Source organism: Urocitellus parryii, chromosome 14, assembly GCF_045843805.1.
Source record: "Urocitellus parryii isolate mUroPar1 chromosome 14, mUroPar1.hap1, whole genome shotgun sequence".
In the NCBI taxonomy this organism is placed as follows: domain Eukaryota; kingdom Metazoa; phylum Chordata; class Mammalia; order Rodentia; family Sciuridae; genus Urocitellus; species Urocitellus parryii.
In genome coordinates this window covers 21288297-21360385 of record NC_135544.1, presented here as the reverse complement: position 1 = coordinate 21360385, position 72089 = coordinate 21288297, and positions in this window count along the sequence as shown.

The window sequence follows — 72089 nt, the reverse complement described above, 5'->3', positions numbered from 1 at the left end:
GCCTTTAGTTGCACAATATAGGGTTGTTCTTGGAGACAATAACTGAAGCAGACACAGAGTTCCAGAAGCTTTATTAGAGAATGGCTTGGACAATGAATCTCTCAAGCCAAGCTCTGATTGGCAATCGAGTTCCTTTTATAATGTCACAGCTGTGCACCAAGCTCTAGTGGTATCTGAGCACAGCTGGGATCTCCAAGTTGACAATATATATAAATGGGAATCACTGCACTTTTGTTAAAACTTCTTCATGCCTTTCTTTGATGCACAATAGCAAACTTTTTGTCTGCAATTTTTTATCTTAATCTGTGATTTGTGTTCTTTTTTTTTCTGGAGGGGAATAAAACATTGAACAGTTATGACAAAATCTCCTAATGATTAAAAAATTAGGACTCTTCCCTGTTCCAGAAAATGCAAGTACTTGAAAACAAATAGAAAATTTTAGAACACTTAGAAATCATGCTCTTTCTATCAATTAAGGTAGTTTCCCCCACCCAGAAATAGATTAAACACATTTTTGAAATGTTGAAATAAAAAATCAAGTGGTCTTAGAATTTCGCCTGTGTTTTTAGACAAACTAAATAGAGTTTTGATATAAATATCAAAATGCCAAGCTATTCATACAGACCCTATTGCAATACTAAGGAAGTCAAACCAGTGGAAAAATTTGTTTTTTAGTTTTTAGAATTATCTCTTCAGAGAGAAATTTTGAAATTTGATGTACTAGACTCCATAATATGCATTTTTTTCATGGTTCAAAATATCAAGTTAGGTTTATATATGCCAAAAAAAGACTAGAAGATAAAAGTAGATATTGAATAATTCTATATAACCATTGCTATATAGAAATTACCCATAGAATTACTTTATTTGTATAGATGATACATACAGAGTAAGATTTAAAGAAGCAGTTGTTTTTGTGCCACCTGTATTTTTTCTCACTAATTTCTAACCTTGAGTATCAAAAAATTGCTCCAAGATGAATTTTCTCTCCATTTCAAATGAGATACTTTTAACAATAAAATCTAAGTCCTTGCTTGGAAGTGAGATCCTACATGACTGATTCTCAGCTCTGGAGTGGTAGCAGTTGTTTTCTCATCAAATCACTGGTGACTCCAGAGAAGAATGGGATTTCAAACTAGGAAGGCTTTGACCATTACATGATTTCTCAACTAGCTATTTCTTAGCACTATCTTTAACTTCTTTTCAGTCTCTCTGCCTCTCAGAAAGCACACCACACACTCACAAAAAAAAAAAAAAAAAAAAAAAAAAAACTTGCTAAGGAGGGAAGGTTGTATTTTCCAGTTTTTCTGTCATGTACAACTGTTGTGGAAAGAAGAAAAGAAAAAGGGATCTAATTATGTGTCCTTGAGATCACAGCCTGAAACTCATGTGTCTCCCTTGTCTCATTTTGAAAAATAAATAGTATTCCTCTGTTAAAAGATGGAGATTTGTAGCATGTATTGCTGAAACTCTTAGTCGTGTGCACACATGAAACACATTTTTTTTTAATTTATCTGCTTAGATTCTTCTTGGTTTTAAAACTCAGTTCTTAGAGCACACTGTGAATTTCATCTCCTTCTAATAAATTCAGTTCATACATATTATATAAATTACATTCATTAAGATGAGTGTCTTTTAAGAAAATATACAGTGAAATCTGGATGGTATTATTACAAGTTATTGTCTAGTTCCAACTTTGTGTTCAAATCTTGTTCATGACTACCTGAAAACTGCATTTCAAAAAACTGCCTCAGCTACCATGCTTATGCTAATACCAGGATGAACTTAATTAACTCATGTCTTTGTTTATTGTCTTCATCTTGTCTTTGCTAGAATGTGAACTCTAAAGAGCCAGACATTTTTGGTTGTCTTATTCACTGGTTTGTGCATAAAACCAACACAAAACAAATCAAAATAAATAACCACCAAATTTAAGAATGTGTCAGGCCCAGCCTTCAAATTTATGCTTCTCTAAACAAATTGTGTGGCTATATTTTTTAATAATTTAGACTAAACCAAAGAAAATGTTTGTTTTACTTAAATTTTTAAATATATTTAGCATGATCCAAAGTAGAATTTGATAAACACATTTTTTATGATGCCTAGTTATCTACAAAGTCCATATTTGAAATTATAGTCATATAAATCCAAAATATACTACTTATACCAACAAACAAAACTAGCTTAGGATTTATCCACCAACTGCTTTAGACTTGTAAAGTTCCATTTGAATATGATAATGAAGTTACTATTTTAATTATCTCTAATACTGTTACTTAGTGGCTTAAATATGATTTATCATGGTTCCTTATAGTCCAGACTTTTCAAACCTCTGTTAATTTGAACTTCTTTGACCTAATCAAAACAGACTGGGGGGGATAGGGTTGTGGCTCAGTGGGTGCATTTGCCTCACATGTGTGAGTCACTGGGTTCGATTCTTAGCAAGCATATATAAATAAATGAATAAAATAAAGGTCCATCAACAACTAAAAAAAATTTTAAAACAACAGACTTGGAAATGTTTGATAATGCCTCAGAACTAAACAAAATAAGTAGGAGAAGCAAGTCAGGTCAGTTTTTGAAAAAACGGGAAGAAAAGTTATTGTTTTGTTCTCTTTACAGGCTTATAGGCCAGAAGGATTTCTCATAATCTTTTTTGTTTATTTTTTAACACTGTACTTGTAGACCTACCAAACACTGCTCCTCAAATTCTCTCTGGCAGGGACTTAAAATTTAACGAACATATATATGTATGTCAATCAGTTGCATACCAACACTTTTTAAATATATAATAAAAATGTAGCATGAGTGGCAAATTGCTAGAAATGTTTGCAAGTACTAACACTTCTTTTCTATATTTCTTTTGTTGACTGGTAACAAGAGTTCAGGCACTGGCATTGGATTGAGGCCCATGCTTTGAATAGCATGGGCAACCACACGTGGAGGGAGCAGCAGTTTGTGAGTTCATTAATGGTTCATCTGAGAAGTGGATTAAAGTATAGTGCAGGCAGAAGAGATTTATGTGGCACTAGGGGAGAAGGCACACTGTTGATATCTTATTGTTCCTCATTTGAAGGAAAAAAATCTAAATATAGTCACAGTTCACCTGCCCAGGGACCAGGTTTAAAAGCAGACCGTTCTAAAATCTGCCACAATCCAGGATCATGCTGTGGAAAGCTCATGATCCACTGTGATAGTCGGTCTTTGACTTGTGCACCAAAGCCATGAACTTGATTGACTCCGTAAAGAAGCCCTCCCTCAGATGCTGTTTAATCTGTTTCATGTCCAATTTTCAGCAAGCTTGATTATCTGATTTTCCAGCTCATAGACTAGAAACAGATGATGACAGCTGGCAGCAGGAAGAAATAACTGTTACTGTTCTCTGGCAACAAGAAGAGTTGATAGCTGACTGAATAATCAGACAAAAGGATGAAGAAAATGGTCATAGTGGTCTAAGGCCATTTGGTGTGGAGCTGACAAATCCTGTCCAACTGTCCAGTCCAAGGCTTGCTGTCAGAACCTGTGACCCTGCCACATGCTTGCTGTGAATCTTCAGTTACTTAAACTCTAATCCTCACCTTCAGCATCTATGAAATGTGAACAATAACAACTCCTGCACAGACTTGAATGTCAGGAAATATAACATATATTAAAGTACTTTGTAATTGCTATGATTTCAAAGAAAGTTTTTATAAATTATTTCTATGTTTCCGCCTCAAAAAAACTATGTAACTTAACATACTGGTCCCTTGTCAAGATAGTTGTCCTATGTCATCAAGACAACTTAAAATCTTTTGTATATTTGAAATAATTGATGTGCTTGAGAAATATTGAATCTAAACTTCTTTAACTTCATTCTTAAAGAAGTAGATTTTACTGATGGACATACTGACTTATTTAATTTTATAAATGTTAGCCATTAATTTACATGAAAGATATTATTCCCCGATAGTAATAGAATTTGGAGTTGCTGATATTACCTTGATCAGGTTACTTTAGAAGTTTTGAGACTTTCTCATTATGAATGCATGTATACAGTACCCTAGGGCCAGTTTATATTATTGCAAAGACCAAAAAATGAAAGGCAATTTACATGTACATCTGTGTTTTTATTTTATTACTTTATTTATGTAAAGTGGGGTCATTGGTATGTTTCTTGAAAAAGTCATAGTGTGAACTGGGTCTGAAAGAGATGGTAATATTTTTGTCTTATAGAGAATTATAGAGGAAATTCTAAGTAGTGATCAAGGTGTAAGCAGAGGGTCAAGGCAGCATGATGCTGTGAAAAGATCCCAGAATATTTACTTGCAAGTTCCAGAAGTTCCTGGAATAATCACAGCACAAATGCTTGACTAGAAAGCATAAGCCATCAGCATAAGTTAGGAATGGGGACAAATCTTAATATCTGTAAGGAAGAAGCATAAGACTTGTGAAACCAGACGTGGATTAATGAATTATGTGTAGAGTTCTAATTATTAATTTCTTTTTTCTATTAAATCCATACAGCTTTTTAGTAGATTGGTTGAGAGATATTAATTCCTATCCAGTTGCTCTAAAGCAAGTCAGCCTTGTTAATTCATTTTTTGACTTATAAATTGGAAGTCAGAAGAGTGTACAACTTCAGATAAGCCAGTATATTCTGATCTAAGTGCAATGTAATAAGTACATGATTATGGTTCTTGAACACAAGTCTGAACAAGCCTTTCCCCACATATCTATAAGCTTTTCTAGCATCCAGAAGATTCCAGGCAATATTTTATCCTGTTGTAGATAATGATAAGAGGTCTGAATGCATCATCTTCTTTAGATACAACCAAATTAAATACAGAAAAATGTGAGCAGTTTTTATGACTTCATGTCATAGTTTATAGAGATGATATAAGTTCTAAATCTATCCAATCAGCAATATTTTAATTTAATACCATTATTAATACAGCTAATTTTAGAAATAATGTAGCTTCTTATGTAGGCTGTTTTCTACTATAATTTAAATCCTAAACATTTTAACCAGATAAACTTTTTAGGTTGAGACACTATGAAAGGTTTATTTACATTTAATATTCTTTAACCAAATCCTAATATATTGATAGGTTTAATTGTTGCATAAAATTCATTGAGAAAAGGAAAAAAGCAATAGTTTTAAAATTTTAGATTATGATTTTATTTTAAGAGGTCAAAATTTTTAAAAAGTACAATCTTTTTCTAAATTTGTAACTACCAAAAATTAATATAAAAAAGAGACCTTCTTTCTCTGTAATAGGACTGAGGAAAAGCCTATGTTTATTTATGAGTATTTTAAACAACTGTTGTGTTGATTATTTCTCTCTGTTTATTGAGATTTATTACTTATGAACTTGACAGATGGAACACTAAGTATAATGAAAAAGAAGTATCTTATAATTAAGATAAATCACAACCTATTCTGATGGAAAGCAGTATGCCAATCATTTTATTTCATATTACCCATTCATGCACAATAATTGACCATGGGTAAGGTGACATCAAAAGTTAATATTTTCTGGGAATGAATTGACAACAGATATATTTTAATAAATAATAATGACAGCAAGGAATATTAATAGTATACATAAGTACATCTCTTCAAATGTAAGGTTCCTCTGTCCCCAGCCTTCATCCCAGCTCAGCTCCATAAGAGGCAGTAATTTAATCAGTGTGGGAGATGAAGCTGCATAAGTCTGTTCCTGCATTGTTCTGTAGGACAGATGTCTTCAATTACTATGACAATGTGAACCTCGTGTGAGTCAGAGGTGAAGTGTGTGGGATTTTTAATTGAATTTTATCTTCATCAAATCATTTACAGTGAGCAAGCCAAGGATAAATTTCTAATGGTGGATCTGAAAGAAATATCACTGGAAAGTCTTTTAGGGTAGCATGACTCAGCAGAGAACTTCTCAGTGATTTGGGCTGGTGACACTCAAATCTGGTTTGGAGTGTTTGATCTCTACTGTGTAAAAAGTACAGGGATATTGAGAGGTGCTGCTATAACCCATTTTGATTCATGTTGAATATCCATGAAATATATTTCTTTAAGTAATAATGACTTACCAAAAAGCATGTGTTTATTTTAATAATAAAGAAAAACTAATCTCTTCCTCTCTATTCTGGCATATTCTCGGGATTTAATCTAATTTGCATGATGGTAGTTGGAATATCCAGTTACCTATTTCTTAAACCTTACCTCTCAGGCAGAATTTTTGCTTGCAATTTTCCCCCAAATACACTAGCTTCCCAATATTTCTATAGGTTTTCTGGGGATTGAAATCTATTAAAAAGAGGGATGCTGGAGTCAGATAACTGAAGGGTTTATCAAACTTAGGTTGGAGAGCATGGCTTAGTTGTAGTATGACAGTGAGTTCCCTGTACCATTCCAACTCCCAGGCAAGCCTAAAGCCACACACCTTACCCAACTTGCTTTCTGACATGAAAAGCTGAAATGAAGGAGAAGCTGCCTCCTAGCATCTTCTCCTATATTTTCCTCCTCCTTAAAGAAGAGAAATAAGGCAGAAAGAGGAAAGAGATGTACTTTAGTGAAGAGTCTTTAGTTAATTTCTCCTCCACACCTCCACATACCCTTTCTCTGTAAATGGCTACAACTTCTGCTTTGGAGCATAAGCCACAAATCAACCGTGTCCTCCCTTTCTCTTTGTTTCCTGATCTGCCCACATCAAGAAATGTTCTTATCTTTAAAACATACATTGAATTTTCACTTCTTTGAACATCAAAAACCATGGAAGCCTTGTACCGACCCTGAAATTTTCATTCTTTTACCTTCATGATGGTTTTTCAGGTAAGTCACATCAGTTTTAGAGTCTCTCAGTGGCCTCCAAACATCTCAGGCTTCCAAACTTCTAATCTCCAAATATTGTCACATATGTCTTCTCTTACCTTTTCTCTGCTTTCACTGGATTCCAGCCCATTGGTCCTCTTTTAATTCCTCAAGCACATCAAAATATTCTTGTGTAGGGCCTGCTCTGCTTAGGCTGATCTTCCCCCAGGCTTGCAGCTGGTTTCTGTTTACTATACATGTTTCAGTTTAACTATATCCCCCTCAGAGAGGCATTTCCTGACTCTCTTTGTCATTTTCCATCTAGACATATTTCATCATAATACATATTCCTCACTGGTACTTTCTAGCCCATTTGTTTTTATTCATCATTTTCATGGATCTGTTAATGACTTATTTTATCTCTTTCCACTTAAAAATATTCTGCCTTGTTTACTTATCTTCTTGAAGTCATCTCAGCTCAAAACAGCATATGTGACATAATGAAAGTTTAGTAACAGGTGCTAAATGAGTAAATGCGCTTTGAGAAGATGTGCTGAATGAGTATATTTTTGTACACAGGATAAAATGCTTCCAGATGATGTCGGCTATGGGCCAGGGATCTGTAGATGAAAGGGTACAATTGATGTGATTGGCTTAGGCTTAATGATTTCTCCTGTCTTGTATCATTTCAGTATTAGTATCTTGGGTGAATTCTTTGTACAAAAGTTTGAATATTATGGAATAAGAGCATGTATGAGAAATTGTTTTTGTCTCTAGACCTGTTAAATGTAGCTCAGTGGTGCTGGAGTTTAAAATTGAAGTCCAAATATCAGTTTGGATTTAGCCTGTGTTAACCTCTGAGATTTAGGTGTGCCTTCTGACTACAATAGGCTTTGAAAAAATTTAAATAGAGCCCTGAGACATGATGAGAAAAAACAACCTGTGCCCACAATTGATCAGGTCAAGCTGTACACATCAGATGAATGATTGCATAGTAGTGATGGTAAAGGTGATTGCCTTTTTTTTTTTTTTTTACTATACAACAGGTGAATTATTCAGCTTTTTATATAAATCTCATACACACATTCTCTGTTTTATGGGTATTTTTCTTTGGTTCCAGGGATTGAATCCAGGGGTATTTAACCACTAAGCCACAACCCCAGCTCTTTTTAAAATATTTTGCCTAGAGATGCTTAGCACCTGGCTGTTGATAAGGCTGGCTTTGAACACACTATTCTCTTGCTTCAGCCTCCTGAGTCACTGGAATTACAGGTGTGTGCCACCATGAGATGCAAAACCCTGGGAGATTCTGAGAATAGAATAGGTACCTATCTTAATAGTGCAACCCTGGTCCAACCCCAGGAAAGTGGTTGCTTTATTTATTTATGTATTTTAGCTCTCTGTCTTTTCTATTTCACCTAAGATGCACTATTTTGAGATCCTGCTGAGAGTGTGGTACAAAGTCTATTTTCTAGCCCCTCCCAACCCATCTATCAGTCAATGTGATTCTTCTGTAGAGCAGATGCATATGCAATAGCATCCAATGTCTTGCCTGCTAGATTAGCAGGTACTAGAGGCAGAAGGTACTCTGAGTTTCAAAGCAGCCGACAGGCAGAGAATCTGGTGGAAAAAGTAAGAATGGAAAAAGATTGGAAGGGATGGGGCATGTGTGAGCCCTTAGAAGATGTTAACAGAAGAACTCCAGAAATGTTTGGAGGAAACTGCAGGGGAATGTAATCTTTGGGGTAACTTCTGGGAGTGAAATCCATAAATTTTAGTTATTATGGTTAATTTGGAGTATATAATGAAAGACAATAAAATAATTTTTGCTATAAAAGGCTGCAAAATGATTAAACTTGTAGCATCTGGACATACAGAGAATTTTTGTAGTATTAGTCTCTACATACTAGAGAAGTGGAAAGAAGGAGAAGCAAAGGGAGATGTAGGAACTATAGAAACAGCAGAAAAGCAAGATAAAAGTATTTGATGGATGGAACTAGAGACTATCATGTTAAGTGAAATAAGTCAAACTCAGAGGTTAAGTGTCAGATATTTTCTCTCATCTGCAGAAGCTAGAGAGGGAAAATGAAAGCAAAGGCAGGGATGAACTTTCTAAAAAATCAAAGGAAAACCATAGAGGAAAGGGACCAAGTGGTGGGAGGGAGGAGAGCCAGGGGAAAAATGCTGGGAAGTGATAATTGGCCAAATTATACTATTAGATTGTGGGCATATACAAATATCTACAAATAAATCCTATCACTATGTACAACTACAATTCACAAATAAAAATGTGGAAAAAAGAGAATCATTAAAAAGATCATTAAATTACAAAAAAATAATTTAATAATCTGATAGAACAGAGGGATTGGAAACTGCTAGGACTGTATTATTTATTATTTATTGCTATGCACATATTTTTCAGGTAACGATGAAATGTTATAATCAGTTTTATTTATAGTATTCATTCAGAAATTCTCAAATAGTACATCTCTCAGACTTTAAAAAATTTAAATTTTACTATAAACATTTTATCCCAGTAGGCTCTTTTAGAATTTTGAGGTTCATCACTAGGTCCGAGTTTGCAGAGATCTTAAGAAGCCTGCTTAGGCTAGTTCTGCCTAGAGAAAATAGCCCTGTAGCAGTAACTGATAAATCATAAATTGCTCACCTGTAATTGTCCCGAAAGAATTCTGAGACTATCCCAATGTATACATTTGCCCTGAAGGAAATGATCCTTTTATAAAATCAGTCTGGACTACTGGTCACAAAACTGTCTCCAGTTGTGGTTATTATTGTGCACTGAAGAGCTAATGGAGCTTTTATCAGTTGAGTGATAAGTGAAGTGTCTGTGCTGAGAGGTCAAATGCTGTGGACACCTGACCACAGGTAAGGCAGTTGGTGAACAGAGCCTGGTGTTTCTTGAGCAGAAATCTTTTGGAGCCTAAAACCACTATAAAAACACTGCAGACTCTTCCTGTCATTTATTAAGCAACTATTTGTTAAGCCCTTTGTGAAGAAATGAATAATCATCAGCCTTCACCTAGAAAGAAGCATGAAAATGAAGCCACCATTTCTGTGTAAGTAAGTAATATCATTTGGAACCTGCACCTGTGGCCACACATAAAACCCATAGTAATACCCCCAGCACACACACACACACACACACACACACACACAATGTCAGTGCTGTGGGGGCCTGACTCCATGTCCAGCACATCCTTTGGCCTCCATGGAATTTGTTTGTTTACAGAGTGGTTGCACCCTTTTTTTGTTGAGGGCTGCATGCCAGCAGATCCTATCAACTGTGATAGTTTCTCAGCTGTCTACATACATGCTACAGAGCCTCAGGCTCATTTTTAGTACATCCTTGAAGAGTTTCAAGGGACCACTCACCTCCAGCCCAATTACCCTCCATCATTTAAGAAGGGAGATATTTGAACAAACCAATAGCTTTTATTATTCCCACTAGCCATGAGAAATTGAGACTTTTGCCTTGTTTTGGATCCGGCTCCTACATGTGGCTACCTTTTATGATTTGCTCCTAGTTTTTCTATCTTGATTGTGGAAGAAAGGTTTATTTGTAGAAATAGCAGTTAACTCTGGAAACTTGTGCTGAAGCTGTCCAAGCAAAGAGCTTCCTCTCTGTACATCCCTCAAGTATGCAGTATTTTTGATTTCTTTATATTTTTCATAAATCTTTCAAATGTTTGTATGTTTCTCCTTAATCTTATTTTTTTAAGTTATAGTTGTGCATAATACCTTTATTTTATTTGTTTGTTTTTATGTGGTGCTGAGGATCGAACCCAGCACCTCACATGTGCCAGGTGAGCACTCTACCGCTGAGCCACAACCCCAGCTCTATCATAAAAATTTATTTAGCATATAACATGGCAGATCCTTTTTTGCATATTACTTCTTTTCTTTGAAATAACTCTGCACAAGGAAAACTAAGAATCATTAAAATTAAGTAATTAGTTCAAATGTGTAATATTCTGGGATCTTTTCACAGCATCATGCTGCCTTTCTTGGTTTGCTCTCTTTTCTCCTTCCTTGCCACTGATTATCTCAAAAGATGCCTGTACTGGATTCATTGGACCAGGAAGCGGGAAGGAAAGGGAGGAAAGAAGAAGGGGGCAGGGGATGGGATGGAGGAGCGCATTAGGGAAAGGACATAGGCATTACTTAAGTAATTTCAAGTGCCTTTGAGGAACTATTGGAGGCTATATATTTTCCTTGCATTACAGGTAAGGGAAAGATTAAATGCACCCCACTTCAATTCATGGGAATAAAATAGATCCTCAAAGAAGCCCTTTCTATCCATAACAACTTTATGATTCCATTATTCAGATCATTTTATTTTCAATCTGCTTGCTTGTTCATAAGGGTTCAGAGCTAAGAATTTTTTTTCCACACAGCCAAAGAGAAATATATTAGGGCAATCCAATCCATCTAGATTTTCATTTCTGGAAAGGGATATATATCTGCGAATAAAATAATTACTCAGGAAAGACAAGTCTACTACATTTTCATTGAGTGAGTCATCACAAGATATGTGCATTTTTCTGTAATGCACACCACCGGATATCATTTTTTAAATGCTACCACAAATCCATCCCTTAAAAATCAACCTATTTTTTCCATTAAGATGTTGGCACCAGACACCATTTCTGCACAATAGCTTTTCAAAATATAAGCTTAAGACAAAGATGACCTTAAACATTCTAAATGTGGCCTGGTAATTTACATATGAAAACAAAACCGCATATCTTTCTTAGTCCTAACAAATGAATATAAAAACGATCACTGAATAGAAATGATAAGGGGAGAGAGAGAGAGAGAGAGAGAGAGAGAGAGAGAGAGAGAGACTTATATCTTCACCTCTAGGATTAATAATAAATTATATATAATTGGAAAATTTCTACCTAATTAATTCATTATTTTTAACAAAGATGGATTTCAAATATTTTTCAATAAGAAAGGAAAGATACACAGAGAATTGTATTTGTAGGTCCAAACACAGATGCAAAATTATGCCAAGATTACATAATATATATTTATTGATAATCACTATAGTTAAATGAATAAAAAGAATAATGAATTTACAGTATTTGTGAAACCATAATCCTGTGATTCTCCTTTATCAGCATCATTTGAGTGAATATTATCACATTTTATGCTCAATATTCAAATAATAATAATTTCATGAACAAAAAAATTTTGGAAAAATACCATTAAATAATATCTTAAACAGTTAGCATAATTGTTGCTTTTAACAGACTAGAATACATAGTTTGTCAAGTATGTAATTTTCTTTGGGAAAAATGTGTATTATAATTTAGAAGGTACTAATACATGACAGAAGCATTTATTCAAAATTAAGAAAATTTGGGATTTAGTATTAAAAAGGAGCATGTAATTTTAGGTATTTCAATGAGAAAAATAGTATAACTGATAGTCTTCAATGTGCTAATACAGATGAAGTAAATTATTGAATATTTATGTAAACAGTTTTGATTATTTACAGTAATATTTCTTAGAATGGACCACTGACATAATAACAGTAAATATAGCAGCAAATGCCCCATCTGCAGTTTTGTTTTTTGAGCTTTTAGTTACCTTTGATCAAATTGAAAATTCCAGAAATAAAGACTTATTAAGTTTAAAATGGAAGTCTTTTTCGGAGTAACATGATGAAATATCATACTGTCCCACTTCATCCCTCCCAGGACATGAATCATCCCAGCATATCATTTCCTATATTCTACTTGCCGTTAGTCATTTTGAAGCTGTCTTGATTATCAGATTGACTGTAACAGTACAGCAATGCTTATGTTCAAGTAACATTTATTTTATTTAATAATACCTCCAAAGTACAAGAATAGTAATGCTGGAATTCAGACATTTCAAAGAGAAGCTGTACAGTTTTTCCTTTAAAAGAAAAGATGAAAAATTTGAACTGAATAAGGAAAAAATCATACCCTGATGTTGCTAAGAACTATGATAAGAACAAATCTGTATAAAATTGCAAAGAACCATATATGAATTTTTTTCTAGGTAATATTAAATGCATATTAAATGCTTAGTTAAAAGTGGAAAAGAAAAAAATGGAAAAAACATTAAATCAGTGTGTGAATGAATAGAAAAAATCATAGTAAATACAGGATTTGACACTATCTGTGTTTTCATGTATGCACTGGGATTTGGAATATCTCTCCCCAAAGGGAGGCTACTATACATAAATGCAGGTGGCTTCTTAATGAAGAAATGGATAAAATGAGATAATGTCTTAAAATAGTTTCTATTAAGATATCTATAAATACTAGATACATTCAAATCCAACATTTAGTAAAATTAAATGCTAATTAAATCATTAAGAGATTAAAATATCAAAGCCATAAATTAGAAATATTTAAATTAAATAAACTATTTGTATTTAAAGAACTTTCTTTTTTCTTTCTACAGGAGACTTTTTATTTATTTATTTATTTACTTATTTTTTTATTGGTTGTTCAAAACATTACAAAGCTCTTGACATATCATATTTCATACATTAGATTCAAGTGGGTTATGAACTCCCATTTTTACCCCAAATACAGATTGCAGAATCACATCGGTTACACATCCACATTTTTACATATTGCCACATTAGTAACTGTTGTATTCTGCTACCTTTCCTATCCTCTACTATCCCCCCTCCCCTCCCCTCCCATCTTCTCTCTCTACCCCATCTACTGTAATTCATTTCTCTACTTGTTTATTTTCCCATTCCCCTCACAACCTCTTATATGTAATTTTGTGTAACAATGAGGGTCTCCCTCCATTTCCATGCAATTTCCCTTTTCTCTCTCTTTCCCTCCCACCTCATGTCTCTGTTCAATGTTAATCTTTTCTTCCTGCTCTTCCTCCCTGCTCTGTTCTTAGTTGCTCTCATTATATCACAGAAGACATTTGGTATTTGTTTTTTAGGTATTGGCTAGCTTCACTAAGCATAAACTGTTCTAGTGCCATCCATTTCCCTGCAAATTCCATGATTTTGTCATTTTTTAGTGCTGCATAATACTCCATGTTGTATATATGCCACATTTTTTTTTATCCATTCATCTACTGAAGGGCATCTGGGTTGGTTCCACAGTCTAGCAATTGTGAATTGTGCTGCTATGAACATCCATGTGGCAGTATCCCTGTAGTACGCTCTTTTAAGGTCTTCAGGGAATAGTCCGAGAAGGGCAATAGCTGGGTCGAATATGGTTCCATTCCCAGCTTTCCCAGGAATCTCCATACTGCTTTCCAAATTGGCAGCACCAGTTTGCAGTCCCACCAGCAATGTACAAGAGTACCCTTTTCCCCACATCCTCGCCAGCACGTGTTGTTGTTTGACTTCATAATGGCTGCCAATCTTACTGGAGTGAGATGGTATCTTAGGGTGGTTTTGATTTGCATTTCCCTAACTGCTAAAGATGGTGAGCATTTTTTCATATACTTGTTGATTGATTGTATGTCCTCCTCTGAGAAGTGTCTGTTCAGGTCTTTGGCCCATTTGTTGAATGGGTTATTTGTTTTCTTATTGTTTAATTTTTTGAGTTCTTTGTATACTCTGGATATTAGGGCTCTATCTGAAGTGTGAGTAGTAAAAATTTGTTCCCATGATGTAGGCTCCCTATTTACCTTTCTTATTGTTTCTCTTGCTGAGAAAATACTTTTCAGTTTAAGTAAGTCCCATTTGTTGATTCTTGTTATTAACTCTTGTGCTATGGGTGTCCTATTAAGGAATTTGGAGCCCGACCCCACAATATGTAGATCGGAGCCAACTTTTTCTTCTATCAGATGCAGAGTCTCTGATTTGATATCTAGCTCCTTGATCCACTTTGAGTTAACTTTTGTGCATGGCGAGAGAAGGGGATTCAGTTTCATTTTGTTGCATATGGATTTCCAGTTTTCCCAACACCATTTGTTGAAGATGCTATCCTTCCTCCATTGCAGGCTTTTAGCTCCTTTATCAAATATAAGATAGTTGTAGTTTTGTGGATTAGTCTCTGTGTCCTCTATTCTGTACCATTGGTCCACCCGCCTGTTTTGGTACCAGTACCATGCTGTTTTTGTCACTATTGCTCTGTAATATAGTTTGAAATCTGGTATTGCTATACTGCCTGATTCACACTTCCTGCTTAGAATTGCTTTTGCTATTCTGGGTCTTTTATTTTTCCATATGAATTTCATGATTGCTTTATCTATTTCTACAAGAAATGCCATTGGGATTTTGATTGGCATTGCATTAAACCTATAGAGAACTTTTGGTAATATCGCCATTTTGATGATGTTAGTTCTGCCTATCCATGAACAGGGTATATTTTTCCATCTTCTAAGATCTTCTTCTACTTCTCTTTTTAGGCTTCTGTAGTTTTCATTGTATAACTCTTTCACCTCTTTTGTTAGGTTGATTCCCAAGTATTTTATTTTTTTTTGAGGATATTGTGAATGGAGTGTTTTTGCTCATTTCCGTTTCAGAGGGTTTGTCGCTGATATACAGAAATGCCTTTGATTTATGCATGTTGATTTTATATCCTGCCACTTTGCTGAATTCATTTATTAGTTCTAGTAGTTTCTTTGTAGACCCTTTTGGGTCTTCTAGGTATAGGATCATGTCATCTGCAAATAGTGATAATTTAAGTTCTTCTTTTCCTATTTTTATGCCTTTAATTTCTTTCGTCTGTCTAATTGCTCTGGCCAGTGTTGAAAAGAAGTGAGAAGACAAAAGAAAAAAAATAGAAAATAAAGAAAGAAAGAAAAAAAATTTAAAAATAATAATGATAATAAAAAATTAAAATTAAAATTAAATAAATAATAATAATAAATTAAAAAAATTTAAAAAAATTAAAAACATTAAAAAATGAGTTAAAGAACAACAACAAAAAATGAAAATGAAAGGAAAAAAAACAAAATTAAGAAAAAAAAATAATAATAATAAATGCCGTCATAGAGTTAGATTAACTTCTCTTCCAGTAGGTGGAGCTGTGCCCACTGGGCCAAGCATCTCCTCTCAATAGGTGGGAACCAATCACTGTGCAGCAGCTCTTCCTCCCAGACTGGGCGGGTCTCCAATCCTGAGTGCCTAGGGCCTTCTGTTGTGTTTCCACAAGCCAGGCCCTGCTCACCACAATACTGGCTACACGCCATGTCTGCTGCTCCTGGGAGCCCTGTTTTCATGAATGCCTGGGCACACTCTCCCTGTTTGCCTCCCTCAGACCATAAGTTTGTAGAGCTTGGGGCTGAGAACCCCCAGCGAATTTGCTTGTCCTCCAATAGCCACACCCCCGGTAGCTGGTGCAAGGGACCTCAGTGGTCAGCACTGGTGGGAGCGGTAGCCGGGAGTTCCACGCCACGGGTCCCACGCCACGGGTCCCGCGCCATGTCTGATTCCCTGGGTCTGGCTATCCTGCTCATTGGAGAGCTGGGAGGGGCCCTTAAGGTTTCCCCGCTGTGTGGAGAGGGATGGCTAGGGGATTACACACCTGTCACTGCTGGTTTCAATGAAGTTATCTCCTCCGCCCGTGATGTCATTTCTCTGCCATGGTGGTATCCCATGCAAATGGTGTCCGTTCATTCCCTTTGCCGGGTGACCAATGCAATGGGTGGGTCCTGACTGTGTCTCCCAAGCCCTGTTTCAATCCTGTGGCCACTGCCTATGAAGGCTCGGTTGACTTTTACCTCTGTAAGTTCAGAAGGGCTGACCAGTTATTTCAGCAGGATCCTTAGTGCTGAGTCACGAGAAGCAGGCCAATGGGAGCTTGAATGCAGCCAATCCAGGCTCGGTGTGTGTTCTGAGAGGCCCAGACTGTTCGCCCCAGATCCACGTCAGCTCAGCATTGCCTAGTGATCCTGAGCAAGCAGCATTTAGACAGTTTATGACTCCCTATGCCTGCGCAGCTGAAGGGGTCAGAGACTTGATCTCTCTGCACCTGCCACCATGTTGGATCCATGGACCTAATATCTTGCTAGAAAATGAGAAACACAGAGACTTCTGTCCCAGAGGCTGTGATTCTACAGGAGAGTTTTTTAAATATATTTTTTTAGTTGTAGATGGACACAATATCTTTATTTATTTATTTGTATGTGTTGCTGAGGATCAAACCCAGTGCCTCATACATGCAAAGCAAGTGCTCTCCACTGAGCCACAATCTTAACCCCTGTAGAACAGATGTTTAGATTTATTTCCTTTCATACAGATATTGAATTTCAAGGATAATTTTTGTAACATTTTAACAACAGACTAGCATCATTCCTGTTGCCAAGAGGTAACTATTCATTTCTGATACAAGATTGTCTGTTTCTTTTTTTTTTTTTTACATCAAAGTTAGAAGAAAAAGTATGCTAATAGGTATCTTACAAAGATTACAAAGCAAAAGGTCTTTTATGCTATATTATCACATATTCTTATACTTAAGCTTGAGTGAAGGAAACAGCAGAAAATTTTAAAAAAGAACTTGCTTGGTTTTGAACCTGGCTATATAATTATCACTATAGAAGAAATTATTTTAAGATTGATTGTTACAATTATTTTAAAATTGTATAAAATGGGCATAGTTTCATTCACATTGGAAAAAGCAGCTTATTTAAATTTTCAATTTGATTAATATGTAAAGCTATCCTAAGTAGTTATGAAGAGAATGCTGGGTACATATAAGTAATACATTTACAGGATCCTTAGAAGGATCTTCTGACCTAAAAAACTTCTTGGGTCTTATTCTTTATATCATTGACAGCTGCTGAAATTATTACCTGGAGACTTTTTTATCATCCTAAGTACATAGTTGTATAGCAGTCTATGACACTTTGAGCTGTATCCATCATGTTCTTACTTTATCACAGGAAAGTTGAACTGGATCTATCTTTGAATCTTCTTACTAAAATACATTTGTAAAACTATGGTTGATATAAATGCAAGTGTATTAACCAAGTCCCAATGCAGGAGGGACAATTGCATAAGTTGAACCATGATATGTGAAATATAGAGAATAGTGCTATATGACTTTGGTATTGAATGTGTACACCCAGGCAAGTCTGTGTGTGTGTGGTGTGAGTATTGGCAACAAATTCACTGAGGACAGTTTTTGCCTTAAGAAGAAATTCAATTGTCAGTGAAATTGTCCATTTCATACTTTAAACTACTTTAAACTTAGTTTTTTGACCAGCTTAGCTATTGTTTATCAGTTTTTTTTTTTTCATTTTGCATTTGAAGGTATTGGGCCAATAAAACAAATTTTCATAGACTTTAAATTGTTTTTTCTTAACTGTGTTTACACATGTCAGAGTTTTGTTGAAATTTCTAAGGAAATTTTGATAATAAATAAAAGAGAAACCAAAAAATGAAATTATTAAAAGCATCAATAAAATAAGGCAGAAATGTAATAGAGCCATTTGGCAAAGAGCTAGAAGTCTCTACAGATTTGTGAGGGATTTCCAGAGCAAATGAAAGAAGGTTAAAAGTAAATTCAAGAGGTGGTGCCACCTAGTATGGGAGCCGGGAGCCACATGTAGGTGGGGAGATACAAAAAATAAGATAATATCCAAAATTAATATATTTTTGATAAGAGAAGTTAGAATGAGGATCTTTTACAATACTTTTTTTATAGATATTTTTATAGGAAATCTGAAAATGTAGGAAAAAAAGAGCAATTTTTAATACGTTAGAATTGACTTATGATTTGAGAAAGGAAATTTGTATCTTGGTAGAAATATTGAACATGTTAAAAGGAAATTATGAACTCTAATAAAATCATATTTGAATCAATTTTTAAAATTCCATTTATAGCATTATAATTATATCTGATATTTTTCTCTTATGTATATTTGGAGTAACTTTGTATTCTCCAGGAAATGCAGTAATAAATGGTGCAGTTCATTCCAAACAGCAATGATACTTCAATTACTATTTCAAAGAGACATACCTGATGCTTTTTAGTTATTTCAGTATGAGGATGCATGTAAACTCAGGGTACTTTTTTATTTAAGCCTGTTTTTCTTCCAGATTAATAGAATTATACATAACATTTAAGCATTTCAATATATTAGACACATTAACTTTTCTTTTATGGATGAGGAAATTGAGAAACAGAGATGTGCCCTGAGGTCACACAGTCATCTATGGCAGAGCCAGTACCTGCAGCTGGCTCATGGCTGATACATCACAGCTTTAACATTATTTTCTGTTTTGTCTCACGCTGTGTCACTATTTGTATGAAACTACAATCAGAAATTGTCAGAACTAAGTAACTGAATTTAAGCACTTAAAGACTGTAAGATAGTTTTAACAAAAATCCTGAATTTTTTCAAAAGTTAAATTTAAATATTTCACTTAAGACTGTATTCTCTACGGTCTTTCTGGAACATACTCACAAAACTTCACATACTTGCTGGAGAAAATTTCTTATCTAAATATACTTTTGTATTCAAGGTTGAAAATGCACACATTAAAAACATTTTGACATCGTGGTTAAATATCAAATGGAGCTTTTACATTTTGTTTTTTCTTGATTGTCTTTTTGCAGATATGTTTTTGCCCTTGGAGAAGCTAATTGCTTGTCTGTGGAGGGAAAAATGTTTTCATTCAGTCCTTGAATTTTGGTGCTAATGTTGTTGCAACAATTAAATGTACCAGTCAAAGTGCTAACTTAGCACCCTACACTTCCCTCTAGTTATTTTCAAGTGTTATTATTCCCTTTCTGAAAAATAATTAATACGTTATTTCTTCAAATGCAAAGCACAATATTTTGTTGCTTAATATTTTTGTATGCAAAAGTCAATATTTTTGCTAACTTCCTTTGCATTATAGAAATGTCCAAAGAGATACATTTAAAATTCCCTAAAAGTATAATTTCCAATATTAACCATCTTGTCAAATGTAAATTGAAATTTTAGGATAAACTTTCCTAGAATATTTATGAAAATATCAATTGATAGAAAACATTCTTGTTACAGATTTTCTTTTTTAAAGAGTCTAATCTTTTGACAAATTTTACCATAGATGAACCACCAGCAGTCTAAATTCCAACAGGTGTTCTAAGATTTTTCTATATATTTTTAGTGTACATTCATTAACTCTGGATATTTTGAGGAAATTTTGTACAAAACAGAAATTCGTTAATTACCATTTTTTTCTTCATGGAGCAGACAAGGGTTAATAATCAAGCTTTCTTTTAACATCAGTGCACATATAATTTTTAGAATGAAATTGAGTTTTGTTAAGTTTTCTGATGTAGTTATTTCAATGTTAGATGTCAAATATTTATAACTGGATAGTATAATTTTCACAATTTCTTTGTTCTGCTTCAGCATCAAGAAATTTTTGTCAGTATTTCCAGATGGTACAAAATATTACTAACAATAGCAATGAGTTCATGTTCTTGAGCTCTTCATACATGCCAGGCCATGTTCTAAATTATTTATATTATCTTATTTAAATCTCTCACCTCCTTATGTGACTGAGGTTCACTTTCCTTCCCAATGCCACACAAATAGTTTAGAAGCCAGGCTTCAACCCCACACAGTCCTCCACAGAGCATGTATTTTTCACCATAGACTCTCTAAATAATTCACCCCTAGAATATGACTTCATTATATGCATTACTAATTTAAAAACTTCTCAAGAAGCGAATTGAACCTTAGCTGATATTTAACCTTATTATCAAAAGACTTAACTAGTCTTTATTATGCTGACACCAATCTCCTAAAATAAAATAGTTCTGACCTTATAAGGTTTGAATGTTTCATTGTAATATGACATTTCAGATTCCTGAGAATAATTGCTGTGCTATTTTATTTTAATTGCTATGCATAACATTCAATGGAATGGGGAATTCTTATTCCATCAAAGTTGAACTATCAGCAACCGTTTGATAATGAGTCACGGAATTTTAAATATTTGGTTCTGTTTTTGTCATTGATGATACCTTGTTAACTTGTATAATTTAGTGACTCCACAATCAATATATTTTCATATTTTAAGTTTATGTATCATGGGAAAGAGGGGTAAGGATACAAACAAAACTAATTTTAAAGTTTGTTAAAAACTATACAATATGTCAGGGTACTCTAAACATAATACTAGTGCATCAGTGATAAATATACTTCAGTCCCAAGAACAAAATAGCAATATTCCTATTTTCTCCAGTTATTCATTTGCTGTCTTAAGAACTGTGTCCTTACTGGAGTGGAACTCTTTTCTACCTGATCTTGCTATCATACCACAAAATTGTAGAATATCATAGGAAACATTGTATCTTTCTTTAGAACTCTTGGTCTTGCTCAAGTTTCTCTCCTTCCTTAGCTGTAAATTGTTCCTGCCAGCTCTATATTCTGCATGACCTGCTTCTCCCCAGGGTTTTAGGAAATATTACACATTCACAGGTTCTTTTTTTTCTTTTTTAAAATTTGTATATGATAGTAGAATGTATTATACTTCTTATTACACATATAGAGCACACTTTTTCATATCTCTGGTTGTATACAAAGTATATTCACACCAATTCATGTCTTCATACATGTACTTTAGATAATAATGATCATCACATTCCACCATCATTTCTCACCCCATTCCCCCTCTCTTCCCTTCCAACCCCTCTGCCCTATCTAGAGTTCATCTATTCCACCCATGCTCCCTCTCCCTATCCCACTATTAATGAGTCTCCTTATATCAAAGAAAACATTTGGCATTTATTTTTTTGGAATTGGCTAATTTTACTTAGCATTATCTTCTCTAACTCCATCCATTTACCTGCAAATGCCATGATAATTTTATTCTCTTTTATTGCTGAGTAATATTCTATTGTGTAGGTTCTTATGCAGTGTGTTTGTGTGGATTTAGAGTGAATTAAGGAGGCTATAAAATTAGAACAGGGACTCTTTTATTTTGAAAAACAAATGAGTAGGCACAATTATTTGTAAACATAAGAAGTAATCTGAAGTTTTAAAAATTCATTACAATGATGAAATCGTCATTTGGAGAAGTACTACACCTATCATAATCAGAGATATATTATTTTCAACAAAAATATCACATGAGTGTTCCTCATAGGTAATTTCCTAATGGGTCTCATCTCTTTCCCCTGGAAGCCTATTTCCTCTGCCATACCATCTAGGGCCATCTAAAATCAAGAGCAACTTGTAACACCAAGTCTGACCCTGATTACACACAACAGGATCAACTTGGAGGAATATTTAAAGGCATGTATTTTCAGATGCCACCTCGGATATGCTAATAAGAATTAGGGTGGAGATGGGATGCTGAGAATCACCACTTGAGCTAAATGCAAAAATGCATTTAAAAATTCTTCAGTTCATTATGATAGTTATTTGTGAATTGCTGTGACCTAATGTCAACTTAAACATCCTGTTTGGGGATCTAGTTTACTACTTAAACTGCTCCTCAGCAGTTCAGTTCTTCCTTTACAATGCATAATTTGAGAAGTTGTTTGCAGTATGAGCTACAGTAGATGTTAATTGCTTTGCACAATACTTGACTCCATTAGTATTTTTTTAATTAATAACAAATACTATTACAATTATTATCATCAACTATGGTTTTGGAGTATGAACTACAGATAATACTCATCAGACTTAGAATGAAAGGATTAAATTCTTGCTAAAAACTGAATCCTCTGGAACCCCTCTGGATGTTGGAGATTGAGTAATAAAGTCTGATTTCTCATTTCTACTAAACCAAAGTTTTATATATATATAAAACTTTGGTTTAGTAGAAATATATATTCTCAAGTGTTCCAAAATCTGAGAAGTGATACACAAAAATATATTACTTGATATTCTGTTTGTGCAGCTTACTCTGTTTGTTCAAGGCAAACCATTCCATTTTACATTTTTATTGTTTGGTTTTACTAACTTATTTTGCAGTGCTTCAAACAAATGATTTGTTATACAACACAATAGCCATTTTGTATCAATTCAGCTTACAGTGTACTTGGAAAGTTCCCTATCTAACCACCAGTTGTTTCAGTTAAAGGTTGTCAGTGTCATCAATGGAAGGGCTGGCACCCAGATGCAGTTTGCAAGGTAAACCCAGATGCAGTTTGCAAGGTAATTATTCTAAAATACTAAAGAATATATTGACACTGGAGCAATCAACTTTTGGTTGCTCTTTAAAATGTAGGTTGATTTAAGATGGGCAAAATGGAAAGCAGAGAGTTTTCCTGAAGAGAGCTCAGTGGGTGAGGCAAGGTGTACACATGTCCTCATGAGGGTTTTCCTTTGCATCTGCTGTCAGTCTGGCTTCTTTCTTCCATTTTTTACTGTTTCATGCCACATACAATAGCTGTCACTTTCATCCATGGGCTGCAGGGTTCCTATTTCTAAGGTAATGACACAGCCACACGGATTCTTAGAAGTGATTCTGATGTTTTCTTTTTATATATGATTAGGAGGCTCCAGGATCCTTATGTGTAAAGTAAAATGTACCATGTGACTAAATTCTTATTGCATCTTATCTGCTCTGGAGGTAGCAGCCCCGTAGTCATATTGAATAAATTTAAAATAGTCTTTTTAAAGCATCAATTTAAAAGCTTAAGTTAATTATCATTTAGTTTCCTCCTTTTAAGTCAAATAACTATGCACTATTTTTTTTTCATTGACTTCATAATAGGGACTTTTGGGCTGGGGATATAATTCAATTGGTAGAGTGTTTGCCTGGAATGCACAAGGCCCTGTGTTTAATCCCCAGTACCACAAAAATAATAATAACAATAATAATAAAGACATTTTTATAAGCTAACTGTATTATAAAGTCACTCATAAAACATTGTCACTGTTTGTGGTTATTTTGTTATTCTGTGAATTGCATCTATGTGTCTAGCTATTCATTTCTTAGCACATTTATGTAAGAGCAACTCCATGCAACATTTTTGAGAAGGATAGAATTTATTTATTTTTGGTGTTCTTTTCTCTTTGCAAGGTATTTCCTTCAAACACCAGTATTCACAAATTCTCTCGACTCTATTGAACTTTAGAAAAGTGGCAGACAGAGGAAATAAACTGGCTTGGAAGCAGCCTGGTGGCTTGCTAACTGTGCAGCCAGGAACAAGGTTTTAGCTTCTATGTGCTTTAATTTGTATGTTTACAAATGAAGATAAAATATGTATATCATGGAAGTGCTTGAGAGTTACTAATTATTATTCCTACCCTCAACTAGTTTAATTTGTACACTAAAATATACATGACTTCTTCAGATACCTCATGATAAATATCCTGGTAAATCTGTGTGACACTTCTGCAATGCAGAGACCTCCAAATGCAGCACTTTATGCATCAAGCTGAGGCTTCAAGATGAGTCCAAAAGCTGCAGTTCAGTGTTTCCAAATCCCTGGAATCTTACTTCAAGGGATGTGATGATGCAGTTCATACTTACATTAGCAACCTTCTCTCTGTCTTGTCAAAATTGGGTTGAGTTATTCTTGGCTTGATTCTATCTTGCAACTCAGAGATAATTTCATCTTCCCTTTCTTTGGAATTCTAAGAAACAGTTGTTCTTCTGGCACTGAGCTACACCTGCAGCATCAGCCAGCACTTGCCCTTCCTCTTGTCATAGCCTCAAATTTTGGTTTTCATCTTTTCTCGCCTGTATTACTGGAACAACCTCCAAAATGGTTATTTTTAATGGCATTACCCCTATTTCCTTAGTTTCCTAGAGCTGCCATAAAAAAATGACGATATCGTAGGTGTCTTAAATGAGAGAAAACTTTTCTCACAGTTCCAGAGACTAGAAGCCCAATTTCAAGGTGTGTTCAGGGTTCTATTGACTAGCAGATGGCTATCCTCATCCTGCCTATTTACAGAGTCTGCCCTCCATCAGATGTACCTTTGGTGCTTCTTTGTATGAGCAAATTTCTTCTTCTAAGCCACCAGTCTGATTGGATTAAAGCCCACCCCATCACCTAATTTAATTTTAATGACCTCTTGTAAAATGATTTGCATCTAACAGAAAGACTATACACAAATACAGTTGTATTTTCAAGTACTGGGGTTATAGCTTCAATAAGTACATATTGGGAGCATGTGGAGGATACAGGATACTCAGCCCCTAAATATCCTTCAAATGTATTCTTCACTCTTTAATCTCAATGATCTTTCTAAAACAATAGACTGATCTTGCAAATCATCTATTTTTAAACTTTCACTGTTTTTCTATTGTCTTTAGGATACTTTCATATAACTTTGTATAGCATATGTGAACTGGCCTTTATAGGTTATCTTGATAAATTGATTGAGAATGTCTGTAACATTCCTCTGAGAGTTATTAGACTGTAAGGAGGCTTAGTGAGAAAGGGTTCTGCAATCTATTGATAGTCTGCCATAGCAGCAGGAGGCAGATGTGCCCCACATTGTGCATAGTGAATTTACTAACCCTCACTTTGTTTCTACAAATTCCCCAGATGTTCCTCCCCCTGTCTTTACCTTCTCTGACTCCAGTGACACTCTAGTAAGTACCCTGGCATCTTCTATTTGTGCCATTGTTTTTCTTTATCAAATATTATTTCCTTGTTTTAGAAGATAGTCTTGGACCCTCCTCTCCTTCCTCTTCCCTTGCCTGGCTGTCACTTTCAAATTTCAACTCACATTTTGCCTTTTCCAAGCAGCTTTTCTGGTCTCCTTTATTCTTACAATTGCATCTATATGTAAAAACTAGAATCTATCTCAGCAACTATTAAGATACACTACAATGGCTAGCTTACTTCTTTATATTTCCAAAGATGGCTTGGCATTGTTTAATTCAAGAAAAATGATTTGTATCTAACAGAAAGCCTATGTATTTGGAAAATGGCTTTCTTTCAAGTTATTCACAGTGGTTCATACACACATGACTACATGGTAACATTCACACATTATTTTTTATAACAAAGAAAGTATCAACCAGGTTTGTAAGAGGTAATCTAGAAGTTCCAGATTTTTTTTTATACTTCTGTCAATATCACTCAGGATAAAACAACTTAAGTATCATAAGTCCATTCACTTTATATTAAATCCAAATCTGCCCCAATTCTAGAAGCAACCAAATTCTTGCTATCATCTTAGAACACAGTCTTAGATTTGATAAATAATTTTGGTTCTGTAATGAACATTTCTGACAAAATAATTAGCATCATTGATTAAGATGATATGAAGACATTAAGAATAGCATTTTGCATAATCTTTAAAAATCAAGGCTGGACATGGTGGCACATTGCCTATAAGTTCCTGAGCAGTCTAGGCATTATAGACTCAAATTAAAAAAATCAAATTACATACAGACTTTAATTGAGTTTGAGTGTAAATCCATACTCAACATGCTGCTGCAACTAGATCTCTGTTTTATGTAAGAATTCAAATATGAACAAGACCCTGATATTAATTGACTTCAAATAGAGATTTATACTTGATAAAGATTCTAAGATGACACATTCACTTTACTTAGTAAATGAGATTGAGACTTAATGAGAAAATTAACTTTTAAAATGCATATCTCAATGTGGTAAATACAGGTCATTAGTGATGCTAGGCTATTGTCCTTTTTCTATTAAAAGCATGCTACTTAGGTATTGGTTGCACATATGAACTAGATCTTATCTCCTCACTGCAAATCTATAAGTACAAATCTAGCAGTGTATTCAAAAGTAATTTTCTTCAACGAACATTTGTATTTTTCATGAGAAAAATGACTTAGTCTAAATTAAAGAGGCCTGTTCTATTCTGAACAGTTTTTATATTATCTTCACTGAGGAGCTTGGAGAAGGTGTTTATCTACAGATATTCACTTCTTCTTGTCTTGTAGGTTAGTGCTTCTAGGACTTCAGTGTTGACAATTTTGCACTACCTACACGATTTCTCTATTATATGTTTGAAAAGGGTGCAGTAGTTTAGTGGGTGTTTGATTCCTTTGCTGAATCTTCTTAATGTTCCTGACAAAAGAAAGGATCGCAATTGGAAATTTACCTTTCTTTACTGAATATGTTGAATATGTTGAATACAGTGACATGACGAGGACTATTTCTAACAGCACAAATCTTAAATACAATGCCGCCTTATATCTTAGTGGTACAGAAAATAATGGCAAGCTGAAGCTCCTGATTAATATCATCACATATTAATAACAGCTAATTAACTTTCATTTGAAGCATTGCAGCTGGATTATATGATCTCTGCATAAATTTTACAACGATAAAAGGAAACGGCATGCTAATGTATTTTTGCTTTAATCTTTATTAGTAATTCATTCACTTACAGAAATACGCTGCTCCCTTACAAAGATCTTCTGAATGTGTCAATAAGATTTTCTTTTCAAATAAGATTATATGTGCTTTGCTGTACCATCATATAATACTTTCAGTCACTTGCCAGAAGAATCTACAAAGGAATATATAGGTTTTGTAATAGAAAAATTACTTTTATCAATGATAAAATCCTAATAATTACAAAGGAACCTGGAACTGCGTATTATCATACTATTAAATATGTAATTATCACATTGAGAGAGAAAAAAAGATGGCTATGTGAAGGAAAATGAAAAGATCTTAAATATTTGATCATGAAATAAATGCTTCATTTTAAATCTGAAATTTAAGGAGAGATTCAATTCACACACACACACACACACACACATATACACACACACACACACACACACAAAATACCAGAGGTTTCAAATAAGAAAAATTCTAACACATTCCTCTCCATATCAACTGAACACAAGATAGCATTCTCCTTACCACTTAGAGCAATAATAAGACTTGTCTATTGACCCCTGTATAACTGAGGGTACACTGGAAAGAACAAAATTCTAGAAGCCAGGAAAGAAGTTTAATGCCTCTCAGTTTGCTATGGGTCTGGGTTTTAAAAAAACTACCATGTGCAAGTAATGGTACCTAAGCAAACCATTGCTTACCACAGAACATTTTTTGGCTCAGGTGTCCTCAGGGGACCTTGAATGAGCAGGACATGGAGAGGAGATCCAGAGGTCTCTGGAGTTTTCTCTGTTGTACCTTCTATAAACATAACTTTGAGAAATTCCAGATGAACGCACAGCTTCTTGGTTGTAAAGGTAGAATCCATTCTAATTTTCTCCATCTGACTTCTTGTAATAACAGTTAGAACCATCATTAGGCAATTACAAGAATTATCACTTCATTCAACTTAACATGAGCCAGTTGTCTAACTGCATGTTTAAGGAATTATACTTTTGAAATATTTCTAAGTGGATTTTGTCCTAATCCAAAGATTGATGTATTGCATAGATTAGTGCTTCTCAGAAATGACTACTGATATAAAAGAATTAACTCCAATCCTCCTTAAATTATTCCACAAAATAGAACAGAATGGAACCCTTTCAAACTCATTCTGTGAAGCTGTTTTACCCTGATATCAAAACCAGACCAAGACTCATCAAGGAAAGAAAATTTCAGACCACTATCCCTGAATATAGATGTAAAAACTCTTAATGAAATATTGGCAAATTGCATGCAAAACACATTAAAAAGATAGTGCACCATGATCAAGTGGGTTTCATCCTACGGATAAAAGGTTGGTTCAACATATGGAAATCAATAATTGTAATCCACCACATAAATATACTTAAAAGAATCACATGATTGTCTCAATAGATGTAGAAATAGCATTTGACAAAATATAGCATGCATTCAGGTTCAAAACAGTATAGAAACCAGCCATTGTAGGAACACACCTCAACATTGTAAAAGCTATATATGACAAACATAGGAGAACATCATTCTAAAAGGAGAAAAAAAACCTGGAGGAATTCCCTCTAAAATCTGTAAAAAGAATGGCCTCTTTCAACATTTCTACTTAACACAGTCTTTGAAACTCTAGCCAGAGCAATAAGGTAAAAGAAGGAAATTAAAGGTTGAAAAGAATAGTAAAAGAAGAGCTCAAACTATCTCTATTTGCTGGTGACATTTAGAAGACACCAAAAACTCCATCAGAAAGCTTCTAGAACTCACAAATCAATTCAGCAAAGTAGCAAGATACAATATTGACACCCATAAATCAGTTGTACCTATCTTATCATTTAATATTTAAAATAAACTATTAGATATATAATATAATTAGTTTGCTTATAGTATAATCATTTTATTTTACATGTGAAGAACGTGAATTGAAAAAAAGCTAAGGGATTGTCTAGGTCAGCATCAGCTGAAGACATTGTTCTTCTCTCTTCACTGAAATTTCCTCTGGGGGCTAGCCGAGCTCCCCTGCTCGGTTCTCATTGTTTTATGACAATGTAGATAGTTTCCTACTTGGATGGACTCCAAAATTCATATGTCCAAAAATGATTTCCATAACTTGCTGTGTTACCCACTTTAGATATTTACTCAAATTACTGCCATGCCCCTAGCTATCCCTGTGTCTCAGTGGACAGTTTTTAAGTTAGGTTAACTTTAGGATATCTCTTGCCCTAAACTCCCGTAGAATTTCAATTGATATTCTGATTTCTCACTGTAAGCATGGTGTTTTATTTTTGCAATGTGTTGTGCTAACTGCCACCGCTTTGATTCTTTCCAATTTTTTAAATTACCAAAAGGCAAGGCTGTGAGACTGAAATCTGAGGATGGAACTAAGAATAGAGGACTTTGGTCATCAGCAAATGAGAAAGAAAGAGTTTAAGAAATAGGTAGTTGCCTTATAATAGTGCTTTAGTCATCTCTGTTTCCCAGGGCTTTGCAGCAGCCCTTCCTGTATAGAGAAGGCACTGTTGCTGAACCATGGTAGCTCACATCCTATGCTACTCAGCTTCCTCACCTCTTCTCTGTAATCGTTTATCCAGAATACCAAATAATTGATTATTTTCACCATGAGCATGGATGCTTTGCTTATGAAAAACAGAGTAGGAAAAAAGGGAAACTATTTCTCTTATTTTCTTTCTCTGTTTCTGCTAAGGAATACACATTGCTAATCTTAACAGACAATCCAGCCTTGATAGTCAAGTAATAACTTAGTCATTTGGGGATTGATACATAATTATTTCAGAGCCTTTCTTAGTCAATTTGAGGTTACCTTAGGATTCCTGCTTCCTGGGTAGACAGAAGCTCCCAGAGGCCTTCCACTTGGTGCACTTTGCTTACCTATCCTCCTACTCCTTGGGGGGCACAGGAAACCCAGGACTTCTTTCTTACATGTTGGTGGGGGCACAGCACACTGCTAAGGGCAACGTAGGGGTCATCCTATTCTATAATTTCTTCAATTATTACTAAGTACCACTCAAACATGGTTTCTAATATGTGTTCCCTACCACTTTTTTTTTTTTTTTTAATTTCTCCAGTTACTACCCCAAACCAGGCCACAAACCCATTTTTTTCTGGGAATCCCTTAAACTTTTCTGATATTCTTTGCTCTGAAAAGTTTTGGTTCCCTAACTAATATTAAGAAAACTAATTCTGTGCTTCAAGTAATTGATGTAACTCCACAATCTGACCACAAAAGAGCATTTTGTTCTTAAGATTCTGTGTAATAGCAAAATTGCTTTGGAAACTTTACATTGAAAAATTACTAGTTTTTTTCTAGACTTTGTATACCACTCTACCCCCAAATTTGATTAATTCTTTTAGTATAGGACCAAATAGCAACTTCAAATATTCTTCAGTAAATGAGGATTGAATTTTTATCTGTTACTATTCCAAAAAGGATTTTTTCCTCTATATATTTTTTAAAAATAAAAGTTATATCTCTCTTTCCCAATCCAGGAAATGTTATTTTCACAGTGAACGATTTCTATTAAAACACATTAAAAATCATAAAAATATTTCTCAGCAATTCTAATGGCCAACTATTAGAATAACCACTTTTTGTTTTGTTTTGCATTTGTCAGGCAACATTTAAAACATGTAAAAATAACTTTATCAGCTACCTAGAAACTAAAGGTGGTTTGAAATGCAGTCAGTTCTATCTCAGACTAAAAGGAAAGAAAACACTACTCTTAATCCATATTTAAGTCAGTAATGGACTCTATAATATAGGGAAAAGCATGTTTGTCAAGATAGCTAATACAAATATGTTTCCATAGGAACTATAAGGAGGAGATATTGCAATTGTTAGTTTTGTCTAAATTGATATTGACTTTAGAAAGCATATTTTATATTAGGGGGAATATAGGTAAATTTGTTAGCACTCTATCCTTTAGGACACAGAGTATCCTGAGTTTATATTAGTATCACTAGATAAACTGGTTACGCTATTCATACCATAGACTCTGTATTTTTCTGGAGAATGAGATGTACATCCTACACATCCCCCTAATAATAGATTTTAAAGCACTATTTTATATTTAGAAAAATTAGTATATTCCAGGATGTTTGTGGTTATAACTTAAAAATTAGGATGGAAGACTCGAATAAGAAATGTTAAATAGAAACATAATTATATTCTTAGTGATTATTGTAATTAAATTCATTCTGTGTTTTCCTTGTGAATTACTTGACATTGAGACGACACTGATGAAATTTCTGCTGCTCTGAAAGTTTGAGAACAAATTAATTTTTCAAAACACTACTGGCAATTTAATACACATATTAATTGATATTTAACTTTATGCACTGAAATTGTTTCCTGAAAAATTAATTACCTTATCCTCCATTTGGGTTAATTATGAAGCAATACAATTTCAAATTAAAAGTGTAAATGGTTTTGATTTAATTACATTGTGATAATTAATAATGTAGGTAAGTTTCTTCCAGTAAAGATACCCATGATCAAAGAATATTTTCCCCAAAGATTCTTGGAATATTTTATTATATTTTGTAGAGGGATGCCTGGGTACGTAAGTGGAAGATGAAAGTGTATTAATAAGAAAAGTTACCAGTGGGATTCCTGTGCAGAGTCTAAATAAAAAATTTAACAACATTCTCAGTATTTGCTTAATACAATGAGTACAATATTTAGGAGTGGAAAGATTATCTGTTTAGCTGGTGAGTACCAATTATTAGTAGAAAAGTTGAAAAAATGATTTCATAAAATGCATCATGCACAAAAAGTGAAATATGTAGAGGGACATCTATTATTTTCCTCTGAGTGAGAGAGATATTTTAATACTTAAAATGCTTTCTTTTTTTTTGAATATTTCCTTTGCTGTGTAAGTTTATTTGTAAATTTTCAGTTTTGACAAAATACAACAGTAATACTTCTTTTAAAAAGTCAATTTAATTTTTATCTCTAAAAGAAAATTTCTTGCAATAAAATAAACCTCAAGTAACTAGAGGGATAACTTCAAACATTGTAGAAACACTGTGAATGACAGTTGGCTAATTACAGTAATTTTCACTAATTTTTCTTTAATATACTTTATGCAGAACAAGACAGATTTGACCTTCAACATTGAGATGTGTTAATAAATTTAAATTCATTTAATTTCCATTTTAGAAATTTTACTTCTGGTGATTCATCAACAAATATTTATAAATGTTCATTTTTATCCCTGTTTTGGTGTTTTGCAAAATTATGTTCTCAAGAAGTTTTTCCACTCTATTCTTCATTCAGTTGATCTCCTTACTACTTTTATAAGATCCCCCCTTTTCCCTCTTTTTAGCTTTCAAATATGAGAGAAATCATTTGAAGCTTGATTTCCTGAGTCATGAATGATATTCTCCAGTTTCATCCATTTATCAGAAAATGATATAATTTCATTCTTCTTTCAGGCTGATTAAAACTCCTTTGTGTACAGACACCACATTTTCTTTATCCATATGTCTGTTGATGGGCACCTGAACTGCTTTCATAACTCAGTATTTGTGAATTGTCTTGCTATAAACATTAGTATGTATGTATCACTGTAGTATGTTGCTTTTAGTTCTTTTTTCATAAATACCTAAGGAGTGGGATATCTGGGTTATACATTGGTTTCATATCTAATCTTTTGAGGAATCTTGATACTGCTTTCCAAATTAGTCCTACTAACTTAACATCTACCAAGGTGTGTACCTTTACCACATATCCTAGACGGCATTTAGTTTTATTTCTATTCTTGACTGGCATTATAATTGGAGTGAGGTGAACTCTCAGTATAGTTTTGATTTGTATTTCCCAGTTTGCTAGGGATGTTGAACATTTTTTCATATATTTTCTAGTCACTTGTGTTTCTTTTCTTTTTTTTTTCTTTGAAAAATGTCCATATAGTTCATTTACCAGTTTATTTATTAGGCTATTTGTTTTTCTGGTGTTAAGTTTTTGAGTCTTTTATATATTCTGGATATAAATAACCCATCAGAGGAGGAGATGCCAAAGATTTTCTCCCATTTTGTATATTCTCTGAACACTCTTGTTTCTTTTGTTGTGAAGAAGCTTTTTAATTAGATGCCATCCCACTTATTGATTCTTGGTTTTATTTCTTGAACTTTAGAAGTCTTGTTAAGGAAATCAGTTACTGCCCTAATATACGGAGAATTGAATTGAAGTTTCTTTCTTTTTGGTTCTAACAATTAGGGTGTTAACTCCTAGATCTTTGATCTACTTTGAGTTGATTTTTTATGTAAGGTGAAAGATAGCGATCTAGTTTCCTTCTTCTATGTGTGGATAGCCAGGTTTTTCCAGCACCATTTGTTAAAAAGTCTCTTTTCTCCACTTACATTTTTGGCATCTTTGTCAAGAATCAGATGACTGTATCTAGGTGTATTTATCTCTGTGTCTTCTATTCCATTGGTTTTCATGCCAATACCATGTTGTCTTTGTTACTATAGCTCTATGGTATATTTTCACATCAGTTATTGTGAAGTTCCCAGCATCACTCTTACTGCTCAGAATTGCTTTGGCTATGGTGGTTCATTTAATTCTTCATATTATTTTTAGGACTGGTTTTTCTACTTCTGTGAAGAATAAATGGAATTTTGATGGGGATTATGGTAAATCTGTATATTGTTTTTGGTAATATAGCCATTTTGACAATATTAATTCTGCCAATCCAAGAACACAAGAGGTATTTCCATCTTCTAAGTTCTCCTTCAATTTGTTTTCTTCAGTGATAATATTTACTGCACAGGTCTTTTCCCTCCTTAGTTAGATTTATTCCAAGTATTTTATTTTTTTGAGTCTATTGTGAATGGAATTGTTTTCCTGATTTTTTTTCTCAGCAGAATCATTATTGGAGTATAGAAAAGCTATTGATTTTTGTATGTTGGTCTTATATCCTGATACTTTCCTGAGTTTATTTATCAGAAGACAGATGAATCCACCTAGATACAGTCTTCTGGTGGTATTTGTTGGGTCTTTTATAGTATCATGTCATTAACAAACAGAAATAACTTGATGACTGCTTTTCCTATTGGTGTTCCTTTAATTTCTTTCTTTCTCTTGCCTGATTGCTCTGCTAGTTCCAAGAACAATATTGAATAAGAATGGTGAGCATGGACATACTTGTTTTGTTCTTTATTTTAGATAAAATGCTTTGTTTTTCTCCATTAATTATGATGATAATTTTTGTTTTTTTCATATATAGCCTTTATGATATTGAGGGGACTTTACATTGCATTAAGCAAAATATCAGTAGCAATAATAGAATTTTAATCCATTATTCCACATATAAAAGGAAGGAATGTAACAATTAATGAACAAATAAAATTGATTACTGGAAATTTTATTCTTATGTTGATATATAATGAACATTTGCCTAGGGCTTTTCTAGCATAATCTTATAGGAGAAGAGTCAGGTCATGAGCAATTATCATGCACCTAAAACATGTTTTCTAATTAAGTTTTAACCTTCCAATCTCTAAAAAAAAAAGTATAGAATTTAGAAACATTGAATGTTATAGACCTCAGCCTAAATGTAAAATTGGCAAATGTATAAAATTAATCATTGAAATAATATTCCAAGTTTCCATATATTTGGAAGGAAATTATAATTTTTCTAAGGTCTCATATTTCATTAACAGAAAATCACTGTAGATTCAATTATTATTAAGGATCTGAATGTGATGACCAAAAGTGGTAAAGGAATTACCTACCATGGTCAGTAGTGATGATCCTGTATAAATATCACTCCGATGGATGGCTTTACATTTATTAATGATATTTTTAGAAATATTTTGTAGTGTATGTAAACATTTTCAGATATTCAGCATAAGAACATCAATGTTGCCTATGTTTGTATTACTATATTAATAATACTGTTTATTTTCTATATTTACAATATAGAATAGAAAATGTTTTCTAATTGTTTATGTGTTTATGTTTAGTATGAGTAGATTCTGATTTAATAACCACCCCTCTGGTTAATTTGTGCCTCCACCAAAGAGAAAAGCATCTGAATGTTTTTATTCACCTCTGCTACATGTATTCCCATTCGGAACAAGGCATTTGTTATATCACTTAAAACTTTATTGTTAGAAAAGTCCTAGTTCTAAAATAATCCTAAATACTCAACAGTAAAGTTTAGGTTTTCATTGGAGTTTCACAAAATGTGATTCAGCTACCTGGCCTTGAAGATATGGCTGGGGTTGTTTTTCTGATGCCTAAATGAACTACTGTGATGCCCTCTGCTTAAGCACATCCTTGAGTCACTCCTGGATGCTTTGAAGAACACACAATGCAACAATTCATTTCTGGCAGTGAACTGAATGGAATACATTAAGCACACATCCTGCATGCTGAACTGCTTTCTGTTTACTTTGAATTGTAATTCAAGGCATTGAGGTCAGGCTCTAAATTGCTGGACATTTTAGCCCCGCGTTTTCTGTTAAATTTTTAGTCCCCTTTGTTCTGTCATGGTGGAAAGTTCCCTGAGATAAGGTGACTCCATGTGTGCGATTTGGGTGTTAGAAAGAGAGCATTGTGCATCTTTCTCCCTTTCTCAGAGAAACCATGAAAATATGCCTTCTCGTACATGAAGCAGGACTTGAGAGCATGCCAGTACTGTCGCAGGCTCCAGTGAAACTCTCTCACTCCCAAGGGAAAATATAGGAAAAGGAACTAGATATGGTTTTCTTCCAGTTTTAATATGTTTGCCTGTCTAGTGTGTAGAGAGGTAAAAATAAGCACCCAAATATATTCCTTCCATACTCCAAATTCCTTAAGAGTGTTAATCTCCTTCTTTCATAGTTAACCATTTAGTATTTACTTGTCTTCAAATAAACAGAGCTTGGGACTATAGAAAGCAGTGAGTAGTGAATTTAGTAAAGAACAATGGTACTTTGTAAAAGAAGAGAGATTAATACTGTTCTTGCTGGAATATGTATGTGATATACACAGAAAAATTCACAGGTGGATCATGAGGGAGACACAGGTGACATAGAATATGAAAATTTCTTTAATTAAATATCATACTGATGAAAACAACCCCAAATGCAGAATCCTGAATTACTCCAAACAGAAAGCTAAAAAATATAAAAAACATCTTGCTAGATAAAAGTAATTTAATTTTAGTTCAATTCAAAATTACTCTGGGCAGCATTAGATAAATTATAAATCAACATTATAATATTACATTATTAAAAAGATATTTCTTATGAAAAAATCAAACCTGAATATAATCAAGAATCTAGGTTGAATGGCTAAGTTTTCAAGCTACACAATGCTGAGAAAACTAATTAATTGAGACTGGAATTGCAGTGAAAATGTAAGATAAAAAATTCAGAATATAGGACATTTTCAAAACAAACATTTGTACTTTCATACTAAAAAAATGAAAGGGAAAATATAGGTAGGTTAAATGAAACTAATCTCTAAAAATGGATTTTTCTATATGTGGCATAAAACAAATATTTTAAAATTATGTAAGACCATCAGGGAAATGTGGATACTGACTTGTAATTTTTTTATAACAATGCAGTTTTTATTGTTTTATGCATGATATTGGAACTGCACTATTTCATATTGAAATTATTATGGGTGAAATGCTATCTGAAATTTACCTCAAAAATAATTTGAAAAGTCTGGAGAGTATGGGTAAAACAATATTGGCTATAAGTTGATAATTGCCCATGTGAGTCCATTATACTATTCTCTATATTTCTGAATACTATTGAAGTTTTTGTGATAAAAAGAGAAAAGTGTATCTTAAAGCTAATTCTTATGAGAACGGCATTTCCATTAGGCTCCATATTCAAATTTTACTCTCCTTCTTATATATAATGGTAGACACTGATCTGGTGTGTCAATCAGCTTTCCATTATTTTAGCAAATGCCTGTGATAAGTAAAAAAAGGAGGAAGGTACACAGATTTGGAGGGTTCAGCCTTTGGTTCGCTGGTTCATTGCTTTGGAGCCTGGGGCAAGCTAGCATATCATGGTGGGGAGTATATAGCTGAGGAAGCTGCTCACCTCATTGTGGCAGAGAGAGGAAACAGATGGGATTCCCATGATCCCCTTTACAACATAACCTCAGTGACCTAACTTTCTCCCATTAAGTACCACCTCTTAAAGCTTCCACCACCTCTCATAGCTGCGCAGTCTGGCAAGAAACCTTTAACACATAGGCCTTTAGGTACACTTATCCAAACTGTGTCATGTGGTATGAGCCTGAATTAAGAGTATTAATAAAGATAACCTTAGCTAATAAGGAGTTTGAGACATATTTACAATAAAACATAATTTTGTATTGTTGAATATAGAGGGTTGTTCAGGAATAAAATATGTAATAGATAAGAGTGTAGATCAGGTTTTATTATAATAAATATGAAGAAATTTAGGTGATTGACTAACCAGGCTCTGAATTCTCCTTTGCTAACTGTCTGGGTTTATAAAACCTACTAAAGTTCCTGAGCTTCAAATACCTCACCATGAAAAATGGTGGTGGGAGTACTTGCTTCAAAGGAATATTGTGAAAATTTAAAAATTTATGTAGTATTTAATTCTAGGAAATAAGTATTGACAAATAATACCTAGTATGTTATTAACATGAAATAATTTATTTAATCCTCACAACAACTACCCTTTGAGATAAGAATTTTATTATCAGGTTTTACTGATGAGGAAACAATGGCACAATATTACATAGATTGTTCAAGATCATCCAGCCAATGAGTGGCTGAGTTGGGATATTCTTTTCTATTTGTCTCCAGAATCTGTGCTCTTTAATCAAGTATATGGAATGCAGCAAACTGTCAAACAGTAAATGGTTAATAAAGTTTTAAGGGCTGTGATCCTACTTCAGTAGTAGAGCATTTGCCTAGCAAAAGTGTGGCACTGTGTTTGATCCTCAGCACCATATAAAAATAATAAAGTTATAAAAAAGATTTAAAAATAAATAAATTAAGTAAAGCTATTTTGTTCCATCTACAACAACACAAAAAATTAAGAATAATAGCCCTTATGCCTTAAATCTGCATCAAAGAAATGAATTTTTATATTATACTCATAAACCTTACCCTCTTCCAGAATTATTATATCTTGAATTTGAAAAAAAAAGATTAAAGAAAGTTTTTCATAGTAATTTCTAATGTAGTTTCCCTTTAGCAATGGAAAAATTTGGTTTCTGAGCATTTACAATATCACAATCACTGTACTTAACATTTTCCTTAGAACAGTATCCACAAGCCACCAGAGGGTAGGAAATCTTGAATAAAGAAGAAAAATGAACTTTTCTTAGTGTGTCCAAGAAGGGATGAGAAATTAGCAATCAATATGCATCTATTATACTGAAAATATTAATGAATAATACTATACCAAGCTCTCATTACAATCTTGAGACAGGCATTATTATCTCATTTTCCTATATGACAAGTTGAAATCAGGGTTTACAGGAATTAATTACTTCACTTAAAATCACAAACCAATAAATTATTAAGCAAGTATTTAAACCTAGTTTGGCCTATCTTCAGAGTCCATATACTTGGCTACATATCAAATATTGGCTTTTTTTTTTTTTTCGTTAACTTGAGACAGTAAACCCCAGTCCTAGTGTGCAGCAAAATTTCATTTATTTTGGTCTTATTTGTATTTTCAAATGATATCCTTCCCTTTTGAAATGATATTTTCTTGAATAGAAAATAAAATTCATCAAGCAGTCAGATTTCGAAGAAGAAAATGCATTATAATTAAAATGTTTGGTGGGTCTTAATCAGTAAGATTTATAAACACAGCTTATTAATTGCCATGCTTATTTATTTTGTCTATATTTGTGCATATACTGTTCACTGAGTCATATATACTATCCGTGGTAAATTGGTAGTATTAAATTTTTCAACCATATGAACAAAACAGTTGATATATTTTCTTCATATAAAGAAGAAAATATAAAGCATTATTATTCTGATCTTAAGACACTCTTTGAATACTTAAGGCATTTTAATGCTGAGGGTTTTTCTTTATAGAAATATATGCCCAGGGTTTTCCTTGCTGTTTCACAAAGAAAGCATGTAGAATTGACTCAGTTTATTTCAGTAGGCATCAAAGTTTATCCAGGTGATTTCTCTGTGAGATACAGAAGTGAATCTAAAATAAATCTAAATAGTCATTCCTTTCATTTAGGCAGCATCTTAACACAGGTGGAAAGACAAAAGTAATGTTGTCAAATACATATGGATGATAATACGATATATGAAATCTTAAGAAACAAATTTAATTTGGGACTGATGTAGTTGGGCATGATTTGAGAGAAGAGATGATATTTTGAACTGAGTGGCTCAGAGAAAGTTAAAGTAAAGGATAGAAAAGTTGGCCCCTAAGGGGATGGAAGTGTGGCTCAGTGGTGGAGCACACACCTAGCATGTGAGAGATCTTGAGTTCAATCCTCAGCACCACATAAAAATGGATAGAAAAAAAAAAGATATTGTGTCCAGTTATAACTTAAAGATAAATTTTAAAAAAGAAAAGCTGGCCCTTAAGATTAGAAGCAATTTCAACTTTTTTTCCAGAGCATATATGAGTTAATAATAGACTACTAAGCAAGAGAAATAATTTTATACATGCAACATTTGAGTAAGATTTACTGTGGCAGCTTTATTTCTGGTGAATTCTGTCAAGGTTTTGTGAACAAAGGGAATGCTATTGTAGCCAACAAGTAATAAAATATGATGAGAAGTAAGTGACAGAATTGAGAAGGAAAATAGACCAAGGATGGGAATGGTAGAGAATGCATGGATAGATAGACAGACAAGAAGAGAGACAGGGCAGACAGAGAGATAGATACCTTCAAAGGGTAAGAAATAATTTCTGATATCATGCCCACACTCTGGGCATCTATGAATAGTAGTTTCTTTTTCTTTTCTGGGTGGTTCTTCTGTTTCTTCAGAGTCATATCTTAGCCAATTTTTGTCCTTAGATTGGGGAAACAGGCATGACCAGGCTAGGAAACATTATCTTAAGCAAGTGAGACTGTTTATTTAATTGTGTCTACCACAGTATACAGGTAAACAGGCCACCATATGGCCATGCCTAGCTGACAGAAAGCCCCTCTGCACCAGTGTGGTCTCTATCATTTTCTTCTCAAAATCTTGTAATCTGTATTGTTCAATCAGTGGTTATATATTTCTTAAGTTTCTTGTGAGGAATACTGAATATATTTATTTTGAAGATGATTTTTAAAATGTAAAATCAATTCAAGTTAATTTCTAAAATTTAAAATCTAAATGTTGTACAAATATATTATTACTAATGTGTAAAACAATGAGTAAAAAAATAAAAGGAACCAGATTTATACTATGTACTATTCCAAAAAATGATAAAGCCAAACTGTTTTTTAGATCATATGCCTCATTTAAGGGATATTTGTCATAACCTGCCCCACGTTATCACTACTTATTCATAGCCTAATAATCCATCTAACTTCTTTAGGAATGTATAAATGAAGAACTTCTACAGGGAAGAATGTTAGTTGATACAAGAGGCATTGATATACCTAGCCTAATTATCTCATTAGATTAGAAGCCAGCTTGTCACAAGTTATGAAGGATTCATTTCTGTTTTCTGTAAAAATATCAGGATGTCTGTATGGCCTGGCCATTAGTTGATGTTGTAAAGCTGATTGGAATGCCTGCCCGTGCCCTGAACTCACCCAGGTCCGGTTTTCCCTGACCAGATAACAACCCTTTCCTAAACCTTAGTGACGCCTCATAAATTCTGGCCCTCCCTGGCCAGATAACGACCCTCTCTGAGTCTCTAAGATCTCCATAAATTCTGATGCTGGGGCCAGCAAAAATGTAAACTTGTGTTATGCTCCTCAGAGGGTTGTTATCTGTAACCCCCCCTTTGTGTAACTTTTTGGGCTATAAAACAGGGCCACAAAGAAGCCTCAGGGCTGTCTTGTTCCCGCCGTTTTGAGAGGGAAAGGCAGCCCGGCCAGTCGAAATAATAAGCTTGCTTTAATTTGATTTTAATTGGAGTCAGTGGTCTTTTCTTGCGTCCTGGTCTAACAGCATGGCTTTGAATTTTAGGTGCTGAAATCAGTGACAGAGCCTTTGATTCAAGTTGCACTTAGCAAACATCTTCTAAAATGCCATCTATATCCAAGGTTGGCCTCATTCTCTTCTTTAAGTGAAATTGTTTCAGGGGGAATTATGAGTTAGCAGTTAACATTAAAAAGCAACACTCAATAACTATAGCAGAAAGGATATAAAAAAGGCATATCCATTTAAATTTCCAAAAGGGATTTTCTAAACTTCTTGCATTATCTCCCCAGTGCAACTTGTAGTAGATCATTTAATTTTTAATGACTATGAATTTTCTGGATCCTACTGCTTGAAATATGAATGTATATCATTTCATACAAATATATTGGAAATGGAATTTAGCAATTCCAAAAGAAACTCTTTAAATATGTGTGTCTGTATTATGAGTATAAAGGTTTACTTTTAAATGAGTCAATCATGAAAGGTTATTTTTGAAGTTAGACAACAGTTTTGATTATCTTCGGATTAGTTCCATTTTAATATATTTAACATTTTCAATAGTTTTTATTTGTTTCTAACTTATGTCTTGTCTTTTTCAGAAAATATAACACTCTGATGGCAGGAAATGGTTAATAAATTTGTTGGTCTTCCTTAGAGTTTAGGAAATAATAGATGTCCCATAAAGCCTTTATTTATTAAAGAGGGAGTTCAGAGAATGCTGAAGAAATAGATTTGAAGCCTTGCTTCAGGCCCTCTGGAAATCCAGGTGAAAATATAAGATCCACAAAAAGCTAAGTAGTGATCGAAGGTATTATACACAATTACTAAAGCCATTGAGGGTTTAGAGGAAAAGACAACTCAGGCAAGCAGATTCAATTTAAAATAAATAAATAAATAAATAAATAAAATTTTCAAAAAATAACTTTATATACTAAGGTTAAAATTTAAATAATAGAGGGGTTGAGGTGGCATATGAGAAGAGGATGAATCTTATCTGATAATAACAGAAAAGGAATTTATAAATATTAAGACAACACCTAATGGAAAAACTGGGAGCATAAAATAATTCACAAGTTTTAAAGAAAGACAAGTAAGAAAATTTAAAATAAAAAAATGACAATATGTATTATATAGCTATATCTGTATCTATCTATCTATCTATCTATCTATATATATATATATATATATATAGCTATGTGTTTTTTTAATGTATAATTTTGCCTGATTTCTTTATTTACTTATTTATTTATTTACTTACTTACTTACTTATCTTGGGTACCAAGGATTGAACCCTGGAGGACTTAGCCACTGGGCCAAACTCCAATCCCTTTTTACATTTTATTTTAAGATAGGTCTCACTTAATTGCGTAGGGCCTCTGTATTGTTGCTGAGGCCAATTTTGAACTTATGATCTTCCTGCTTCAATTTTGCCTGATTTTAAAACATAGAAATCAGCTTCTGATATCACTTAGGATCACATAGAGGTGTTTGGTTTCAAAAATGAGCAGGGGGAAGGTTTAAGTTTTAGGATTGACCTGCTTCAACAATGTGAGCTCTATGATAGTGTGCTGATTGTTTAGCCTCAGGCAAGGATTTTCATATTTCTGTTTTTTATTTTCCTCTATTGTATTTTTTGTAACATCAGGAATAGAACTCAAACACCCTACCACTGAACCATGTTCCAGCCCTTGATTTATTTATGTATTTGATTTATTTATTTTTATTTTGAGACAAGGTCTCACTAAATTGCAGAGACTGGCCTCAAATTTCTAATCCTTCTACCTCTGCCTCCTGAATTACTGGGATAAAAAGGGTGTGACAGAGCATGTGGGCATTTTTCTCTATTTTAAAGATAAAGGATGTTTTCATTAGGTTTAAATAAGGTGCCATGTAAAGTATGGAACTCTGTGTTGGTCACATAATAAACTCTCAGTGTTAATATGTATGAAAATATTGTGATGATGATTTGGATGAAAAAAAGAGTAATGTAGTTATGGAAAATAAAACACTATTGCTTAAAACTGGTGATAAAGTAAATGTTCATCAGTATAGTAAGTGAATGTGAAATAGCTGTTTAGTGTTGGGTACAGGGATTGCCTCATTATTCATTCAGTATCAACTTATTTAGTACTTACTTTCTATCATAACCATTCTTTATGAGGATGACACAGCAGCCAGAAAGAAAAGTCCCCACCCTTAGGAAATATGTGGCCAGGGTCTCTGGAGGCTTAGATATGAAAAAGACAGCAACTGACCTGTGAGTTGTCAAAAAAAAAAAAAAAACCCACTCTTTCATATGTGTCTGTATCAGGGAAACTACATTTCAAAATTTTCTTTTTTTTTTTTTATTAGTTGCTCAAGACAATACAATGATCTTGACATATCATACATTTGATTCAAATAAGGTATGAATTCTCATTTTTCCTCGTGTACAGATTGCAGTTCATATGCCATAACTTCTTTGAAACACAAAGAAAATGATTATTGAAGCTAATATTAAATAATTCTAATTTTAAATTCAACAATATACTTCACCCAAATTTTCAACAAATTAGTCCAGAACTTAAACCACTATGTATGATAGTTTAAGGAGTAATCTGAGCTCAACTCAGTCTTTCTGCACTGTTTTTCAGTTCTTAACATTCTGTGTGGGAGCAATATAAATGTTCTATAATTCATGAGTTTTAGAGAAGGATCAGCATTTGACTCCAAGATTAACACTGGGAAGAGATGACGTAAGTTTTTCATCTTACTTACTCATATTTTTACAGTATATTCAATACTCTTCAGTGAATACTTCAAGTACTCTCTGGTTAACTTGAGAATGACACATAAGTGAAAATGTGCTTTAACCTTATTTTTGTTGTCAGAAACTTTACCACTAGTGATATTGCAAAGAACATAGGCATAAATTTCTATAAACATATTTATAAGAAATAAGGTAGTTTATAAATGCATACAATAAATTAAGAGACCAGGGTATGTAAACCTAAGTAAATTACTAAAAAAGGACACAAATGAAGGCCCAACTTTCCGGTGTAAACATACCAGAAAGTGTATTACAGAAAAAAATGCATTACAGAAATTATATTGCCAGTAAGGTAAAAATGTACCACTTTCTTACATAAAAGGCATAACATTTCTTTACCCCAGATCTGTGCCTATTATCTCTGAAACACTCACTGAGTCCTGTAAAGTCAACAAAGTATGCTACAGATATTTCCTATAGCACCTTTTGAAAGAGGCTAAAAACCCCATGTTAAAATGCAATTCAGTGAAAACAACTCTATAGGGTTTGAAGTGTAAGAGGCCAGTTCTCCTCAAGTAGGGGAAAATCTAGACTCACAAACATGGAAGGGTACATACTTTCAGGTCATTGTTTATGACATTATATACCCAAGCTTTTAACAAGAATGACATTTTTCTTTTCAACATGCTTTGATGAACCATTGCAAAATCCCCCTTTACTGCTAGATGTGGTAGAGCACACTTGGTCTCTAATCCCAGCTACTCAGGATGCTGCTGAAGAATTGCAAGTTGGAGACTGGCCTTGGCAGTTTAGTGGTACCCAGTCTCAAAATAATAAAAAAAAATTGTGAAGATGTAGTCCAGTGATTAAATCCCCAGTACTACAAAAAAGCAGAACAAAGCAATTGCCTTTTAGATGAGTGGGATCCTCTATACCTGTTTTTTTTTTTTTTTTTTTTTTTTGCACGTTGGCATAACCTAGATCTTGGAGAGATACTAGGCAAATAATCTGAGTTCTCTTTTCCTGTGTCAGATGACTAGGATTTTCAAATTTTCCTCAATTGTTTCAGATAGTGGGTCATCTACAGAGCATAGATGATGTGCCTGTATTTTTCTGTTCATTGAGTTTCCTTCCCATTCATCTTCTTTTGTCACCCAGTTGAATTTGTTAGGGTCATTTTGTTTTCAGGTACTTTTGTTCATTGTAGTCTTTATAAACTACAGCTTCCGAGAAGATGTGTATCTCTCCTGGTGATTGTGAGAAATACCATGAAATCATGCACACATTCTCAGCATAGAGCCTAGCATAGTGTTTCTTTTCCTAAGTTTGCACTTCTGAATAATCCAGAGTTCCAGAAAGGACTAAGGTGTGTTTGGTCTTGACAGTTCATAGGCTGATTTAATCAATACAGACTGTGACCTGGGCTTTGGAAGTATGAAAAGACCTCTTGGTAATTTTAAATTGCATAGGAATCTGGAAATTGCTGATGTAGTAACTAGTAAATGCTCATCAGGTTAGCTACTGTTCTTTCCAGATGTACTTTGATGAAAGCTCTGTTGCTACAGAAATCATGCAGTTATTTTAAGTTCCCAGATAGATATTCAATATTATCACATATGCCATGCAAAACACTTATTTTGTTGTTTCTATTCAGGTGAGAACTTAAATTGAAACATACCCCTTTTTAAAAAATGCCATGCAATGTATTGTACAACTTATACTACTAATCATATCCTTTTCTATATTGAAATTTTTTTATAAAGAAAGAAAACCATGAGCCCAACAATTACAGGCAGTTCAAGAGCTGACTTTGCACAATGTCAACAAGTAAAAAGATGTGCTGAAGCATTCACTAATGATTTGCAAGTCAGCAAGTGGTGATAGCAGCTGCTTTGTAGATGGAAGAAAATCGCACCTCATTTTCACCCTCAGGGAATATATGTGTTTAACTCATTTCCTGTTGTAAATGTGAAAATGTTCATTAGATTGAAAAAAGCATAGTCTCATGTCATATACATAAAACTGATATGAATTAACTGATCAAAACATGGTTAGTCTAAATAACAAGTATTCCAGCAAGAATAGCATCCAAGAGGATTCAGAATCCAAAGGCAAACTAAGAGGTCACCTTACCCAAGCTTCTCATTTTTTGAAGTAGGAAACTCTTTAATGACAATATTACCAACACCTCTAAGGTAATAAGGCAATCTAATTGGTAATTCCATAGCTGATTTCTCCCATATTCCAACCCATGGAGCTTCTGATTGTGTGATGGTGACCTCCTAGGAAAATGAGTTGCATTGGATACCTGTGCTTAAGAGTTTCAAATCTACTTCTCAAGCTCTTCGTCCCTACCCTGTCCTTGTTTACTCCCCTTATATCAAAGGGGTCATTTGGTATTTGTTTTACATTAAACAGGGATGAGAGGTGGGAGGGAAAGGGAGTGAGAAGGGAAATCGCATGGAAATGGAAGGCGATCCTCAGGGTTATACATAAGGACATATAAGAGGAAAGGAGAGGTAAGACAAGATAATACAAATCGAAGAAATGATTTACAGTAGAAGGGGTAGAGAGAGAAAAGGGGAGGGGAGGGGAGGGGAGGGGGGATAGTAGAGAATAGGACAGACAGCAGAATACATCAGACACTAGAAAGGCAATTTGTCAATCAATGGAAGGGTAACTGATGTGATTCAGCAATCTGTATATGGGGTATAATTGGGAGTTCATAGCCCACTTGAATCAAATTGTGAAATATGATGTATTAAGAACTATGTAATGTTTTGAATGACCAACAATAAAAAAAAATAAATAAATAAATTAAAAAAAAGAGTTTCAAATCTAGGTTCCTTTAGATCAGAGAAGAAAGCAGATTCCTTAATGTGGTGCCAAAGCAAAACTTGCACTGTAAACAAAGGGAAACCTCAAGGCGATTGTAAGGGGAGACAGAGATCAGGAGTAATCTGAGCTCAACTCCTCCTTGAAATATGGTGAATGGGTGGGGAGCAGAGGGGTGTTAAGTAACTTAAGTTGTGTGTTAAGGAAGAGAACAAGGACCCTCTATATTTGCTAACTTGCTTTACCCCAAGGACATGTAAATTACTCTGGCAGCTTTGCAGATCTAGCAAAGTTTCTGCCAGGAGCTCTTACTCTCCCTGAGACCACTGGAGATGTGATAGGGGCATTATCTTCCTTGATGATTACATGTGAAAGGGATGATGCCTATGTTTTGAGAAAAATTCCTAAACTGCAAAACTGGCAACAGTTATACAAATTTACATATCAAAGGACAGAAAAATGAATGGATAATTGTAAGTTTTCTAAAATAAATTCTCTCAGGGCAAGATAGGTCAAGGTCCTAGAGTCAGGAAGAAGCCAACCTAAAGTTTGGTTAAGTAGAGGAAAAAGTTAGGCCATTCTTCTTCATCCAAGAAAGTTTCCATTTGAATTCTAGATAATATCTTATATTTGTTAACCCTTTAAGTATTCACTTCATTTTCTCATTTCATTTTCACAACATATGTTGAATTTGAAGCAACAGATATTATACTTCCTTAGTGTGTTGGGATATTGAGGCACAGGGATATCAGAAACTTTAATATTATCAAAATTGACAAGTGATAGATCTAAGATCAATGAACCTCCCCCTTCTAAGTCCAAAGTCTAGATGTTCTCAAAATCGCCTTACTACCAATGGTTGTTGGTGTAAAACTGTAAAACTGTAAAAACAATAAAACTGACTACATATGTTTAATGAAGCAACAAGTTTATCATGTCTGACAGAAATTTAAATGACTGTTTGGTATAAATTTATTGAGATCCACCTATTTGATCTTACTTTGAGCATTTACTACAGTTGGTATATGAGTAAAATGTGCTTTATTAGTATGCTAAGATAATCAAATACCTCATTTTAGTGCAATTGTTTACTTTAAATTATTATCTAGATCTAGTTAATACAATATGGAGCCACTGGCCAAATAAGGCTATTGAGCTCTTGAAAAGTGGATAATATGAGTGAGATGCATTATAAATATGAAATATGCATGGATGACTAGTGATGTGGCTCAGTGATAGAGTATCTGCTTAGCATGCATGATGCCAGGGTTTATTCCCTGATAGCAAACATAAAACAATAAAACAAAAGCACTAAAATTTGAAGTCTTAGTATGTAGTCTTATTAACTACATTTTAAAATGATTGTGTTTTGCATATATTGAGCCAAAGAAAATATAATATTAAAACCATCATCATTTGATTTTACACTTTTAATTTTATTTATATTTCTGTTGAACAACATTTATTTATGTAATTCAAATAATATTTAAAATGTAAATAAGATTTGTCATAAAATATCACTTGGTATTTAGGTAACAGATCATCTCCTGAATATTTTGGAAGCTTTTAAACTGGGAGACCATTTACATGAAATGACACTTTACATTTTTAATTAAAAAAAAAACCTATACAAAAGATATAGCTAATTTGAAATGTTTGGATGTTTTATGATTGATTTTTTTTAAATCAAAGTATTTGGGGAAAAAAAAATAAAAAATAAAAGGATAAATGTCTTTCTAAGTAACTTATTTGCATTCTAAAACAAAGATAATTTATAGGTACATTCAAATATCTGACTGCCGGATTTCTGTTCTCAAGACTAAAAGGCTCAGGGGTCACTCCAGTTGAACTGGGCTAACTGGGCTGCACGAAATAACCACACAAGAGACACAAATACCTTTTTGTTTGGGCACTGTGATGGCTCCTCTGACCTTAAGGGTCCGCAGAAAGAGAGAGAGCAAGAGCACCTGCTGACCACTTTTATTGAGGAGACGCTATTCAAATGAGGCAAGGGGTCAGGTTTCAGGGTCTAAGTCTATCTTCATGATGTCCACTGTCAGTAGGTTGACTGACACCTGGGTAGGCCACACCCAAGGGCACAGTAAGAGGAGGGGACACACATACAAGGCACTTCCATGGAAGATTCTATCCTAAACAGGGCAAGGGGTTATATTACAAAGCAACAGGTGAGCATAGCTTCACCCACGGGGCTGTAGCAAGACACACCCATGCACAAGACACCAACCCTTGGACCCAAGAAGAGTGGAGAAAGCTCTGCCACATTTCTGTGACTGAGCGCCTCAGCACCCAGCCGGGGAGTGTAACCCAGTCACGTGTAAGGTTGGTCTCCCACATCTGACACAAAATGAATTAGCATTCACAACTTTTGGAATCCAATTAAAATGACTAAGCATGCAAAGAAGCAGGAAGAACACTGACAGCAGCTGGAAAGGTGCATCTACAAAAAGGAATAACCACTGGAAATGACAAATGAGTGAATGTATAGGATATTTTCTTAGTATTAAATTTCTATAAATGATAGTTGACTGAAAATTTTTAAAAAAGGAATGTTTAAAGAAAGTAAATCGTCTGAAAGAATGTAGAAAAGAAAAATAAGAAAACTAGTTGAGAATCAAAATATATTTCAGGGATAAAGTTTTAAGAAAATATGAAAATGCAAAATGCAATGAGAGAGAAAAATATACCAAAATAATGGAAAGATATACAGTATTGATGGGTAGGAAGACTCAATATAAGAGCCTATTCTCTCCAAATTGATCTACAGTTTCAATGCAGTGTCAATCAGTCTAATGGCAGATTTTTTGTGTGAAAATTAACAGAAATTTACATGGAAATAGTAACTAAAGTAATAAAAATTAATTGGAAAGGAACTAAATTGGAGAATTAATGCTATATTATTTCAAGACATAAACATGACAATAAGCTTGGTTCAGTATTAACACAATTATTTATCAATAGAACAGAATCTGCAAATGAGAACATGCATACATGAACAACTGATTTTCAACAGAGAAGTAAAGGATATTCCATGAAGAAATGATCTTTTCAAGGAATGGTGCAAATAAATGAACCAAGTTATACTGCATATCATATAAAATTAGCATGGATCATAGACTTAAATGTGAAGTGTAAATTTATAAACCTTCTGGAAGAAAATAAAGTTCAAAATGTTTTTGTGCTCTAGTTAGGCAAAGATTTTTTTTTTTTTTTTAACATGGAAAGCATAATCTATCAAAGAACAAATTGGGTAAAATTTCTGCCCTTTCAGCATTCTAGAGGAAAAAAAAAAAACAAGCTAAAGTAGGTGAAAATATTTGAGTTACATGCAAGTTTAAAGATTTATATCCAGAGTATGTAAAGAATTCTTAGAAGTTAATAATAGCATAGACAATCCAGTTAAAAATGAGCAAATACTTTGAGTCATCACTTTACTAAAGAAGGTATTTGGATGGCAAACAAGCTAGTGAAAATGTGATCGTTTATCTGGGGTGATGACCAATGCCTCATTGGGGAATTCTTTTTCCTGCTAAGGAAGGTGTAAGCCACCTGGAAACTTAAAGTCTCAAATAATGAAGAACAAAATACAAATAGTAAGAAATATATTTATATAAAGCAGAGCCCCTGATGGATCTAGTCCACATGGGTGCTGGAACTAGTCAAAGGAAAGATGGCTCTGGTGGTTTATTTAAGGGGGTACACCAAAGGCAGTGAAGAGGTTTCAAGGGCAGAGTCTTGCTTCATGATGTCTTGAATTAAGCAGGTTGGTTGGAAGCAGATCACACCTATCTCAGGTGCTGTGTGGGCCACAGCAGAGTGAGATAGAAATTCACTTTGTTCCTGGGCAATTGACCAGAGAATATGTTCACTAGTCATTCCTAGACACCAGATGTTTCTACTCACTAGGCTTCCATGTGCAGTGACCAACATGCAACCCGTAGATGGCTCTTGACAATCATTAGTTACTAAAGACAAGAATGAAAACTGAAATGAGGTATCAGTACACAGTTATTGTGATGAATAAAATTAAAATGACTTATATTAGCCAGTATTAGGGTATGGATAGCCAGGCACAGTGGTTTATGTCTGTAATCCCAGTAATTTGGGAGGCTGAGGCAGAAATTTTACTAGGTCAAAGCCAACCTCGGTAATTCTATGAGGCCCTAAGTAACTTAGTGAAAACCTGTTTCAAAATAAAAAATAAAAAGGGCTGGAGGTGTTGCTTAGTGATTAAGAGTCCCTGGGTTAAATCCCCAGAATCATACACACACACACACACACACGAATCATATACCATGGGATAAAAAAGGGTACAACAATTTTGGAATGTAGATTTTATTCCAGTCCACTCTAGAAGATGGATGTCAATCCAGAAGATAGAATTATCTCCACACAAAGACTTGTATGTGAATTTCCATTTCAGCTTTTTTTGGTAATAGCTATAAAGCAAACAACTCAAATGTCCATCAGCAGGTGAATGGGGGAAAAATAACTGGCACATCACACAATGGAATATTGTTTACTGGTAAAAATGAACAATTGATATGTGGGACCTTATGTATTAATCACAAAATAATCATCCTGACTGAAAGAATCAGATCCCCCAGAACATACATACTATATGATCCCATTTGCATAAAGCTAAAAATAAAAAAAGAATCTACAGTACGTAAAGTAGGTCAGAGGTAGGTTGTAGACAAAGATTAGGAACTGGAAAGAAGAGACAGGGAGCACAAAGAAGCAAGAAAGAATATTTTGGGATGATGGATTCATTATCTAGGCTGTAGTGATAATGTTATAATTGCATATATACATATATGTCAAAAATTATCAAGTTATGCACTTTAAATATGTGCTGTTTATTTACATCAGTCATAACTCAACAAAGCTTAAAAAATGAGGGTAGCTGAATGCGAACCAGTGGGTGCTTGATGTGGCCGAGATATTACAATCACTGTAATGACCTAGAAACTTAATATCTCCCAGACACCCACATTTAATAACGTGACTTAACAATAAGCATGCATTAAAAAATGTAGAATAAACATTACATTTTAAACCACAAATTCAGTCTAATATTTTTATTTTAAAGAGAGCAGGCAATCTAACTTTATTAGATAGGAGAGTGTCATGTTAATTGGGCTATAGTTCTCCATAGTTTTACACATTTCTTAATCCTGTCCTGTTTGTCAAAATATACAGAAGTATTAGGAGCATAATAATTTATTTTTTATTTTTATTGATTTAAAAAATGATAGTGGAATGCATTACAATTGTTATTACACATATATACCACAATTTTTTCATATCTCTGTTTGTATATAAAGTACGTTGACACCCAGTTGTCTTCATACATGTACTTTGGATAATGATGTCTATCACATTCCACCATCCTTGCTAATCCCCTGTGTCCCCCCTTTCCCTCCCTCTCCTCTTCCCTATCTAGAATTCATCTATTCCTCCCATTCTCCCCCTCCCCACCCCACTTTGAGTCAGCCTCCTTATATCAGAGAAAGCATTCAGCATTTGGTTTTGGGGATTGGATAACTTCACTTAGCATGATAATTTAAATGTGATGATGTAGACTGTAGGGTTAAAGAAAAGTCCTTCTGTCCCTTGCAATTCCATCTTATATTTGAACTGGAAGAAGATTATTTGTAAGAATAAAAAAGCACAAGTAAAAAGTTGTCTGGGTCCTTAAAAGAATTTATTCACAACTTCATCAAATTTGATAGCCTTTGCTGCCAGCTACTGCCATAGTATATACAAGTTAAATCATAAAACATGTTTCCTCTGCCAGGACACTTTCTACTTCAACACAACTAAGAAGTTATTTTCTTCCAGTTTTTAAACATTGAACTTAGGGAAGACTTTTGCTAGGCAGGTATATGTAAGCTTCCTTTCTGTATCAATGTCACTTTCCTAAACCAATTATTATTCACTTCTCTTTGTATTTGCTTGATCATCTGTACCAACTTACTCCATGACACTGAGACGCTCCATATTAGTTATCCACCGACTGGTCTGTTGCTCTTTAGATTTTTTAATATCTTTAGAGAATGGAGCATGATATTTTTATCTTGTCTGAGTCTAGGATCTGATATAGTATAAATATTTAATGGACTATTAACTACATTGATCAGTTTGGAGGTATTTCCCTAGTTTATAGCAAATCCTGACAAATCCCTCTTTTATCGCTATGTCTGCACTATAAATTTAAGTTAGTAAGCCTCTATAAAATGCTGTGGTTCTAAATGCTCCCAGTGGATCTATTCAAGTGATTTTAATCAATCTGTCACAAAATATCATAATACAAACTGCAATTATGTCATATACTATGTGTTTGATAGGATCAAGATGAGATACTACAAATTGCTAGGATAAATCAAATGAAAGAGCCATATGGAGTGTGGATTCTGATAGTAATTCAATCTCTAAACTAGAGTCACACAATCATTTTAACCAATCTGATGAGATAACAAAATTGCTACATTTTATTCTTATGCTTATTATACAACCTTGTCCAGATTGGGTTCAATAAATTCTAGTTGCTTTAAATTTGGTTCTGCACTGGGAAATAAAATTCATCAAAGTAGGTTATGTGCATGTACAAATATGCCACAATGAAATTCACTATCCATATAATGATTATACATCAATACAAAAGAAAAAAATATTCTGTACAAGATGGGTGCATTTCATTGCTTAGTCATTGAATTCAAACAACTTCTTATTTGACACTTTATATTTGCAAAAAATTTGCTGATGATATAATAGGAGGTAATGGCCTTAGAGTAAGACTGCTAGACTCCTGGGGTTGCCTGAACCCATGCAGATTGTATCACAGAGTAATTTTTGATCAAAATTTTACTCTGAATTTTTCTTGCGTATCAACTTTGTTCAAAAGCTGTTAATAAATGGCAGATAAAATCAGGCAGTCTGTTTCTTTATGGAGTTTTAGATGTCATTCAGATAGTCAAAAAAATCAGAAACTGAATTGAGATATGTGGCACAAAGAATCATAAAACTACTAAGAGAGCCTGTGAGAGAAGTATTTAATCTAGTATTCAAAAAGTCAGAAAAGGATTTTCCTGTGGAAGAAGAGAAACAAATTAAGTAGGAAAGGAGGAGGAAAGAATATGCCTGGAAAAAGCAATGGAATATGTTGGGGCAGAAGGAAGGTCTGTGAGTGGGATGTAGAGAAAGCCCGTGTGTCTGTATCTGACATGCAACATGATACGGAGTGGTGCTGGAAAAAGTTCCCAAAGTGTTAATAAAGAACAAGGCAGACCTTTGGACAGAGTGTTTGTTGCTCAAGTTTGAAAAAGTTCCCAAAGTGTTAATAAAGAACAAAGGCAGACCTTTGGACAGAGTGTTTGTTGCTCAAGTTTGAAAAATAGATTGGGGAAGATGAAATGGAGGCCAATTTGTGAGACCATTGTTACAATGTAGTCAGAGATTACTAGATATTGAGTGAAGCTAGTAGGAGTAGAGGTGGAGAGAATGGCTGAATTACAAGTAAATTTAAACTGACATTTCTTGGTGAGGGATTGGATAAGGTGGTAGAGGAGAGGTTTCAAAATTTTTAACATGCATTATTAAGAAAATGATATTTGACTTACTGGGAGAAGAAATGCTTGATTGAAACGGTTAGTATTTTCTGAGTGATTTGGGGTGGTGTGAGAAAGTATAAAGTATTGGTTTTAGACATGTTGAATTTGAGAAGTCTTTGAGAATTACAGAGCTGGATGGGCTAGCACCTGGTAGGAGATGCTGGAGGTAGAAAAGCATTAGATAAATTGTGAGCCTTCTTTACCAAGGTCATGATTGAGGAGTGGATCAGATCAGCAGAGGAGAAAGTAAGAATGAAGGTAGAAATGGGAAATTGGATGGAAAGTTGTGTACTTGGGCAGGTACACTGGTGGAAGAGCACTAGAGAGAAGCTGTATGACATTGCACCTCAACTAACTGTTGTTAGTGAACCAGCAATTTTCATTAGCAATGCTGTATCTGGTTAGCACAGACCCTCGTATACATTAAATTCTTAATAGACCCTAGCATACATTAAATTCTTAGTAACTATGTAATGAATGATCTTACGGGGCAGAATTTGTTTTAATTTTTCTAATTCAAAATTATAAAATTATTATTATTAGTCTTAGATTTACTGCATTGAATTTTGAAGTTGTATGTTGTTGTCTGTTTGTTAGAAATTATCAAGTTTAAATTGTGGCCTGGTTAAGGATAAGTTTGATACTACTATTCTTTGAAAATTATACAAATAAACCCTTTTACTGTTTAAAAGTAAAATATCATCAGTAGACAGTTTGGCATTTGTTTTGATTTCGATTTTAAATGTCTCCCAAAGGGTCTGTGTTGAAAGCTTGGTACAACCTGTGGTAGTTTTGGGAGATGGTGGAACTTTTAAGAGGTGGGGCCAAGTGGAAGAGAGGCTACTGCAGGGTGCACCCTTAAAGGGAATATTGCTACCCCTTTCCTTTCCTCTATCTTTCTGCTTCCCACCTGCCATTAGATAAGCAGCTCTCTTCCTATGCATTCTCCACCATGTTGTCTTTACTTGCTACAGGCCAAGACACTGATACTGAAACACTAACAACTTCAGCAAAAATAAGTCTTTCCTCCATTTAAGATGATTTTCTCAGGAATTTTTTTTTTCACAGTGACAGAAAGCAATTGAGCTAGCATTAATACAGATTATCAAAAATTGTTGGGAATATTAATCAATTTCTCTTCCAATTTCTTCTCTATTTAGTCTACTTTTTATAGAAAGGTATGTTTGTATCTCTGTTTCAGACTGCTGGACTTTATATCCTTCTCTGTATTGCTGGCCACTTTTATTTTAAAGAGAATTTGTTAGGTGTATAAAGGTTTGTGAACATTTTATAGTATATCACTTGTTCCTGATTAATATTTTGGATTATAATCTATAGTTTTTAAAAAGAACTGCGTATCACTCTTTGAATTTTCTTAATCATCTCTGGCTATTTTTTTTTTATTTTTGTCTTTTCTTGTCATTTTTCTCAGGTGTTTCCACTCAGGCCCCTATACAAAATAGCATGTAGCCCTGAGAATTTTATTTCAGGAAAAACTCAAAGATAGAGGTTGAACATCTTACCTAGCATTTTGAGCAGATCAGGTTTGAATGACATCATTGAGGAGAAGCTATCAAACCAAGTAGATCCATAAACAGGTTAACTTATAATTAACAACTAGCTTTGTCTTAAATTCTGGGAATGATGCCCATGGAGAGTTGCCCTTAATGGATCACCCACCTCCAGAGTGTTTAGATGATCCTGAGAGGCTGTTATTTCTGCATTCCCAAAAAGCAAGTGTTGTGACTTGTAGTATATACAAGGGATATCTGAGGAAGAGTAGATATAGGTGAGTATCCTTTTGGGTGGATTAGAGTTCAGTGGAGGTAAATTGTCCATCCACCTGAGGACACATAGGTTGGTTCCGTGGCACTGGTATTAACAAGCTCTATTCAGCTGAAGGGGCACTGGATGATGGTGAACAGTAGAAGGGCTGCCATTGCTTTCTACCTCACTTTTACATGTACCTCAGTAGTGAACACTGTGGTACACGAAGATCTCACTTAGTGCTGGAAAAACACATTCCTATGGGTTTGGGAGTGCTAGAACTTGATAGTTCCTAGCTCAATTCTTCTGTGAGAATTGCCCTGGACTTCAGGGAGCTGATTTTTCTGGAGACAACCTATCTATCCAATAACTATTCAAAGTAGGGTCATAAAGAATCATTCTCCTTGCTTGCATTCATAAACACTTTTCAGGGTCATCTCACTCCAGAGTTTCACTTGGCATTGACTAAATTCAAATTTTCTGTCTGCCCAGTACTGCTTTTAATATTCTGTGGTGGGTAGTGGTTTTGAGAGTTTGCCCTAAGAAAATCCCTGCATGCAAATCTCTATCTTGGAATCTGTTTCTCAGGGAACCTAAATGGCAACACCATTTAAACAGAAATATGAAGCTATAAAGGTTTAGGTAGGACTTCTCTCAGATTTCTAGTGGTGGTCAACTTTCTATCTGCATTTTGAGGCATCTGAGTAAGGAAGGAGAGATGAACAATAGTTAAACTTTACTATGCTAAATTACCATCTTGCTTAAGTCTCATGAGATGATAAAAATCATAAAATTTCATCTGTGTGTATTGTAATGATTTATGGGTTGTGTGCTATAACCTTGAAAATAAAAGCTAAATCAGGAAAGATTTAACTGTTATGATATGATCATGATGGAGTCACTGAAAGTACCAAGTGGAGGAGACTTTCATTAAACCAAACCTTTCCATTTACAAATATTATTCTTTTTTTAATTTTTATTTTTGGTATGTGCTTATAAATGAGTTAGGTTTTACTCCTGTAACTTTTGCATACACATTAAAGGATAAGGTTTTATGTGCTCTTTAAACTTTATAGCATCCATTTTAAGCACTATATTGAACAACTTAAAAAGTTTTCTTTCTGGGGTAAAAAAAAGTGAAAATTTTAACTTTAGAAAGCACTGGAAAAAAAAACAAATCGATTTAAAGAAAAATGTAAAATGTTAACCCTGCAATGAGTACTGTCTCCTACAAAGGGATAAATGGTAATATATGTAGTAGAATTTGAGTAAAGATGCAAGGGATGGGCTGCATAGAAGTATTTTTCTCTACATTTCCTTAAAATTTTAACATAATTGCTTTTTTTGAACTACCTTGAATTTCAAAACATTGTAAGAATTAGAAAATGAATTCATACCTCATTGGCTAGCTCCTATTTTTTGGAATTGCTACATTTGGCAAATCTTCTTTGAAATTTTCATGCATTTACTCATTTACTCAGTATATATTCATTGAGTTCATAGTATATACCATCTACTGTGCTAGGCCTACCTGATTAATTTACTACTTTTTCAGGAATATTAACCTTTAATTCATGAAATTTGTGGGCTTTTGCTTTAATAAAAGAATATAAGGGAAATATTTTTATGGCAGTGCCACAATATGAAACATTCTTGTAATTATGGATTGAACATTGTAGCAAGGGATACTAAGCAGCTGTAACAAAATGCCTTGAAGTTGATGATAACTGAAAATTAAAAAGGATGATCAACTTACCTGCATATAGTGGAAAGAGCTATGTGAATTGGTAGAAATCAAAGGGAGATAAACTTACAATTATAGGTTTCTATAATTACTTCTAAGGGAATTCAGAAATACTTATTTTTGTGGATAAGCAAAACTAAGATATAAAGGAATTAAGAGATTTAGACAAATACATATTGCCATTTTTTTTAAATTCAAAGAAATCAAACTTTCAGTCCAAGAATTTTCTCACTCTGTTAACTGGATCCTCCTATTTCACAATTTTGCCTAGAGCCAGCCCTGAGAAGACCTACTTTCTATGAGAACAGGGCTAATCCCCTATTGCTAGTGACATTTTATATGGATTTTCTGTTTTTTTCATGTCTGCAGTGGAAAAGAACAAACTGTTCTCACAATATATGGCAGAAATTCTTCAAGTTCTTATTCTGCATCTTATCTGACAAATTTGTTTATGTGGGGCACTTTCCTGAACAAAACCATTGTTTGTTGCATTGACCCTTTTATTATTTTTAAACCTACTGTTAAAACAATTATTTATGTACCAATATTTCCCATAAAATCTAATTGATCCAGCATTTAAAAATAACTTGTGTTTATTTAACTATTATCATTCAGTTACTATGTCAAATATACCAAATGAATTTTCTATATGTTCAAATTGAAAAATATTTTTTCTAATAAAGTAGAGAGAAAACAATAAATGGTTACATGGGATAATACTGTGTATTCTTCTGTATCATTTGAAGAACTATGATGTTTAATGCATATCTAAATAAAAATAGTTACACTTATTCCATGTTTTGTGCTCATGATAGATCATAAATTTTAGAGACATGTATGTGATTGATCACCTGGATATGATTTTTTCCTTTTTTTGTGTGTGTTCCTTGTGGGGAAGCTTAATGGTTATTAATTTTGAGGTATTATGTCTTATACTCCTGGTGTAACATATTTAGGTATTACAATGTATGTATAAACTGTGGTCTATATAAGAAGTATTATCCCTTGAGGAAAGTAGATACTGGGAGAAATAAATAAAAAAACTAATAGAGATAATTATTCATAGACCATTTAGGGAATTCTTGGACACTTGATATTGAAAGAAGCACAAAGATAAACCTTCTTTCTTCTTTGCCCTTTTTCTTATTCTTCTTTCTGTTCTATATTTATTGAATGCTTGTTACCTGGTCTTGAAATTTTTCAGATTAATTGAAGAGGGAGATACACTATAAAATAATTAAATAATGATATAATAAATGCTCTACAAAAAGGGATAAGAAAAGGATACTGAAGCTTTAGTGTGTTATGTAACAGATTGGCATACCTTTCTTGTCACCAGGAATAGGATATATGCTGTTTTCCTACCTCCATAATCATGGAGGGAAGCTTCCATGATCTCCAATGGCCAATACTGAAGTACCTAACCATTTGTACTCTTTTGGGGTTTCTAATGAGTCTCTGCATCAACTCTTCTCTGTGCTTCTGTCTTTGATGACATTTGTATTATACATCCTGTTCCTCCAGATTCTCCCCATAATTTTCATCACTTGCACTATGAATTCAACATATTTTCCAACATGTCAGAGAAATTTACTATTCCTACAGTCAGCAACAGGTTATTGGCACTCAATTTAAACCTAGGCTAGTACTTGGAAACTAGGCTAGGACTTGGAATTACCAACTGATAAAAATATTGATGAAAGGAAACTGATGGAGCTGGAAAGGTCAGCAGATTGTTTAAGCTCATTATTTGACAAAAAGTACCCACAGATTAAAAGGCATAATTCAGTGCACTTCAGGCACCATTGAAACATTGATTCAGACCCTGCTGCCAAGCAGCTTATAGTTAAAATGGTAAGCACGTAAAAGGACATCCACAGATAGACAATAATGCACTCTTCTTTGGTAAAATCTTAAATTGGCTTTCATTTTATGGGATTTTTTTTGTGTGTGTGCATATGTGTACCATTTTCTCTGAATAGAAAAATAATCATTTTTCTAAGAGGATACATTTCAATGGCCACATGATTTTCCATTCATAGCACTAAACTAGCTGCAGGGTGTGTAAAATATTATTGTTAATTTCTTTAATTGACAGAATAGACAACAATAACTACTGATTGATGCTGTATAAATAAGCTTCTTTGCCTGTTTCTTTGATAATATAAAAGCAGTACAGTATTTATGGCTAGTGATTAATCATATACCATATAATGTTATGACTTGAGTATTATACATTGATATCTCAGAACTATCTAAGCTTCTAAGACAGGGATAGATTAGCTTTGTGTACGTTTCTGGTACTGCAGACTACCTACCCCAAAACTGTGACAGCTATCACTGTTCAAGAACAAATAAAACTGCTCAAGATGAAACATGAAGACAGTGTTCTCCTCCTGCTTTTAGTTGGGATTTTCAACAGAAATTCAAATTTTGTGGTACTTCTAGACAATAAAAAGCTAACTGCCAATATTTTCTTCAAATGTTTGCATCCTGCTTTCAGAGGGGTTCCTTTGGGATGATTCTGAAAGCTACCAAATAGAAATTTTAGAAGCAAATTATATTTTATGATATCACCACTCATGAACAAAAATAAAATGCTTAAGACAAGGAAATCATGGAATTAGTTGTAATAACTGAACCAGGGTCACAATAAATAGTCTATGTGGTTGTGCATTTTACAGGAAAAAAAAGAATTTGTATTCGTTCTGAAATTGCTCTGGTAAAAATTCTTATTTATGGATACGTAACTTGATATCCTAAAAAGATCTTTACAAAGAAATTTCATCATATTTTGGTTTCACCTTTATAATCTGGACAATCACTTTGCTTCTCAGTTGTTGTGTGACTGATTCAGCAACAAAAGAAAACTGAAGAATATTCAAGTGGCAGCATGAGCTCTGTAATGCAAGAGTTTGGGGAAACTTTTGATTGGTTTCTCAGTTCCACAGTCATCAGTTAAAACTGAAATTTCTTCAGGGCATGAGATAAAGTCAGGAAAAGCTTATTACCTACCCCCTACATTTTGGCTACATCCCCCTTTTTTCTAAACACAAGATAGTGACTTTCCACATTTCTACTAAAAACTACTTAAAACACAAACAGCCAAAAGTTGAAAGGAATGATACAACCAGTAGAATTATAAAGTAAAAAATCATATAGATATTTGATCTGTTTATTTTGAATGTACCAGATTTGCTCTGGAGTATATATGTATGATAATGAGCACATGTGTTCAGTGAAAGTGGTCATTTGCTAAAAACAAACAAACAAAAAAACCCTATATGTTGATATCAGATTTTAAGTAAATAGATATTTAGCATCAGGTATCATTAAATGATTTATTTTGTTTTTGTATCATTTAAAATAAATTCATTCTATGTTATTAAATACTATGGTTTGACTGTGTCCCCCAAAGTTTTATATACTATAAGTTTAGTCCCCAGTGTGGCCATGTTAAAGATAGTAGAACCTTTAATAGGTGAAGTCCATTGAGAGCATTCAGGACACTGGGGGCATCATGCAAGGAAGAGAGCAATGCTGTGCTGGCTAGACCACAATTAGTTCTCCATAGAGTGATACGTGATAAAAAAATAAAAAGTGTGACCTTAACCCCTGAATTTCTCTTGCTTCCTGTACTGCCCTGATACTACTCTTCCTCTCTCACAAGGACTTCCTCGCAGGATGCCATCTACCATGTTGTGATGAATTGAATAACAAAATGCCTTCGACCAAGTGATTTACAAAGAATAGAAAATTATTTGGCTCAAGCTGTGGAGGCTGGGAAGTCTAAGAGCTAGCTAGCATCTGGTGAGGGCCTCCTTGCTCTATAATAGCATGGCAAAGGGGAGACAAGTCCACTGGCTCCTAGACTTCCCTAGCTCCACACTCTTAGAGAATCCTTACTGCCACAGTTGGGCCCACCATCATGATCTCATGTAATACCAATTACCTACCAAAGGCCCTATCTACAAATATTACCAATATATGAATTTGGAAATTGAGTTTCCAATAGAGGAGCCTTTTGAAGACACATTCAAACTATAGGATGCCTCTTCCTTCACCTTAGGAAACTATTGTTCTCATTTTTTCCCCATTATACATTAATTTTTTTATGTTCTAGAATTTCATGTAAATGACAACATACAGAATATATTTGGGGAAGGGGGCTAGGATTCTTTATTCAGCATAATGTCTGTTGGGTTTATCATGTTACCTCCTGTATCAGCATTGTATTTTCTTCAATTGTGAAGTTTCCATTGGAGGAACACATGAGAAATAATTTCATCCATTCACCATATCCTTTTATTTATTTACAGAATGGAGTATTATGAATAAAGTTACTATGAGTCATTTCTGATAACCATTTATATGGATAAATATTTTTGTTATTCTTGGAGAAAAACAAATGAGTGGAATTCTGGAGTCCTTTTCAACTTTTACTAGATGAAATAAATAAAATGAATTATATTCCTTTTATTCATAAAAATATAAGAACAAAACTTTCAAAATGAATGATCCATTCAATGGTGCATATTGCAGAATTTATTTAATGATAATCATAATGAATAATGTGCATTTTTTTCATGAGAAACACATAAAATACATACAAATGTTATAATGTGATATTTTAATGTTATTGTTCATTTCCTAAAAATATTGTGCATTCACATTTAAAAGTACTTACTTCAGATTCTCAGATTTTCACATAGGAAGTTTCTCCTGTAAGTGTTAGTAATTACTAAATGAATAAACATAAACCATATAAGCACTACATACATCTTCTAAAGTTGCTGGCATAGCAAAAGCCAGAATTTTTTGCATCTCTTCAAATATACTACCCAATAAGAAGAAAAAATTGAATTCACATTGCATAAATATTTATTTACTATATTTAAATTGAATTTATAGCATAAATATTGAATTAAATTTATAGCAAAAACTATTTTTACAAAGATATTATAAATAATTCCTCTGAAAACTACTGATCCCCAAATAGCTTTATCTCCATATACCTACATATCATATATATATATATATATATATATAATGAAAGCTTAACAGTTTACCTCAAGTAAAACAGGATAAGTAAGATAATTTTATCTTATTGAAAAATATGTGATTTGTAAAATTCACAGTTGAGAACTATACGTGTTTATAAGATTAAAAATGTTTTTCTTTGTCAAAATAAACCTCTAAAATTCAACAATTAGATCAAGTGATTGGAAATGAAAAGATTAATATATTTTACTATAGGTTCTATAAAAATACATCTAGTAATATAAATAGCTATACATTTCCCACAAATATGCTGTAGTTAGTCCAAATGCATTTAGCATTGAAGTTTTATGTGAACCATTAAATTTAAAGGAAGATGAAAATTTATATTTGTAAAATAAATTTGAATACATATGTTGATACATATTCATTTTAGTGAATAATCTCACCATCTGCTTCCATATTTACATTATTATTTGCATAGGAAAGATAAAGCAAAATGGTGCATATTACAGAATTTATTTAATGATAATCATAATGAATAAGTACAATTTAATGATGATGAGACAGCTTTTCTTATAGCCAAGGAAGCAATTTTAACATTATTTTTCAAATTAATTTAACTATAAAAGATCATTAATATTATAGTTTGCCATATATATATATATATATATATATATATATATATAAAGTTTCAGGGTATTTTTTCTTAACACTAGGACACAAGTGTGTGTGTGTGTGTGTGTGTGTGTGTGTGTACACAGAACCATTTTTCTTTTTGCTTGAGAAAAAGTAGACTTTTAATTAAGATGGAATGGAAATTGAATAAGTCTTACAAATTATTAAACTCAGTGCCCTTTCTATAAAACAGAAGAGTAATAGAAGTATATATTATTATGAGCAATTTTAGTATGAATAAAATAAATTGATAATTCTTGCCTAAGCATAGATTCTAGAAATAGTTTTATTGCCAAAACCTTAAAATCAATGAAATGTGAATTTTGTTGTGAGATGAGTTTCACATCTGTAACTTAATTATTTAAGAACAGTTTTCTACCATAAGGTTACTTTTTGTTATAAAAAATTTATTCTACCTCTAACAAAATATTCTATTAGGAAATATAGAGACTGTTTATTTCTATTGGATTCCTAGAAGGCAATCATTAAAAACATGTAAAATATAATTGTAATATATAAAATGAATAAATGTCTTATATAGTATAGAATTGATATTGCAGGTTAGTTATAAATGGATAAACCTTTTTAGTAGATGCTGAAACTTTGATAAAACTGTAATTAAATCACTACCTCATATTAAACACCAAGAATTCCAAATAGATTAGAAACCTAAGGTAAAGGTAAAATTATAATTTTTTATGTAAGCTATAACCATACAAGAAACTATAGATGTATTTAATAGCATTAAAATTAAAAACTCCTAATTAATCAACACACCATAAAGGGTAGATAGAGGCACAGCTCATGCCTAGCATGTGCAAAGTCGAGTTTCATCTACAGCAGTACAAAAAGAAAAAAAAAGATACAAGAATCAAGAAGATAACTCCTAAAGTTGCTCATCACATGGCAGCCACTTCCAAAATTGATAAAATATATTTTTGATTGTGCATAATTCAAAATTTAAATTTGAATTATATCCAAAATATTTAGAAAGCTTTTGTAAATCAAAGTGAATATTCTTAACAATGAATAGGAAAATATAGTAAAAGTAAAAATCCACATGTCAAACATTATTTCTTAGTAATCAGGAAAATAAAAATTAAATCATTATTTAATACCATTACATATCCAAAAAATTTACCAAACTAAAGAATGCTAACAATAGTAAGTATTAGTTATAATATGGTAGAGTGATATTGTGTGTGTGTATGCACACAAAAAGCAGCCTGTTGTTATCTACTAATATTGAACTGCACATCCCTGCCACTGAGCAATTTCACACTTGAAACTATGCACAAGGAGAAAGAAACAACAATGCTTGTAGCATAAGCCTTGGATGTATGAGCCCTGAAACAAACTGACCTCTAGTGCTATTTGGAATGACAAATTGATAGTCCATCAATGAACTAATGTAATGCAGTGAAAACACAGTATAACTATGCACATAACCATGCCTAGGTTTCACAAAATAATGTTGAGATGGAGGAAGTCACAAATAGATAGAAATTCTTATACTTTTTCGAAGTCACTAGATGATAGTGTTTACAGATGAATGCATTCCTGATAAAACTGCTAAGAAAACAAAGAAATGGTTATCAATAGGAGAAAGGGGATTGTTGTTCAGGAGGAGCACAGAGAAGAGTTCTAAGGTTCCAAGAATGTTAATTTAACCTAAAATAAAACTACATAAAGGAAAATTTCTTTGTGGTATTTGAATATATGATAACATTATATCACAGTACCTGTTAGAGTGCCACCATTGCTTATAACCTGTTAAAAATCTTTATTAATTTCCTATTGTCACGTTATAAATCACCACAAAAGTGACTTAAAATAACACAAATTGATTATTTTCAGTTTCTGTGGTCAGGAATCTGAATGTGGATTAGCTGGGTCCATTTCAGATTTTACAATCTGCACTCAATATTTCGGCCTTGCCTGAGGGTCCCATGAGAGCAAGCCATTCTCAAACTCACATAGGGCTTGACAGGATTGAATTCCTACAGGAAGTTAAGATGAAAGCCTTTGTTCCTTTTGGGCTGTTGGTTGGAGGCTGCCTGTAGTTTGTTCCCTGGTCTCTCACATGGCAGCTTGCCTCATCAGAACCAGTAGGGGGAACAGCAAGATTCTACCAGTAAAGGAAGATGGAAATTTTTAACCATAATCACAGAAAGTTGTATCACCTATCTTCACCATCCAAAGGTTATAACAAGTCACAGTTCCTATCCCTACTGGATGGGAAAAATATATCAGGCTGTGAATACCAGCAGTGGGAGGTCATTGAGGACCACTGGAGTACCTGTGTGCCCCATCTTCTATAACTATTCATAATTCCAAAGTTATGGTCAATTTTTATTTCATTTTACAATTTATACTATAAACTTGCTATGTCCTACAAATCTAGCACTGTGCTTTTCAAATATTGACAGACCAAAGAAAACTCATATAATAAATGAATCTTTTTGTTGTTCGTGGTTGTGGTGCTGGGGATTGAACTCAGGACCGTGGATGCTAGGAAAGCACTCTACCACTGAGTTACATTAACAAGCCCTTGTGAATCTTTTTATATTCTAATAATATACAACAAGATCACATTTTTCTTCTTTGGAAGTATCAAATTATTTGTACTATAATATCATTTTATCATTTGCTAGAGAATGAGAAAAAAGAAGAAAATTTTTAAAAAATTAAAATTTGTAACAAAATAAAATAAAAAATAATCAATTTGTTACAAATTTTAATTTTTTTTTAAATTTTCTTCTTTTTTTCCTCATCAAACCAAGATCGTCTCAATTATACAGACCTTTTTGATGCTGGATACAGAGCTGGATGTTTACCTAAAATATCCATTATTACCACTAAATCAGAAATACCTAGAAGAATTGAAAAAGCTAATACTACAATTTTACGTATAATTTCAATGTTGTTTTAAAATAAACAAAGCCAGAGTGATGTTGTCTTACCTATAAGCCAAAAATTATTTTGGTGAAATGATAAAAATATAATAATAATTCAGGTTATGGTTAGCAATAACTTGTACTTTAGAAAAAAAATATAATGTGGTTACTTATTTATATCCAACAATATAATTTGCTCTAGAATTATTTCTTCTATTTTAGATAAATATTAATATTTTGAAAACACTGTGCTCAAGATAGTGACTTTGTAATGAAACATAAAGAATGGTCTTAACATATCAAATCAAATGAATTCACAAATTAGGATAGGAAGGACACTGCATGTTTAAGAACACCCATTAGACAAGCAAAGGTTGTTTTTCAAAATAAAAAGAGTTTCCTTTTTAGAGCGGATTTAAAACTTAAAAATAAGTTTATTAATTTAGAAAACAATTTTCTTTGTTTTTCTGCTATACCTGAACAGTTTATGGAAGTGATCAATTTGCAAAGTTTTGTTTTTACACACATGAATGTTGAGTTCTCATGTTTTTAATATGATTTAGGAATTTGAGGAGGTATAATGTTTTAAGGCATATGATTTCAATCATTTGACCATCATAAATTGTAAACTATCCTTTAGTTATATTTACAGTGGTAATTAATCATATATTTTTAATACTGAACTAACTATAAAGTCAGATTGACAGTATTTAAGCCATAAATTCAATTTTTTTCAGATAAAATGACACAATTATGACTATAAGAAATGTTTAATGTTAAGACTAGACAATATATTACTATATAATCTTTTAAAATTATAGATAATGTTTAGTATGTAAAAAATTCACCTTTTTATTCTCTTTCCAAAGACAATGAATTTGACATGCATTGTAAATATTTAAATTCATTGTTTTGACATATTAAGTTAATGTGACACAAAAAGTACAATAACATATCTTAGAAAAATATTCTTAATGCTACATTTTTTGTACCTTATTACTAGAACTGTTTGTATAATCATTTTACATGAAATTAACAATTCTTATTCAGCATAATATGTAGGATTGAGGAATAACTGTAAATTAATCTGTGCATAGTCCAACTTTTGAGACAGGTGTAACCCTTTATGATTATATTAGGACCATTTGTTGAAACAGCCTTCAATATAATAACACCCAGATTATAAAAAGCAATGTTGATTCTTCATCTGATTTTCTCCACAAATTGACACAAAGGAAAATATTATTCATTTACTTATGTACTATAACATCTTACTCTCCAATTTGACTTATTTTCATCTATACTTGAACATTTTATTTTTAACCTAGGAGAGTCAATAACTTTTTTGTTCTTTCCATTTAAATTTAAGACTTATAATTATTTCTGTTATCAGGTCTTTAACCTCTCTTTCACATTTTCATTAGACTACTTCTAACCCAATTTCACTATGGATATTATTAATAACAGAGATTAATTTGAATTATTTAGACTGTATGCCCTCATATATTCAAACCTCATTTCTTGCTTATGTTTTACTTTTGTTTACCACATCTGCATTTCCAAATAATATTGCTTCTACATGGCCTGTGTTTTCAGAAATGTTTTTCCGGATATAAAAATTTTATTATTAATAGCCTAACTGTAAAATATACTGTTTCTAGCATCAAATTGAAAATATAAATTCATTTAAACTTACCCAGTGTAGTTGCCATCTAAGATGATTCTAATAAAATTACTATGTTAACAGTGATTGTTACAGGGTGAAGTTATTAACTCTTGCCACTTAATAGCACTTCTGATGACAGGAGAAAAAAGGAGCAGGAGAGGGTAGAAATGAATGAACAAAGATAAAAGATGGGAAAGAGTAAATGAGGAGAAGTAAAGGGAAGGAGGGATGAAGGAAGGTATGTGAAAAAGTCTCACAAGTCTGGCAAGACAGTACCTTGTCATTTGCCCATATCTACTTATTATTTCCTATTATTACTCTCTGGCCCATCTTTTATTTTTTCTGCAAAATAGACCTGAGAGTGGTCATTTACTTACTTGATGTACCAAAAGATCATTCCTCTTGCAGAAAAGAATCAAGTACTCCTGGAGCGAGGATAATTTCAGTGTTTCAGGAGTGGTGTAGAATTACTCAGATTCTTATTGTTTTAAAAATCTGTTATGAAAGCCTTTAACAGGGAACCAAATAACAGTATTGGAAAAGGATGAAATATAAGAAAAGTCATGGGTTCTCATTTATTGTTACTCTCAGGAATGAGATTTGTTTTTCTTATTTATATTAAAAACATCAGTTTTAAATATGAATTAACTATCTTTTGATAAACTCTCTTATACTTTCTTTTGATGAAAAGTTCTTTGTTCTGGAATTACTACAGACTATAAGCTTTTATTACTTCATTTCTCATTTGCCTTGGTTTTATTGATCACAGTTATAGAACAAAACAAAACCATGTCATCAACTGTATAGTAGCACACTGTTAAAATATTCAACAGAAATAATCCAAAAGGATAATTTGCTTTTCATTATTTAAACCAAAATTAAATTAATAATGCCAGTAAAATGACCTCCATAATTCACCAAAATATGAATGCCCTGATGCTCCAGTAAAATATCCAGCCTTCAGTGCTCAATTCATGCTATGATTTTATGATCTCTAAAGTATTGATTTCATCTTTAATTTCCTTAAATAATAACTTTTATGATCATAAATTTTCATGCTCTGGACAAATCAGTCATGTGTAGCAAAATCAATCTTCTCTTTACACAGTAACTTCTTTTTGGTCCATATGTTAAAATTGTTGTTGTTGTTGTTGTTTTAAAGGAATAGGTGCCTATTTCAAACTCTAATTGTCTTTCTTTTTAATTCAATGTGCATATATTAGACCAAAGTCAAAAGTGCAGTAATATTTTTACTCATTATTTTATAAAGTATATTAAGCATCTTAAAATGTGAAATATTTCATAACTAGTATTATCTTTATCCAGATTTATCATGTACTAATTATGTAGACTACCATAATAAAAAGAGAAATGTGAAAACACAGCTTCTACCTAAAATATTTAACACATATACAATATCTTTGTGGTTTTGTTAGGTTGCTTCTTGTATTTCTGGTAGGGAACATGACAGCAAATTCTGGGAAGTGCCACCTTCAGAGGCAACTCGCTGGGCATATTGTGGATATGATGAGTTGGGGGAATGTGAGAGGAATCTTCCAAGATATGTCTGTATTTAACATCATCCAGTGTAGAGGAGAAGCAAAAGAGAACGGGAAAGACAGAAAAGAGGAAGGAAGTCAAATTACAGCTTTGAAGGGTAACTGCAATATGGGAAGACTAAAACTGAGTCAGGAGACGATTATACAGGAAGATACAAGTTCAAAACAAAAACAAATAAAACCAACAGAATACCTTGATGTGGGAGTCAGAAGAGGAAAAAGTTCCATTAGGATGTGAAGGTGAGTGAAATGTGGCTGACAGTGGAAGTCACATAAGGATTAAAGCATCCAGAGTTGGCAAAAGAGAGAGGAGTTAGGGACCTTGTTAGGGGTCCTGAAGAGGAGAAATGAAAAACAAACAGGGTAATGTGAGGAAATCAAGATGACCAGCCTAGGCTCTGCTTTTAAATAGCTTGACTGTGAACAGAAGAAGGGTAGTGAAAGCTTAGGGAAGAGCCCAAGGATGGCTCTGGATCGTTTTTGTTTTCAGACAAGAAAGTTGGGCTTGAGGACAGTCTTTTCAGAATATCTTTTCATTTACACAGTATTAAGAATTTCTCTTTTTCTTAGTATGAAAATTAAATTTTAGAATTTAAGTGCCTCAGGTTATAGTTATTAAGTCTTCCTGTGGCCACTGTGTTAGCAGGAAAGATACTCAGTTTTTCCTATCTAATGATGATTGGAAGCTCTTTTCTACAGTTTCTATTTCAATCAATGAAGAAATATGGACTATCACATTTCACATGTTATCATTCTAAAATTGAAATCTTGATTGATCAATCTTTGGGTAAACCTCAGTAAGAGAATAAATACAACAATTCTGCTTACAGAAATGATGAGTTGGTTCTCTCTATAATCCTATACTTCCTGTGGTCTGTGATAACTTCTCCCCTTCTCCCCTCTTTCATGATAGATATATCTCAGAAGCTGTGCCTTCTTCAAACTTTGCAAAAATACCTTCTAAATAATATCTGCTATTATTAGATACAGTTTTGGTGGAGAGAGGTAGGACAAAGATAATTGGATCAACTCTAATCATCAGGTTTTAAAATTCAATATGATGAATTTTATAAAGAAATTCTTCTTCCTCAGTGGCTGCCTGGAAGGCAAACCAAATGGCTTATTAAAACATTAATGCTGTGCTTGCAGTCAAAAGTTATGTGAAACGAGATGCCCTAATGTCTCATATATTAAAATTATAGGATTCTTGTGAGGTGGTATCACATTTGATTCTTTTCGTCCAAGTGTCATCTATAAAGTTTTAAACACAGTGAATAAAATTTTTAATGATATTTTTCTTGCTCACCTCCTAAAACTGATTATTTGCATTGCAGAGTTACTATGACTTTACTAGTATAAAAATTTATATTCATTGCAGTTATAAAGCAAGGCTGAATCTTTGGCACTCCTCCTATCCCACACCACTTTTCCGGTAAAAAACATCTTTTCTAAAGGATCAGAGACATGAGAAGTTTTAAATCTTGTAAAGATTATCTACATCAGGGCAAAGAAAGAGTTATAAAGAAAAAAAACTAAATATAAAAGGTCCAATCAATTGGCTCTAGAGCACTGTAATGCCTGGATTGATCTCACTGTTTGATTTCGGCCACTGATCAAAACAGTGCCATCCAACCAAATCCGGAGCTTGACTTCACTGTGTGTTTGCTAATGGTCCATTAAGGAACTTGAATTACTTCCAGGATACTTTTCTTTTGTCCCTGCTGTCCTTTCTTTTCCCTGTGGTAAGATCTTTATCCTTCTCCAAATACTCACATGGTTACTGACATGATAGATGGGACCATCTCTACACAAAGTTAAACTATTTTGATGTAGCTGATTTTTTTTTTTCAAGAGGGAAAGTGATTAAGGAATACAGAGGTTTTTTGCTTTGTTTTCTCAAAGTTCATTTTATGTTGTTAAACCTTAATATAGAAAGGGAAATAAATTTGATTTTCGAACAAATCTTAGATTTGAGTATGAAGTAGTGCTAATATCATATTGAAATGATGTATGTGAATGCTGTCTAAATAAGAGCATGCATTGTCCCAGATGCTCAGCAGAACATAAAAGTGAGACAAGATTTAGTCCTTGCCTGGTGGTTCACAAGTTAGATGGAGGAATCAATAACATAGGTGGAAATACCTGAAGCACATCACAAAGGGACAAACCAATGTACACAGACAGTACCCTGCTGTGATTGGCTATGACACTGTCAGCATTCCCAAATTAGTGGCAGAAGATACCCTGAGCCTTAGAGGTCAGATTCTTGGTTTGTCTGACTTAGAGTCTACATTCTACTGAACTATATTGACCACTGGGAAGAGCTAGGAAGGTTCAAAGATCTGCAAGTACTCACTGTGACAGTGTTGCCAACATTCTTTGCTCTACTTGCTGTTCATTCAGTTATAAACCAACATGAATGTGGTTGTATTAGTCAGGGTTTTCCACAGAGACAGAAACATTAGGATATGGACACAT